We start from the raw sequence: 71,654 nt of genomic DNA, 5'->3' as shown, positions 1-71,654 counted from the left end.
ATAGAACAGAGAGAAAAAGCACTTCTGGAAATTGTCAATTTCTGGGAAGCAACTTAGTCTCATGGGCAAGCAAGAGGCAATCAACCATTGCACTCTCCACTGCAGAAGCAGAATATATCTCAGCAGCAATATGCAGCACTCAGATGCTCTGGATGAAACATCAGCTGGAGGATTATCAAATCCTTGAGAGCAATATCTCAATCTATTGTGATAACACTGCTGCAATTTCATTGAGTAAGAATCCTATCTTACACTCAAGGGCAAAGCACATTGAGGTAAAGTATCACTTTATTAGAGATTATGTACAGAAGGGCGTACTTCTTCTGAAGTTTGTTGATACTGACCATCAATGGGCAGATATCTTCACAAAGCCCTTAGCAGAGGATAGATTTAATTTCATTCTGAAAAATCTGAATATGGACTTCTGTCCAGCATGAAGATGGATCAGAACCTCTGACTATGATGCTTCTTTATCAGAAGATGTCTAGTCCAGAAGGTAACTCTATCAGAGTCTATGTACCCATTGGTGCTGACTCTGAAGCTGAGACAGTAAACGTGTGTCAGTATCTCTGATACATAGTTCCTTGTGCCCGTGCTGACAGTCTGTTGTAATGAGTGTTGATGTGCTTCTCTCCTGCGTGTGATAGGTGTATTTACTGTTACTATCATGTCTTTAATTTCTAACTGTTGATTTTAAATTGTCTTTTGATCAACAACGGTTATTTGTCAAAACCCACTATACACACACGTTCCCCTACACTTTCGGTTTTACATTCTCTCTCTTCAGTTTTTCAAAAACCTCTCTCCACGATCTCTCTCTCTCTCTATTCATACTTCTCCTTCTACCCAAAACCTTCAACCGCTACACGATGGTGAGACAAACCAGAAATGAAGCCGCAGGTGAAACCAGGTTTCCTCATATGGTAGTAGGTCAAGCTACAGGCCAATTGGGTCCTGAAAATCCAAATCAAGGTCAAGCTTCAGAGAAGATGATTCCAATTGCAGAACGGGGCTGTGCCGTTCACTGCGTTTATGCTCCGGAAGAACTCCAAGTGCTTGCTGAATGGAGATTCGACCTGGATAATATAGCTGCAAATGGGTATGACCTGCATCCTGAAGTTCAAGCTCAGGGATGGGAAGAGTACTTCAACAGGCTTAGAGGTCCAATTTATGACAAATTGGTCAAGGAATTCTGGAAACACGCGGACTGTGATGATACTCAAGTTGTCTCCTACATTTATGGAAGGAGGATAATCATCACTGAGAAGTCCATTGTGAATCTGCTGGGTGCAAACACTGGAACTGGGTATAGATTCCAACTGACAGAATCTAAGTTGAAACCCAGAACCAAGGATGAAACCAACAAGGCTCTTTACACCACCTACAAAACTGGCAAGAGTGACTACAAGGTGATTGATCTTCATCCCAAGCTCAGAATCTAGCACAAGATTCTGCTTCACTGCATCAATCAGAGGCCAAAGGGTAGCTCTCCTGATTACATCAACTTCTGCCAGAAGGCAATGCTATTCTTCATTCAGGATAAGAAGAAGATCTGCCTCCCTTTCTTCTTGTTCTCTTACCTGAAAGAATGCATCAGGAAGTCAAGAACCACTGCCTCCATCAAGTCTGCTATCAAGTATATCCCCTTTGGGAGACTGCTTTCAGATCTCTTCATTGAGAGTAAATTTGTTGAAGATCTGATCAAGGCAGGATGCACAGAGGATCTGTTCACAATCGTTAGTGATGTCTTCACAGCCAATTCTTTGAAGAAGATGGGATTGGTTAAGAAGAAGATAACCCCTGCTCATGAAGATACTTCTGATGAAGTAAGACAAAGAAGGGTGCCTCTGAATGATTTCCCTCTGTGGACCCAAGCAGACAATCCAGAAGCTATTTTGTGCTACATTGATGATCTGAAGCAACAAGGGTTTGAGATTGATGTAGATAAGTTCTTCAGAAGCTTGCCACCAGCTCCAAAGTTTGACTCTCCTCCCAAGAGGAAAGCTCAGAGGTAGATGGTCTTGGAAGAATCTTCTGAGGAGTCTGATGTTCCTCTGAAGAAGAAGAAGAAGGCTGACAAGCCTAAGAGGAAGCATGATGAAACCACCAAGCCTGATGATGGTGATGATGGTGATAATGAAGATCGTCCTTCTCCTCCCAAGAAGAAGAAGAAACAAGTCAGAATTGTGGAGAAGCCTACACGTGTGGAACCTGCTGCTGCAGTCATCAGAATGGAGACTTCTGCCAGAGTGACTCGGTCTGCCGTGCGTACATCAAGTAAGTCTGCTGTCATTGAATCTGATGATGATTTAAATTCATGTGATGCACTCCCCATCTTTACCCTCCTTAAACGCACATCCACCCAACTCACTACTATCCCAGAGTCTCAATCAGCTGCCCAAACCACATCTCCACCTAATTCCCCAAGGTCTTCATTTTTCCAACCTTCCCAAGCAGAAGCCCCTCTGTGGAATATGCTTCAGACTCCACGTCCCTCTGAACCAACCTCTCCCATTACCATCCAATACAACCCATTAACCTCTGAACCCATCATTCCTGAACAACCAGTACTTGATCAACCAGAACATGAACCCAGAACGTCTGATCACTCTGTCCCTAGAGCATCAGAACGTCCGGTTGTTAGAACCACTGATACAGATTCCTCAACTGCCTATACCCCTGTATCATTCCCCATCAATGTTGCTGATTCCTCACCTTCCAACAACTCTGAGTCACATCGAAAATTTATGGAAGTTAGGAAAGAAAAAGTGTCTGCCATTCCAGAGTACTACCTTACAGTACCTAGCCCTAGGAGATACCCTGGACCTAGACCAGAACGTCTAGTTGACCCAGATGATCCTATCCAGGCTGACCCTTTACATGAAGCAGACCCTTTAGCTCAACAAGTCCAACCAGACCTAGTTCACCAAGAGCCCATTCAACCAGAGCCAGAAAACTCTGTGTCTAACCACTCTTCGGTTAGATCACCACATCCTCAGGTTGAAACCTCTGAACCAAACCTTGGAGCCTCTGAACCAAATGTCCAAACCTTTGATATTGGCTCTCCTCAAGGTGCCTCTGAGGCAAACAGCAGCAACCACCCAACCTCTCCTGAAACCAACCTCTCCATTGTTCCCTACACATACCTCAGGCCAACCTCTCTCTCTGAGTGCATCAGTGTTTTTAGTCATGAAGTTTCATTGATGCTACGCAATGTGCAAGGTCACACTGACCTGAGTGAGAACGCTGACTCTGTTGCTGAAGAATGGAATAGTCTGAGTACTTGGCTAGTAGCTCAGGTTCCTGTTATGATGAGTCATCTCACTGTAGAAAGGGATCAGAGGATTGAGGCTGCCAGGCAGCGGTTTACAAGAAGAGTGGCTCTGCATGAACAACAGCAAAGAAATAAGCTACTTGAAGTTGTTGAAGAAGCCAGAAGAAAGAAAGAGCAAGCAGAGGAAGCTGCACGACAAGCAGCTGCACAAGCTGAACATGCAAGATTGGAAGCTGAGAGACTTGAAGCTGAAGCTGAAGCTCTTAGATGCCAGGCTCTTGCACCAGTGGTTTTTACTCCTGTTGCTTCTGATTCCACTCCAGCTCATCAATCTGCTCAGAATGTTCCTTCTAGTTCTACACAGCCAAGTTCTTCCAGACTTGACATCATGGAACAACGTCTCAATACTCATGAGACTTTGCTGATGGACATGAAGCAATTTCTTCAAGAACTTCTGCGTCGCTCTGACAAGCCTTAGTCTTAGGATTTCTTTCGTTTTCCTTCTTAACTTAATTTAATTTTATTTCTCTTTATTTCTATTTTATGTGCTTTACTTGCTATGATTTGCTTACTAGTAGTTTATCATTGCATATATATATATATATAAATGACCTTGTGTTTGCAAAATATTTTTCTTTATTCATATCAATTATGCTTTTACATCATACATTTCCTTTTCCCTAAAATCTAGAATGGAGGATCCTTCCTCATTCTTCTGCACTCCCGGCGTTGCTCTGCTCTCTCTTTCTCCAGACGATCCAATGTATACTGGATGTTGTTGAGGTTGATGTTCAACTCATCCCTCTCCAGACTCTCTTCTGTCGTCTTGAGTCTCTTTTTCATAGCCTCTTTCTCTTCCAGCAACCTCAGCTCAAGCTGGCTGAGTTCCTGAATTTCCTCCACAAAGGCAAGGAATTCCTTCAGGTCCTTCTCTAGCTCTGGACAAAGGTCCTCATCAAGCAGTGCTTTCGTCAGCTCGTGTATCGTTCGTGAACCCTCTGGGTGCCGGACGTTAAGGAACAAGTCTTCCTCGAAGGCCTTCCTTCTGAGCTCTTCCAGTGCAACCATGTATGAAGCCATATTCTTTTTATGGTATTGATCGAGTTGTGAAGCTTACCCTCTTCTAAATCGCTTTATATAAGCTTCATTCTCTCCTTGGAAGTTATTTCTCCTACAGTTTCTCGAGGTTAAGTCCTTGGTAACTGAAGCTTCTCTTTACTCCCGTGGCCGGTGGTAAACGTTCTTCTTTTGCATTAACTCCCTTCTTTAATTCGCATAACTCTCATTCATGCATCGATTATTTCTCCATCTTTTGAAACTTAGACCTTCTCTAAGGGGGAGTACCTTGTACTTCAAGCTAAGTTTTTCACACCCCATACTTTTTGCTTATGACAAAAAGGGGGAGTACACCCAGTTTTTGATGTGTAAGTTGTGTTAGTGTGATTTATTTTTCTTTTGGAGAATTTAAGAGTTCCACCTTTATGACCATAGATGTGTCACTGGGCAAATACAAGGAATACATTTCACTTCTTCTGAAGTGATTCTATTTGACTCTGATACCACTTATCGTTGACTCTGAATACTTATGCGCTCTGTTTATTCTAATTCATCTATGTCATGCGCCTTCACTCTGAACTCTTACATTATTTTTTAGCTCAGAATCTAGACATTTCTAACGTTTTCATTAAGTCTTAGATTCTGGGGGAGCTATGCTCAGAATCAAGCTGTGACTTGGATTCAGAATGAGCAAAATAAACTATTCACATCAGGATAAGTCTTATTCTAACTCTCTAAACTCTGAGTGAATTCAGTTTATTGTTTAAGAATTGCTCATCAAAATACTTAGTTTTGTCATCATCAAAAAGGGGGAGATTGTAAGATCAAGTTTTGATCGAGTAGTACAACTCTATGTTTTGATGATTACAAGTTAACATTTTAGTATGAACAATTATGGTACTCTAACGCGTTTTTCTGAGTGTGCTATTTACAGGCTCTGACCTCAATTCAATCTCACACAAATCAGAAGCATTGTGCATAAAGAGTGACCCAAGCAACGCTTTCGCAACATCTATGTTCACTCTGAACAGTAGAAATGCTTCAGAAGATCTGAAGTCATACAAGCTCTGATATGGACTCAGTCACTTGAAGTTCTGAAGATCCAGACGTTCTGACAACCCAGACACTCTGAAGGTTCAGATGCTCTGAAGGTGTAGAAGACTCTGAAGATCCAGAAGCTGAAAAGTGGAAACTCTAATGTCCAGAAGCAAGAAACTTTGAAGACCATGTACTTCCCTCTGAGTTCAGAATCAGAAGATACAACGGTCAGAGGATCTGTGCTTTCCCTTTGACTCTGATCAACTGGCTTCACAAGTTCCAACATGAAGCATTCCCCTGATCAGAAGTCTACTAGGTTTAAAGGTCAAGTCACTATCCAAGTACAAAAGCAAGTGTACTATCCTGACGACCTACCTAACATTCTCAGCCACAGCAGAAGCTGGAATTTCCAGAACTGCCCTCCAACGGTAGCATTTCCATGCAGCGTTCAAACCTTAATCCTTGGAGTATAAATAGAAGCTGAAGATTGAAAGATGCGGTTGGAAGAATCTCACACGCGCAAGCTATACTCAAAAACCTTCTAAGCATTCTTTCATCTGAATTCATTGTGTTTACTATTAGCTTTTCAGAAGCAAATCCTTTGTAAACATTCTTTCTTAAACAGTTGTTTAGTTACCTTTAGGAGATCAAGGTTGATCGGATCCTAGAGAAGACTAAGAGAGTGAATCTTAGTGTGAGCTAAGTCAGTGTAATTGTTAGTCACTTGTAGGTTTCAAGTGCAGTTGTAACTCTTACCTGATTAGTGGATTGCCTTCATCCTAAGAAGGAAGAAATCACCTTAACGGGTGGACTGGATTAGCTTGAGGGATTTATCAAGTGAACCAGGATAAAATCCTTCTATGCTTTTCTATCTCTTATCTTAAGCACTTTGTTCTTGAAAGATTTGTTAAAATCTTTAAGGTGGAAGTTTTTATCTGAAAACGTTATTCAACCCCCCCCCCTTTCTACCGTTTTTCATACCTTCAGAAGACCGAGAACCTAACCTTGTCCTTCCCAACTCGGAGGATTAAATGACCTTTGTCAACATCAATCTTGGCTCTTTCAGTAGCTAAGAATGGTCGCCCAAGAATCAAAGGAATCTTCTCATCCTCTTTCATATCAAGCACAACAAAATCCACCGGGAAGACATACTTATCCACTTTTATCATCACATCCTCCACGATACCATAGGGAATCTTCAAAGAACGGTCCGCCATTTGAAATGAAAGCATAGTCGGAGTAACTTTACCAAGGTTCGGCCTTACATACATGGTAAGCGGCATCAAGTTGATGCTCGCTCCTAGATCACACAAGGCCTCAACCTCTATCACACCTTCAACCACCACCAGAATTGTAAAGCTTCCGGGGTCTCTTATTTTTTTGCCATATTTCTTTGTAAAATGGCACTACATTCCTCAGTTAGCATTACTGTCTCGTCCACATCCTTCAAACTTCTCCTCTTAGACAAGATATCCTTCATAAACCTAGCATATATGGGCATTTGCTCCAAAGCATCGGCAAAAGGAATGTTGATGTGGAGTTTCTTGAAAACATCCACAAACTTTGAAAACTTCTTGATTATACTTTTCTTAGCCAAGGCCTTAGGAAAAGGAACCTTGCTAACTTCAGGAGTAAGGTCTATAACTTCTTTAGTTTTGATGGGTACCACAACTTCTCCCTCAACAATCTCCTCATTTTTTCTCCCTCTGTTTTTTTCTTCAATTCATTCATCATCCTACCATTTCTAGTGGTCACCACAGAGGCATTATCTTGCTTAGGATTGGGGATAGTATCGGAAGGGAACTTACCTTGAGGTATCTCGGCTATTTGCTTGGCAAGCTGGCCAAATTGATTCTCTAGGTTTTTAATAGCCGCCTCTTGGTTCTTGTAATTGTTCTCAGTTCGGTTGATGAAAGTCTCAACCAACTCTTCCAAACTCTTCTTGCTACCACCACCATCAACTTCACCTCTCTCTTGTGGTTGCCTTGAGGTTTGGCCTTGAACACCTTGATTAGGGAATTGCCTTTGATAATTACCTCCTTGGCCATTATTGCTTTGCCTCCAAGAGAAATTGGGGTGGTTTCTCCATCCAGGATTGTAAGTATTGGAGAATGGGTCATTACGAGCTTGACCCATGACCTTGAAGGGCATCACACTCTCCATTTTTTCAATCAAGTCATACCCAACTTGTGGAAGAAGGGCATCACACTCTCCATTTGAAGCTGCGTCCAAACCAAACCTTGAAGAATATTGGAGACCATCATAGAACTTATCTACTTGCTCTGCTTGGGTGAGGTTGTGTTGTGGACACTTCCTCAAAAGCTTTTTGAAACGCTCCCAAGCCTCATAAAGATTCTCATCGGCAGCTTGGGCAAATGTCATTATGTCATTCTTCAACTTTCTCAAGAGGGCTCTTGGAACAAATCTAGTGATGAACTTCTCGGCAAGATCCTCCCAAGATATTATGCTACCTTGGGGCTGTGAGTTCAACCACTCTTCAGTTGTGTCCCTCAATGAGAATGGAAACAAGCTCAAGCGGATTGTATCCGCTGAGACATTTTGCACTCTGTAAGTGTTGCAATTGCGGATGAACCGCTCCATGTGTGCATGAGGATCCTCCAGGGCACCTCCACCATACTGATTTTGGCTCACCAAATTGATAAATGCCGGTCTCAGCTCAAAGTTTCTCATGCCTTCGGGGAAAACAATGCTGCCGGGATAGTCGTAGCTCATGGCAGCCATGGTGAGGTCTCTCAAAGAGTGGTTGGCATTTTCTGCCTCTTGCTCTACAAGTCTTTGAGCGAGGGCCTCTTGCACCCTTGCGTCTATGTGCGCTTGCATCTCTTCTTCCGTCATTTGAGCAGCCATGGGTTCAAGCCTTTATTGGGCTCGACGACGATGAAGAGTACGTTCCGACTCCGGATCAAACACCAATGGATCCTTGTCAAGCCTGCCTTACATAAACTGAAATAACAAAACCAAAGAAAAGGTTAGTAACACCTATTTAATGCAATGTTTAGAAGAAACTACAAACTTGTAACTTAAACCGAAAACCACAAACAGTCCCCGGCAACGGCTGATCGAGGCCGTACCCGATACAAATAATTAATTTATAAAACTGTAGTAAACTAGGAAGTGACTCCTAGGTCGTTTCCCAAGGATTATCGTTCGGCACAGATTCAATATTAAGAACCCTAAACGCACACACACTGGGGGGTTGTGATTCAGTTCAAAAGATTAGCAGAAAGTAAACAAAGATTAATATGATAAGTAAAGACGGACGAATCCCTTTGTTCAGTATATCGCTGCTCAATCACGGGTATCTAAAGATCAATTCTTGTTATTAGTTTCCTAGTTCGTGAGAATTAATTAACAAAGCGATAACTAATTCACAGATTCCTAAACTAAGCGATTAAGAATCCTTTACGCCCTAATATGAACTAAGCGAACATACATCATCTTCCAATTCGTGAATCTAAGGAATTAAGCAAACCTAAGCCAGAATTAGAGATGAAGAAAACTAATCAGTTGAATTCTATTAAGCACTATACCTCAAGAGCGCGATATACTTTGCAAAGGAATTCGTTCGAAAGAAATTAGCCTTCCATGGATGGGGCGAATTCAACAATTATATTGGAGAAGAGAATAGGGATTAAAAGCATAAACCCTAGCAGAACTCTAATAATTACTGAAATTCGAAATTGCATAAAATAATAATGTAGAAGGTAAAAGGTTCTTGTTTCTCTCAGCACAAACCCTTAAATAGGAGTTGAGATCACAAATCCTAATCAAAATCAAATCCTAAAAGATATCAAAATCAAATCCTAACAAATCCTAAAGATAGAGTTTTAAAATAACAACCTAAATAAGTTTGAATCTGAAAGATATCAAACTTAATTTATTTCGAAATTAAATCCTAATATTTCCTAAAATACAATCTTCACTCCAGCACAATCAAATCTTCATTCCGCAATTCCCCAAAATGCCCTTGATGTCAAATAAAACCTGAAAATAAGAATAAACGTAACTAGACCAAATAATAGAAATCTCTGTCAAGCAAGGTCAATTAATTACGAATAATCATTAATAATGACAAATTAAGGCTATATAAAATGGGTTAAATATTGCTCATCAACGGCGCCAAAAACTTGTTGGACAATCTGCAAATGCACAGATATCTCCAGGTTTTAATATCGAATCCACAGGGACCGTGAGTGAGAATTATGGTTTAAGCTCGAAACTTGTGAGTTTTGAAAGCAATAAAATTTCAGAATATGATTTGATTGATTGTAGCAAAGAGTTTGCAAAATGAACAAGAGTAAAGAGTTGTAAATATCAAGTGATAAAGATGCTTTGGGTTATCGTTCATCCAATCCTATCTAATCAACCTACCCTATGCAAATGAAATCTTGATTCCATCCCTTGTTGCTCTAGCCTAGTTACTCACTAATTGATTCCTCACATAAGCAATTCTCCCATACTAAAAGCTAAGCTCAATTCCTTGTGTACTTCGTCATTTATATGAGGTTTTAAATCATGCAATTCAGGCCAACAAAACCCAACCATCACTCTATTCCTAGAAGCAAGCAAAGAAGGATCAATTTCAACCCAAGTCCCTAAACCACAACAATCTTCCGATATGATTATAGTTTAGCCTTTAGCAAGAGTGCACCCAAGCTAATCATGCAATATAGAATTGAAATACAAGGTAGTTTCATGATCATAAACATAGGGATAGGAATTAACAACTGGAGATTCATGAAATCACTCAAACCCAAAGCAAATAGAGTACTAGCCACTCATGGCTAGGAAATCCATACAAGAAATGTAAATGAAACCTGGAAAATACAAGGTGGAAGCTTCCCACAAGCCCCAAAAGAACTTCCTAAGCTTCAATACTTGGTAAAATTATAAGAAAAAGTCATAAGTTATGAACAAAATGGCCTAAGGCCTTATTTATAGGCAAAATGGTCGAGCAGGGGCGCTCAAGCGCTGCCCTGGGGGGCTCGAGCGCCCATAAGGCAGAAGCAACAATTCCTCAACTGGCAAGCTGGCGCTCAGGCGCTAGGCATGGGCGCTTGGGCGCCAGACACTCGTTTCTGGTGACTTTTTGGCTTTTGTAACCCCCCCTTTGAATGATTCCATCAATTCTTCAAGCATTTGGCCTTCCCTCTTCATGAGTTACCTGCTGAAGCACTTAAGGACCAAGACAAGGAGAAATATCAAGAAATTCAAAGGGTTTTTAAACACCTTAGTCCCTAAAATTCAATGAAAAAACAAATGCAAGTCCTAAACTCTATAAAAGTGCAAGAAATACCCTCATAAAACCACATAATTACTAAAACCAAACACAAACTCAAATAAACATAAAAATGCATGAAACACTACATGAGACAAAGAAAAAGACTCAAAACTCTCAAGGAAATGACCCTAAAAACACAACTAAAATAGGGTCATCACCTGTCCAGCGTTTTGTTCTTCTTTGCTTCTCTTCAGATTTCGTCTCTTTCATTTCAACCCATGTCGTTTTGTCCCTTGTGTTTGCCTTGGATCTTGGTTGTTCGTTCTTCGCCATTCGTTTGTTCTACTCTGATGTTCTGATTCCGGGCGACAAAATCGTTGTGGGTGTTGAGATTTGCGGTTCAGATATGCTTCTGCACACATCCCGCTCCTTCTAGGTGGTTTCGTGGTGGTTGTTCCCTTTGTTGTCGTAGCCGTCGGCGCTTGCTTGGAGGTTGCATTTTGCTAGGTCAGGGGTTGCTTTGAGGGTTTGTTTACAACTATCTCGTTCATTGTTGTTTGCGGAGCCGATTGCTTGACAAGGTGTTTGATGTGTGGGTGATGGAGGCGTTGATGGGGTTGGCAGTTGATGTTGTTTCGGGTCCTGGTGGCTGGCTTGTGCTCTCTTAGGTTTTTAGATTCCTTGTGTTGTTGTTTTGGCTTGAAGCATGCGATCATGCTTGTGGTTGGGTTTGTTGGCCAGGGATCTTTGTGGTTGGGTTCTTGTTTTGCGATCTATGGTTTTCCGTGACTTTCGGAGTTTTACGTATTTTATCTGATTTTATCTTGTTGGGGTCTTGTACTTTTCAATCTTTAAAAAGCTTTAAAAAGATTGAATCTTTATTAATATATATCATTTTGCTTTCAAAAAAAATCATTATTGGAAATAAACCATTTAATGCCCTCTTGAAATTATAAGAGAATATATATAATTTCAAGAGCGCATTAAATGGTTTATTTCCAATAAATTTTTTTTAAAGAAAAATGATATATATTAATAAAGATTCAAACTTTATAAAGATTGAAAAGTATAAAGCTCCAACAAGACAAAATCAGATAAAATGACTAAAACTCCGAAATCCACGAAAAACCATAGATCACCAAACAATAACCCAACCACAAAGATCCATGCCCAACAAACCCAACCACAAGCATGATCGCATGCGACAAGCCAAAACAACAACACCTGGAATCTGAAACCCTAAGAGAGCACAAGCCAACCACCAGGACCCGAAACAACGTCAATTGCAAGCCCCATCAACGCCTCCATCACTCACACATCAACCACCTTGTCAAGCAATCGGCTCCGCAAACAACAATGAACGGGATAGTTGCAAAACAAACCCTCAAAGCAACCCCTGACCTAGCAAAATGCAACCTCGAAACAATCACCAAATAAGGGACACCCCATAGAATCAAGATGTAGCACAGGCTCAACCAAACGGGAACTCCTCAGCCACGACTCAGGACACGAGAAGCAACATAGGCTCAACAAAGCCACCAACTCGCAAGGCCTCAGCAGGAACTGCTACCTGACCTTTCACAAATCTGAACCAGCAAGAGAAAACAGGGGAAGAAACAATGCGCAACTAGCAGAAAAGAGCACCAACATTGACGACAATGGAGGGGACAACAAAGAATCCGCCAACCCGCAAGGACTTAATTAGCAGGAGCCGCCACCAGACCTTCCACAAACGTGAACCAGCATTCCAATTTTTTAGATATCATAAGACATCTTATAATATACAATCCCATTTTTTAGTCTTTGAAATAGTGTAAACATGTGCCTATTATATTTCTAGCTCTCTGATTTCAGTCAACATCGAATAATATATATATCACATTCATCGTTTCTAAATCCAGGAAACAACTCATTTTCCTAACAAGTTCTTCACAAATCGGACCTTATTTGTTTAGGCCAGAGTATATATTAATATATATATATGCATGAACACAAAAGTATTGAACATTTCAAATATATATCATCAAACTATCACAGTAAATACTACTATAGCTTCCAGTTTGAAGTGCAAATAAATAATTCACATTTTGAGAAATAGTAGCGCACCCAAGAGAGAAAATTATAAAATGATTCAAATATATAATTGATAAGTATGTATTCAATGTCAATTTTATATGTAAGTGAAGACTAAACTAGATATGATAATGATGAGTTCAAAAAAAACTATATACGATAATGATGAGGTGATAGAATGAAACGTAGAATTTACCTTGCAAGGTACTATGAAAATTCAATAAAGTGATAATATATTTAGGTTACAAAAGTATACTTGATAAATTTAAAAAATCGATAAAATAAAATCAAATAAGTAAAGTAGTTTATGTTATACATTCATTCCTTTTTTTTCAAGGAATCAAATATATCATATATATAAAAATATTTATTCTTCATAAATTTAGAATAAGTCAATAAATTTACACAATATTCTCTTATATGTCATAGAAAATATTACTTAATTAATTTTTATATAAATTAAAATTATAGGAGTCCATAAAAAATAAAATTGCAAGAAAATAAACATGAGTATAATAAAAATACAAAAAATTAACTCATAGCTTGATTCATTTCTCAAAACTTTTTAAAAAATGAAAACAATTTTTATAATAAATTTTCAAACTTATATTCATAAAAAATAAAGAAAAAGGGACGAGAGAGTGAGGGGAGGAGGGGCACCCTTGATAAGTGCTCATTTTACGTATGTTTGGATATCATTTTAAGCACTTATTTGACTTGTATGCTTGCATTTTTTATCATTATACTCCCCAAACGAGTTAACTTAGTACGTATTTAGCTTTAGCATAAATATAGTGAAAATATCATTAATTTCATGTTCTAACTTGGAGTTTTGATTAGGGAAGAAATTCAAGGAAGAACCAAGTTGGAATTAAGAAAATGAAGATTTGAAGGCTTGATACTTAGCACGAGGAAATGGTGCTTAGCACCATTACGGCAAAAAGACCATGGCGCTTAGCGCCAGAAAGTGGCGCTTAGCACCAAAGGCGGTGGAGAAAACCTAAGGGGGAAGTAACAGGGGCGCTTAGCACCAGAAAATGGCGCTTAGCACCATTCTGACGGATTCAACTTTTATTTAAGGGCCAGAACACGTGTTTGTGGGGATCTCTCCCATTCTCTTCGATTTTCTCCCAATTTTGGCACCATAACAGAGTAAGGGAGCTGAGCTTCATGGAGGAGCGGTCCTTGGGCTAGGATTGGATGGATTGGAGCTTCAAGATGGTGATGGCAGTCATGGGAGGACGGTGACAACCTCCCGAAAGCCAAGGAAAGCTTGGGAAAGCTTCCATAGTCGTGGTTACGTCGTCTTCTCTTGGGTTTCGGTTCTTTCTTCCCTTTCCCCTGTAGTTTTTGTTTCTATTTTTGTATTTAGGATGTTATAACTTGATGCTTTGATTGTTGTAAGCTCTTTCATCAATGTAAATGATAATCTTTCATGTATTGTGTTTCTCTTTGCACTTCATGCTTCTAACCAATCAATTGATAATCAAAAGAGCTTCACTAATTCATAGATAGATCGGGAGATTATTGTGAGTTTGTGTATGCTTAGTTCAATGAAAGTAGACACCTATGTCTTAGGTTTTTGCTTTCTGTGCTTCAAGTATCGATTGATCCATGTAAGATTTCAGGGGACTAGCATTAGATCGAGAGATTGGTGTGGGTCCGGTCCAAGAGAGAAACTTCTTAGTGTATCAATTGTCTTAGGGTGAGAATATCTTGGGTAGGAACAATAGTGAATTTCTACGTGGCAGGTAGAGTTCTGAGTTCTAACAGGAGTTTCCGGAGTGACAACGGAGACTTGCAAGCCTAGGGTACCTTGTCTTAGGATGAATTGGTCATTGGGAATGTCCTTGAGAGAGAACTTGAGCTATATTATTCCTTTTGGGTTTTCTAGATGGTAAGGGATTACGTCTAGGAATTCTAATTGATAGATTCACCTAGGCTAGGGATAGTTAGGTGGATAGCTCTCGGCATCATAAATGAAATGAACCATTACAAAAGTGTTTGAGTTGAAAGCAATTAGAGGATTAGGTGAAAATGCATTCTAAATATGTTTTCTTCTTTGTTACCTCAGTAAATCTTCTTTTAATGTTTTCTTTTATATTCAAAAACCACAAAAACAATTTATCCAACATCTTTTTATCCGCTCAGATCAATATTTAACTGGTGGAACTGATGTTCACACAATCCCTGAGGATGATAAACCCGTATCTGCTTTACTATTATTGAATCTTAAAGGTTTAAGCCAAAAGCAGTACAAACAACGAGGAAAAAACCTTTATCAACCCTCTAGGATAAAATGACTTGATAAAATATTTTGCGAGCTTGAAATCCATGACCTAAAAAAAACAAAATTGAAAAATATTTCCTAGATGATTTGTGGCTTTTATTAGTTTTAAAATTGATAATTCAATAAAAATAAGATCTATTTTTTATAGTTATTCCTATCAAACTTTTTTATTTTCATTTTTCAAATTTTAAAAATCAAAATTATTGTATTGAAATAATAAACAAACATGGATTGAGAATAGTTGGATAGTACTGAACAAAAAGCTTTATGTATGGATCAAAGAACTTAAATAGGAGTCATCTTCTCCATTTAGCTCCGAATACATGTTTCTTGAAGAAAAAATAGACCGTGTATGTTGTTTCCAATATTTATAGTTTGAAATAAGGTTAAAAAAATTACATTATCAAGGAAAACTTAGGAGGCCAATTGAGAATCAACATATTTATAATTGCTCCATAATTCATACAACAAAGAAACATAGATCTATGGGAAAAAACACAAATAATCAATCAATCACAATATGATTTAGAAAAAAAAAAGTTGTCATGAAAATAAAAATTGGACTACCCATAAGATCTATTGCATGTAGTATTTAAAAACTTTTGATATGTATTTATAGATATCTACATCTATATCAACCGATCCATAAACTCATATTCACACAGATTATCCGCACGGATCAATGAAAAAAAAAAGTAAAAAATTTCAGTAAACTAGAGAAGGTTGAGAAAACAATACTTACAATTGTGTGATTTGGAAGAAACTAAGAGTGAAAAAATGTGTGTGGTTGAGAAATTGAGGATCTGGAATCTGTTTCAATAGAAGTAGGATTGTCGAACGGGCCGGTTCAAAAACACCAAACCACCCGACTGCCACCGTCTGTTGCTTGGTGTGGGGTTGCTCTGATTCGGGTTGAAAGGATCCTGATTTTCTTGGGTGGGTTTATTCGGTTAGTTTATTCAAAAGAAAAACCATGAAAAGAAGATGAGATGATGAGGAAAAACCCTGATCTAGAGGAGAAGTGACATATTCAAATTTAGAGAAGAGAGGATAAGTGGTGGCGTTTAGGGTCCGTCGAGGATAAGAGAGTGAGAACTGGTGGTGGATCGTGATCTGTCGAGTAGAAGTGGTGGACTAGTGGTGTGAGGCGGCATATAGGATTCAGGTTTTCAGGAGTTTCTGCTAAAAGCTAGGGTTATAGGATAGTGAAAGTATATATATTGCTCCTGGGCTAGGGTTGGAATGGGCTTGGGTTGATTTTTTTTCTTTCTAGGACCTGGTTCGGTTGGGCTGGATCCCAAAGAAAAACCGACCGGTCGGAACCATTAAAAACCAGATTCCTACACCTAAAAGAACCACGTCTGAACTAACCCAACCGGTTCAACATAAAAAATCATATTTTAGCGGGTTCCGGCCAGACCAGATTTATTTGACCACCTTAGATAAAAGAAAGGCACAATTAACAAGAAAAAGAAGAGATCGAAGACATAGGAAGAAGAAAGAGGAGTATGCGGAGGGGGAGGGGGAGGACGATAAAGGGGGCTAAAATAACAAGAAGACAATAAATGCGTCTATTATTCTCATGTTCCGCCGGTTTCTATCTAATACTCAGAAAGAAAGAAAACCACATTTATCTAGAAATTCAACTAATGTTTTTAACTTTCATAAGTTTATATCCAATAGTGAGAAAAAGCGAAGAAATACATTTATAAAGTAATGCAGTTAATATTTTTAACTTTATAAACCATTAGTTATTTTTCTATTTTTTTACTTTTTATATATATATATATATAATTTCTATCTAGGTCAAATATGTAAAAGAAACAAATGGATTTATTTCAAAAATGGGTGGCCATATGACATGATTTTGGTGGGGTGGGCTTTTATGGGCGATGCACGCACTACATGTGTAAGTATCAACCACATTGTGCTACGTGTTTACAAGTGGATTACAAAATGGATGCTTAGAACCGAGATCTCTTAGATTATCAAGAAATAATTAGGAGGCAAGTGTAGAAAGAACATATATATGAGAGCACAAGAATGCATGTCAATAGAGAAACATAGATCTATAGAAAAAACACAAATAATCATTCACAACATGTTTAGAAAAAAAGAGCTGTAATGAAAAGAAAAATTTGAATACCCATAAGATTTGTAGCATGTAGTATTTAAAAACCTTTGATATGTATTTATATATCTACATGTATATCAACCAATCTAGCAAATATATATTCACACTAATTATCCACAAGGGTGAAACAATAAAAAGTAAACATTTTTAGTGAACTAGAGAAGGTTGAGAAAAAATGCTTACAATTGTGGGATTTGGGAGATACTAAGAGTACAAAAATGTATGTGGTTGAGAAATTGAGGATCTTGAATCTTTCTAGATCGAAGAAAGGCATAAGAAATATGAGAACAAATCGAAGGCATAGGTAGAAGAAGGAGGAGGAGGAGGAGGAGAAGGAAAAAGAACAAAACACAATTTATGGGTTTATTATACTCCTTTAGTTTCTATCCAACCGTCAAAAGGAAAGAAAAACTTACTTATCAAGAAATCCAACCAATGTTTTCATCTTTCAAAGGTTTATATCAAATAATAATAATAAATGAAAAAACACATTTATCAAGTAATGCAATTAATATTTTAAATTTAAAAACTATTAATTAGTTTCATATTTTTTCCTTTGAAGTATATATGTATTTCTCAATATTTATCAGTATCATAATTAAGAACATCGTCTCTCTCTCTCTGGACCTGTGTGCTAGGGTTTCGACCTTTCTTCGCTTTCTTGGCGGCGCCGCCGCCTCTCCTCCTTGCGCGGAGGCGGCGCTCCCTTCAAGTTCTCCTTTTATACTCCTTGATCTTCACTGAGAGTGAATATAGCCGTTGGAGCTTGTTCTTCATGTAGATTATAGTCGTTGGATCCACTAGTGCTCTTGAGTACCTTTCTTGGGTGCATTAAATGCATGGTTTTGTTTGATGAAGACTTTTTGCTCAAAAGAGTGTATGACAGTTGGTAGGTAGTTTTGAGTCTTGGTTTCTATCCGTTGGAGAGCAAAAATAACAGCTTGATGTTGACAGCGTTGTACTTTGAGCTTTGACTATTGACCTTAGTCAAATCACATGCTCTTCTTCTTTTGAGACTTCTTCTCCAATTTCGTCTACGATCTTTTTGGGTTTCATAACTGTTGCACGCAATCTTCTAACGGTCTCCTCTTCATAGACGATCTCAACCTTTTGCCTTGTGTAGATGTGTTTGATGATCGCTCCCTTAGACTTAGACGATATGAGAAGTGTACCTGAAATATGAAACTTTTAGTGTTGGACTTATGTCCTTAAAATTGTTATCGAACAAAACATAACAAACAATATGATTAATCGTTTGAACATAACACAAAGGGCGTTAGCTTGGAACCATTCCATAGACCTGATAACTTAGGGCACCTCACTCCCCACATTATCAAGTCTACAATTTTTTGTGGAAACCCAAAATCATAGAGCGTAGCACGAAGGACACTCTATCGTATGCTTTCTCTAGGTCAATCTTGATTGCTACAAGCCCACCTCCCTTCCTTTGCGTGTGAATGGTGTGCATCACTTATTGAGCTAGGATGATGTTGTCCCTTATGCCTCGCACGAGAATGAAGCTACCCTGCAATGGATGCACTAGATCGTGGAGAAGAGGGTGGAGTCTGTTCACCAAGACCTTTGTGATCACCTTATAGGAGACATGACAAAGGATGACCGGTCTCATATCTTTAAGTCATACCGGATTCTCAACCTTCAAAATAAGAACAAGGAGTGTCTCTAACAATTCTGGATCTGCTCCTCCATTCTGGAACGTCGAGGCCACCATGTAATGAATATCCTCTCTCAGTATGTGCCATAATTGATTATAGAAGAAAGCATGAAAGCCATCTACCCTATAGGAGATTTAAAGGAATGCATGGACATGATGGCACTCCTCACCTCCTCCAAGGACACTGATGTTATCAACATCTCCCTTTCCTCCAAAGGAATGGTTGGTGTTGGGTTCTCCATTATGTGATTTCTTCGGACCTTCACATCCATAGCAAGCAAGGTAATAAAAAACCTTCGCGTCTCCTCTTGGAGAAAATTAGGATTTGTACACCAACTTCCATCCTCCACAAACAGCCCATGGATCTTGTTCCTTTTGCGTCGAACTATTGTTTGAGCATGGAGAAACTTTGTGTTTCTGTCCTCGAACCTGACCCAATTCTCCCTGAATTTCTGGTACCACAACATTTCCTCTTGATACAAAATATCCCCATATTCTTTCTGAAGAGTGCTCTCCAATCTGACTAGTGCCTCTAAATTCCCAGAAGCCGCCTCTAAACATTGATCTGGATATAGCTAGAAAAAATATTCATCAAATAAATATGTGAACATGAGTAAAATTCGATATTTTGCTTGCAAGTAATTTTATCCGTATCAGATTTTTATTTATTAGAGCATCTCCAATGAGGTTGCTTAATCCAGTTGGAGCACTTAAGCAGCGCTGCTTATTTTGGAGCAGCATGACGTGACCGTCTGGTTGCTTAAATTTAAACAATGATTGCTTATTCTCTTTTTTCCTTCATTTTTAATTAAAAAATTATGTTTTCTCTTTCATTCATTAACTTAAATAGTGTCATGAGCTTGAAATAATATAAATATGATGTGTAGTGGGACCCAAGTAAAAATAAAATAAACAACAATGATTGAAACAAATGCTGCATGAGTTTGCTTCAATCCTATGTGGTAGTTTGAGCCCACCAAAATAGTGGTTAAGCAAGTCAACTACCATAGAATCGGTGCATGCTTGGGTGCCCATAAATTCATGTGAGTGTAGGTTATAGGAGTGAGGTGTACCAATAATGCATAAACACTTAATATGACAAGTGCTGACTAGATCTTATTTACACTATTTACATTATGAACCCAACTGAATTTTTACTTACTAAATATGCCCTCACATTTTTTAATAAACATTGAAGAAAAACTAATAACATTGAATACCAAAAGATAGCATGGAAAAGGGAGTGGAGAAATATTCCATCAACAAAATGAACAAAGTTTCAGATACACAAAATTGATCATTACTTTTGATCATAAATCCCAATGTACATCTCTTCTGCGGATTCGTTGATAAACCCATATCAAAATTGACCCCATTGTGTCTCCTCCTCCTACCCGAAGAACCCAGATCTTCAAAAATCCAGAAGAACCCAGATCTTCAAACTCAGAAATCATTGTGAATTTCATCTTCTCCATCCCCTTTAATCTTCTTCATCATCATCCTTTGTGCTTCATTTTGATCTGCATCATTCTCCTTCTGCTTCATCATCTAATCCGATCCTCTTTCCCTTTCTCTTAGAAATCAAAATTACTTTCAACTTAAAATCACAACACCCTTTTTTTTGTCTCGTACATTCTCTAGCAAGAACAAAACCCAATTTCTCAAAACCATGAATAAACCTATATAATACCAAAAAGCTTTTTTTTTTACAACAAAACAAAATTATTATTTGAAAGGTGAGAACAAAGTTTGAGAACAATTTAGGTGAAGACTATGGTATCACCCGTTTTAGGGGATGCACCGGTGTCCCCCAAAATTTCGATGTGAGATTACAAATCTGTCCCTTAAGTATTCTGGCTTACAACCTACAGTAACTGGAACCAAAGCTACTGATGGAAAAATCAACATAAATTAAATCCAGTCATTGAACCCAGACAACTTTTTTTTTAAGAGAACACAAATGTTACAGATATTAACATGAAAATCGACTCAGTCACAATCATAATATTTTGGGCATGCATCATCGATTCAACGTCACTGCTTTTTTTTTGGAATGCCAAATTTATATATATAAGTAAAGAAACAAGTACAGGGGACCAGAAGTGCTACAGACCCAGAAACACTGGAAAAAAGAAAGAGAATGAAAGAACCCAGCAAAAGAAAAAGCATCTTTGATGTTACAGAACCCAACAATTAAGGCTCTCCACTTAGACAACTTTGCTAATACAATGCCCAACAATTACAAAACCCAGCCACGTCCAAGTACTGCCTCAGAATTGTGAATCCATCAGGAATTAGATGGAAAAGATATTCCAACCATTTCAGCCCAGCGAAACAAGGCAGTAGAGAATTACAGAGAACTTGAAAACAAGCCTCCAAGAGACCAACGAGTGAAAAGTTTTTATTGCCTTTTCAGAATGAATTGCCGCACCATTGTCAAAGACTTCTGCAGAGGAGGATTTGATAAAAGATCTTCTTTATGTGGGTCAAGAGGGCCATCTACCACAACCCTCCCCAACCCTTCAACGTCACTGCTTAAAAGCACAACATTAGAAATAGTCAAATTTTCCTCAAAAATCCTTGATACAATACCAAATAGTACATCAATTTTGCACCACAAACACGAAATTGGTATCAGAACCCAGACAACATTGAAAATGAAACTAAGGTTTAGGTCTCGAATTAGAAAAGAAACCATAAAAAGAAAATATATCTGGTTGGCACCTAAGAAGATGACAATTGCAAAATAGATGAAAATGACACCATCCAAAAACATATCTGAATCAATAGATCTTGTACTTTATATATCTGAACATTTCAAAATAAGGCAAGAGGAGATCGCGAACCAAAAAATGAAACACAGATCTGGAATCATTGCTGAGGAAGAGGAAGGAAAGAACAGGAGCTCTGTTCATGTAGCACGCCGACGATTCCAACACGGAGCAGACTTGCGGTGGCTCTGGGTATGTAGCATTCAGTGAGGAATCCTTGAGGGACACCGCAACGGCCGTCGAGGATCAAATGACGTTTGAGTGGAGTCTCACGTCGAGTTCCGCGACGGCGAAGGAGCTTGACGGAGGAAGAAGGTGGCTACTATTGAGGTTGGAGGCGGAGTTTTTTTTTTAAAGTGAAGAAGAAATTAGGGTTTAAATGGGTATTTTGGTAACTTTGTTATTTGATCTTAACCATTCAATTTTTTTAATATTATATCGATGGTGGAAATTGAAGGGGTATTGGGTGTCCCCCTTTTCATAAAAGTTTTTTTTATGGGGGCATGAGTGCATCCCCTAAAAAGGGAGACACTATAGTCTTCACCAACAATTTACAACAGATCAGAAAAATGGAGAAATTTAGATCTAGCTACCCACAAAAACGGACGAAGTCTGATACCTTACTAATGTAACAATAAAAAAACCACAAAACTGTAGATCAAGCTACCCGGATCAGAATTCTGCACCAAGGGAAGAATATGTAAAACACAATCATTCCCAGATCTCCACCCCCAATCAATCATCAACAGCAACCCTCAAAACACCTCCAGATCCTCCCTTTTTTTGACCTAATTTTTTAATTTTTAATTTTTACTTTTTCGTCATCTCCTTCCTCTCCCAAACAGCAGCCGCCGCCGCCGCCGCTCAACCACCGCTGTCGCGCCCTCCTTTGCGCCGCCACCGTGCCCCACCGCGTGCTCAGCAACCACGCCCGCGTCCTGCTTCTCCAGCCCTCGCGATTCCTCTTGGGTGTCCCTCCAAGGCCGCGCCGCCGCACTCTCTGGGCACCACCGTCGCTGACTTAACCCACGCCGCCGACCAACCGACCGCCATCCTCAACCTACCAGAGGCCAGGAGCCACCCACACACTCCCTCCTTTCTAAGCGAAGCAGAGAGAGGTACCGAAGAAGCATCGTTGGAAGCCATAGGCGTGAAGATCAAGAGTTTCGAAAAAAAATTGTTGTCAGCGATGGAGGTTGGTCGGTGGCCAGAGTTCGAAGGAAGGTGCTGGGAGGAGAAGGGGGTGGAAGAGGCATGCAAGTGAAGGGGAAAATCAGAAGGTTCTGGGGTTAATTTAGAATTACAATAAACCTACAGGTTGATTCAGAGTTTCAAGAAGTCCACAAAATTATTAATCAATAAATCCAAGTGTAATTTTTCTATTGGTACATGTCACTTACTTGACCTATAATTTTTTTGCTTGTACCAGAAGAAATGCCCATAGAATCAATCATCCATCTAAGCCCGCAAAACCCATGGCTTCCGCTCCCTTTGCCGTTCCAACAGCTCCGCCGCACTACTCCCACATAGGCCACCGTGCCTTCAGCCGTGAAGCACGCTGATCCCCGTCACCGAAAGCACCCTCTTCACTTCTTGTTCCTTATTATTCGTAGAGAGCAGCGATGGCTATCGAAACTCTAGTTCTTGGTACTTTTCTTGTTTCACTGTGTTGCTTATGTCTCTGTGTTGTGCAATGCAAGTGTTTGAATCTCAGTTTTTTGGGTGAATGTGTTGTTAGGCGCTGGTCAAGAGGGAGGGAAGAGTTGCGTGGTGGTGACCATCAACGGGAAGCGAATCATGTTCGATTGCGGAATGCACATGGGCCTCTTGGACCACCGTCGATACCCTGATTTCTCTCTCATCTCCTCTCAAGGCCATTACGACGCTGCACTCTCCTGCATCATCATCACTCACTTGTACCATCCATCATCATCATCTTCTCATTTTTTTTTTTAAAGTTTTATTTAATACAATTATTTTGCATTAAAATTTCCTTGTTGTTGTTTGTGAAATTTTAAATGGGGGGCAGTCACTTGGACCATGTTGGAGCATTGGCTTACTTCACCGAAGTTTGCGGGTATCGCGGTCCTATTTATATGACGGTACGTGTTTGATGAAATGTTTGCCTCAATATGACATGTTTGTTGATGTTTGCTAAGTTTCAATAGAATTTTGACTTTTAAGATAGGAACAAAAAAATAGGCAAGCATGTTCTTATTTTTGTTTGCTTTCTTGTTTGCACATGCATATAATTATGTTGTAATCATGTTCACAAAACTACTGGCTGTTGTTGTACTGAGTATCGAGCGTTCCAATATGTAGTGCGTATATTGCATATAATCATGTTCTGATTTTGTTTGCTTCTATGGGTGCTGTTCTGTTCAATGCTAACTGGTGAGGAAACTAGGGTTTGATGAATATGTTGGAGCTTTGAAGCCAACGTGATTTGGCCTAATGCTTTCTGATGGTGCTTTGAATGTTTAAGCTTATGTTCTTGGTTGTAATTTACAATCGCTAATTTAACTTGACTTTTATTTTAAGCAGTACCCAACTAAAGCTCTAGCTCCTTTGATGTTGGAAGACTATCGGAAGGTAATGGTTGATCGTCGGGGTGAGGAAGAGCTATTCACTTCAGAAAATATTGCAGAGTGCATCAAGAAAGGTAATGTAGTATGATACTCTTTGTCCACTAATGCTGGTTAGACAACTCTTTATTTTGGTTTAGGCATGTCATTAGGAAGTGTTCCTTTTGGGTTTGAAAGACACTCCTGGCATTAGAATTTGTAGATAGCTTGCAGTCTAGCACAGATAATTTTTTGCAAAAATCTAGCGTGCATGGGATGGATATAACTATAGGGGTGTCAAGGACCTCAACATACTGAGTTTCGAATCAGGACTCTACATGGTTGAGTTAATGATCATTCAATTGTTAGTACTGTTACCCTGTTCTGAATCGTGGCAACTAATGTGTAATATCTAGGAACCATATCAGAACTGTCATATTATTGACTTATTAAAGAAAGCGAAAGGTACGAAGAAAAGAAGAGTAAATATGTATTTATGTTTGATGGAAAGCAAAATGCATACGCTTAGGTGTGAATGATTATAAATGTTAGTTGGTGTGCACTTTGGACCATTGAACACCGTAGGTTTCCATCCGAAATCACCATACCTCTGATACTAGCATACCGATTTCATATCTCTATTATAAATGTTTTAATTGATTTAATTCCCACAGTTATTGCTATAGATCTGAGGCAGACTGTGCAAGTAGATGAAGATCTGCAGATACGTGCATATTATGCAGGACATGTAAGGCTCCTCAGCTTCATTTCTGTAGCCATATTTAATTTGCAGTAATAGATTTAACACCTCCCTTTTTACTGAATTTCTCACCACTAAAGTTCTGGTATAACTTTTGTGAAATCTGAACTATACATAAGATAATCGGATATAAGATGAAAATGTCCGGTGCTCCATATGAAAGTCTGGATTAGGCAGGCTTCTCATGACTCTAGATGAATGTGTATCTAGTGTCTTTCACTCTTAGGGTTTTAAGAGTAGCATAGCTGGAAATTTTGGCAGGAGAGACCTGGGTTCTAAGATTAAAAACTATAGACTTAAGAGTCGTACAGTATCAATAGGTAATGATAAAGCTATAGAATTGAAGGTTTTTTGTACTGTAAAAGGAAAAATGATGTTCACTGATTAGTCTAGTTGGGACTTGGGAGATATTGTCATTCTTCTAGTAAAACTACAACTACAAATGGAAGCCTTGTGCTATAAAGCTCCTGCTATGCATGTCCGGTGAAAATTTGGACTAACTATGTGGGTCTATGGGAAGCAGCCTTGCATTGCATTTGTAAGAGTTTGTTTTAGGGTTGAGCCTCTGACCTTTAGTCATATATCAATGATTCCAACTGTTGCACCAAAGCTCCCTATTGCCTTACAAATGAAACTTTACCAATGCAATATGTACTTGATAAGATAACCCCTCGATCAATATGTACATCCCTATACTTCCATATTGTGAAATGGTTAACTATTTTCTTGGTCTCAGACATTATTATCTTTCTGATGGTGTCTCTTCTAGTTCCATCATGGAACTAAATCCTGATCTTATGGTTAAGCTTAAGCATCACCACAAAGAGATCCACGTATGCAACTACAATATGTGATAACCAACCTCTATATTGTTACTGACATGTGAAGTAGAATTTCTTGTAACACAAATATCATTTTATTTCAGGATACTGTTGACAATTTTTTGTAATTAGGGTTACTTCCCGTATCATGTCTGTCATGAATAGATTTTTGTTCTTTCCATACCTTATTGTTTTAGTACTCTCATCTGATCATTCCTCCTATTATGAATTGTGAAGGTTATTGGAGCGGCAATGTTCTATGCAAAAGTTGGAGATGCAGAAATGGTTTATACAGGAGACTACAATATGACAGCAGATAGACACCTCGAAGCAGCTCAAATCGATAGATTACGGCTTGACCTTCTTATAACTGAGTAAGAACATCATTGACTGTTTATATGCATCTTAATATGATGTTGTCGATTTATAATGAGGGTGCTAAATGATCTTTTCTCATTTATGTATTATTTTTAGGGTATATTATTTGTATTAGTTTATACTCTATAATGATTTTAAATTTTTAGTATACTTGACTATTTATCTGCATATATTACTGTTAATCTCATATTGAGGGTACTGTTAGAAACGTGAACCATTGCTCAGTCACCACCTTATAAGATGGGAATGGATCAGATTAACTGCTAAATGACAGTTATTTGTAGAAAATAACTATTGCAGTTTCAGTTTAAAAGTATATTTAATAATAGGAAACTGCTTGTTAGAAGTTATTTGTAGAAAATAACTGATGTTTGTTCTGTTTTAGGGGTATATATCTCTAGTTTTAGGGAGAACAGGGTTGTTGTTGTTAGTAGATTGTGGACAGAGAACATTCTCTGTTGGAGAGACTTTAGTCTCTAGTAAGTTGCTGTAAGTATGTTATCTGTGTTCTGTTTAATACATATTTCTTCAGTTAATTTCTGGTATTCTATCATAATAGGCTAAGCTTTTGTGAAGCTGATCCTTGAATGTTATAAAATATATATGATATGACGGTATGACCTGGTGGACCTGAGACCATTTCTTGTGATCCCTTAGGCCAATTCATTTCTGGGCTCAAATGCACTTCGCCGTCCTAATTTATTAATCTTTTTAAACCTTCTACGCTAATTTATGTGATTAAGCATAGGGGTGTTAAACTGTCAATAGATTTTTCATTCAATGGACATGTTTCCTCAAGAATGTCCATGGCATACATCATTTGGGAACTCAATATTCCATCCTTGGATTGTGACACATCTGTTCCTATGAAGTAGTTTTCCACGATGTTTGTTGGTGACAGTGATAATAAGCATGTTGTTTTGCCTGGGATGTGCTATGGTGATCACTAGATTCAGTGCCTATATTGACTATGTAGTTTACATACACAATGAAGTATTTGCACCCTTGGTTGAATGGTGATAGGTGTACGATGGTCAGTCTCACACTGTCATTCAAACTTGTTGAATCACAATGATAAATCTGCCAAACTAATCCTTAGGATTGCTTAAGGCCATATTGAGATTTGTGACATCATGAGCAACAAACCAGAAGGTTGCTCCATATACTTCGGCGAGAAATATTCTTGACATCCCTATGCTTAATCACATAAAATACGTGATTGCTTAAGCCTCATCTCTTTAAATTGTACTCCCTGTACTGATTATTGCTAATTGTACTCCCTGTACTGATGTCTTCAAATACGTATTCCTTTACTTGTCTCTTTCAGTTTTGAATCTTGGATTCTTGTGCCACTGATCACCTGCTATAATAAATATATGCTCTCCAAATATTCTACATCCTGTACTGATGATTGCTAATATATTTGATGTGGATTTTGCAGCAACTGCCTACCTCAATTATATAATCTGATTGTTTGATATAGTCCATTGGCTGTTTTGTTTATACAATCTTTAGGTATGTTGACAGGGCAAAGTAGCATTGATATGCAGTTCGAATTATTTTTCCCCTATTGATGGTTTGATATAGTTTAAATTGCATGAAACCTATTATGCTCTCACTGCTTGTTGTTATGAGGTGGATTCTCTTGGAGACGTTTTTGCTTTGGTTCTGAAAATATTCCATTGCAGATCCACGTATGCGACTACAATACGTGATTCAAAATATGCTCGTGAGAGGGAATTCCTCAAAGTCGTATGTATTTGCAAAACTTACTTTTTGAACTTACAAGCTAAAACTGTTTATTTAATGTGGTGTCATGTTTTCTTTTAGACATATATCTAAGTAAAAGCATTGTTAATCTCACTTTCCCAGTCCCTTTTTTTAAGCAATCATTTCTTTGCTTTTTGGATTTTTCATTGTCATGCATTTTTGAAGTGGCCCTTTTGGTATTTTGGAAACTGTTACAGTGGTATTAAAGTGCAGTAGATAGAATATTTATTGTAGAAACTCTGATTCTTCCTTGACCCACTATGGAACAAGGTTAATCAGTTTTGTACAGTTGAGAGAGCAACTCGAGAGGCTCCTCAGACTCTCCTATAGTTTTGACTTCTGACTGGTACCAGTATACGTAGAAACTGCCCAAAATGTCCTATTCCTAATAACTAACTTCAATAATATAATAACTGCCTCTTAACCTCTTAGATGGACTCGTTTTTTATCCAACCCATTTCTCCTATGTTTTCTAACATAAACTCTTTTAATTATAGGTTTGCTAACAGAGAATCTTTTGTTTGTACTCGGAGGGAGATTGCACCTCTGTATATTGATTAGTATCAAGAACCAATTATGCCAAAAGCTTAAGCTGTTGGGTAAATGCCACATGAATGGTTTTATATTATATTTCTGGCACGCCCCTCACACAAGATCCCACTAGGGCTTGAAGCGTGGACAATGCGTAGACCCACCTACCATATGCTGAAATTCAACTTTTTTTATTAGAATAATTGGGGGCGGCAAGGATCAAACTCTAGACCACTTAGTCAAAGAGGCTCTGATACCATGTCAAGAACCAATTATCCCAAAAGCTTAAGCTGTTGGGTAAAAGCCACATGAATGGTTTTATATTATATTTCTAACAATTAGGTTTGGAGGTTTTCATTAAAGATAAGAAGGCGCGGTCCCATTTGGTTGGACATTGGTACGATATTAGGATTCTTAGTGTTTTAGACTTTTAGTACTTTTTTATTAGTAATTGTAGAGAGGTTACAACTAGGTTTTTTTTGGGTCTTAATACTTACGACTAGGTTAAGTGTTAGTAGAATCCCATACAAAGTTCATCTCGGCCCATATTCTCTTGATAACCTAACAAGAAATTTTACCAATAAAGAGCTTTGGTAGATAGTCAGGAAGTTTTGCTGTACCTTTTTGTCAATATATAATTTTTCTTGTTGTCTTCCCTACTCCCTTTGTTTTTTTGTTGTTGTTTTGGACGAATCAATATGTTCTATGCCCTCATCTTTCCTTTTGTCTCTTGTAACACTTCGTTGTTTTCTTTTTGAAGAATTGGTTCATATTTTTTTTTTCTGTTTTGTTTGTACACTCTTTCTGCATGCAAGAATCAAGATTTATTTGCATGTGGCTTTCTCTGATGAGCTCTTAAAGATATCCAAGTAGAAATTTATTTCCATGGATCCAATATTTATGACTGATAGCTTTAAAGATAAATATAGCTTATTTTATTCAATAAAATTTATTATCATTAACTTCTTTAGCACTGTTTGATCTTAATAAGGAGTCCTTGTGTTTATTCGGAAGAAAGCAGAATATTCTTATGCTAGCTTGAATTAACCTGTTCTCCATTCAAATTATAAATTTCTTAGTTTTTTAAATGACCTGCTTGTGTTTGTTTTACATTTGATCCTAGTGCACCCGATCTACAGTTCCTCTTGTGCGACTAATCAAATTTCAAATTATCTGATTTAGGTTCATAAATGTGTTTCTGGTGGAGGAAAGGTGCTTATTCCAACATTTGCTCTTGGTAGAGCTCAGGTATTCTCATTGATGACCATCCATCTCTTTGGTGGTAATTTATCTTTCTGTTTGCTATGGCTAATAACTGAAGTAAAAACAATAGTTGAACCTTTCTCAGCATAATGATTCAATGTTGTAGCTACGACTTACAATTTCAATAGTATATTATCAAAAAGACATTTTTCTTCAATGTTGGATTAATAAACCATGAACCACTCACAATTCTGGTTCCGTGACCATTTTAATTATCAGCATTCAAAACATTAAGATGACATGGTTGTCTTGTATTTACCAAGTTATTATGATATGTAGGAATTATGCATTTTGTTGGATGACTACTGGGAGCGCATGAATTTGAAGGTTCCTATCTATTTCTCAGCAGGTTTCAATTAGCTAGTGTCCCTGTTTTAAAAGTTATACTCATTTGTGCCAGATTGGATTGCATGATTTTTTATTTGTCACATATTCTCAGATCATAAACTGATAAGGTTTTATTTGTAGTGTATGAATAAAAAGGCTGCTTCAATGTTTAAATATAAATGAAAGAAGTGCAGGCCTTTTATGATACTAAAGGAACAAGAGAAAATCTGCATCTACATCTCTGAATTTTTCATTTTTATTATTTCTATTTGCTTAGCAGCAATGACATATATATTTAGACTCTGACACAGCGAAAAAATTATGATGCCATTAAGTTGATGAATGATAACACACTTATGATTTCCATTGAAGTTAATAAAACAGTTCAAAGGTTCGCTGTCAAATCCTGAATCTTTCTAGTGCTGTGAGGTTGCAATCTGTACGAAGATCCAACAAAAGCATCTACCATTTTGGGAAGCTACTGTGTATACTTAAATAGATGAAAGGCCTCTTTTCTAGGACAAGCTTTCTGAATGATTTGTTATTCAATCTTATTCTAAAACAAAAATTCAGAATTTAAAATTAAAAATTTTGGAATTTGTCTAATTGTTGGTCATATTGACAGAATAAAAATAAAACATCTTAGAGGGAGAGAATGATGCATAATAGATTAGGATAGTTTATGTTAGTCTGTGGTTGACTGTTTTAACTTTTATGCATCAATCACTCCCTCTTAACACATTTTTTTAGATATCTAATACATGATTTTATTAATTTATAAATACACAGTACGATGCAATTTCTAGAGTTTGGAAGGTACACAAAGTTCGATACAACCATTATTTTTCCGAGGTATATAATAGAAACCAAGATGGGGAGGAAAAAAGGAAATACAGTATTCTGGAAAACAAATTGTTAGGATCCGAAAATGCTAACGTGGAGAAACATAAGGGAAAGAAGATAACGATGATCTTTTTGGTATTTTTATTATATAAAAACTGGAAAATAAGATAGATAAGAACTAAGAGGCTGGTTCCTCTTAGAACCAAGAGGCTGGTTCCTCTTCAATAGGGCTGGTTCCCTTACAACTTCATTATTCAATCCATGATTCTAACAATCTAACCTAAGGAGGGTACTCCTATTTATAATAACCTAATCCTAATAAGATAACTTGACCACTAAGAAATAAAGAAGATATCCTAACCAAAATAAAAGATAACATCCTAAAATACAATATTAATTCCTAAAACAATCCTAAATTAAATCCTAATATAATTAGTCCTAACACAAGTTGTAGATCTTTATTAAAAAAATGATCAAATTGATTAATGCTGCAAACTTATATGGTGCCAACCTTGTCATAAATAGTATCTGAATTACTTATATGTACACAGAATCTTCAGATTTTGTAATTTATAATGAGACGTTTCATTTATTTTTCAGCCTTCCTTTTCATTTCCATGATAGACCAAAGTAATATCGTTTTTGCAATTATCTCAAACAGATTAGTTAGGTAAGATATAAGGACTAGGGATTATGTGTTATGAGCATGATATAGGAGTAAATGATGTGTTATTAGTAATTGGAAGCATCTTTAGCCATACTTTGTGTCTGTGAAATAATTTTTCTTTTCCTGTGGAAAATAGGCTGATTAAATGATTAATACAGTTCAGCTTAGCCATGAGTTCCTAAGTGGTCTATCTTACCATTTGTTGGTATCTGTGCTTCATATTGATAATAAGTATTAACTACTTGAATATGTTTTTTTTTGTCAGGTTTAACTATTCAAGCTAATATGTACTACAAAATGCTTATTAGTTGGACAAGCCAGAAGATTAAAGATACATACTCTACACATAATGCATTTGATTTTAAGAATGGTAAGTTTATATTATTATATCTAAGTTCTGAGAAATTTCAAGATTTCATTTTGTATTTACAGATCTGTGCATGCAGTCCTGTTTTTCTTTTTAAAAAATTGCAATAACTGCATAATGCTGTGATACAGAGCCTTGATGTTTGAGTGTTCCTGTGTTTAGACATTAGTGTTCTTTATATTCGATGGTCATGACAATTACACGCCATGAGCTCTGTTATTAAGTCAAAAAGGTTTGCCAGTTCATGGTCAGACCCCTTGACATGAACTAGACAGTTGTCAGGCAAATCCTATGCTATTTACAAGGAACTCTTACTGCAGGGCTACTTATTCGGCTTGCTGTAGCTTCTTCCCTTCTTCCTATATTTATTGTTGTGTCGATTAGGCATCATACCCAAACGAAGTTCAACCTCAGGTGGCTGTCTTCCTTGGTCCGAACTTGATCTCTTGGTCGTCAAGGAAACAACAGGTTACAATTCCATTTTGCACGCTAGAACCAAACACATCCTCCAAGTTGCTGATGCCACCTCCAAGTTGCTAATGCTCTGACTAAGCCTGTATCCACCACCCACGTTAATGATCTAACCGCCAAGCTGAACGTGCGTGACACTGCCCCTCGTCAACCCACTTGAGATTGAAGGGCGGGGGGGTATATTTCAGTGTATGGTACTTGAGGAGTACACCATAGCTATTCTAATGTCAGTTGCAAGGTAGACAGAAGCACACTTTAAAGCGCGCTTTAAGGGCACCCGCGCTTCAAGTGGGGGTTAACGTGGGATTCAGGCAAAAGCGTGCTAAAGCGCGACAAAAGCGTGCAGAAGCGTGATTTTGAAGCTTCTGCCACTTTCAGGGAGATCCAGAAATCCTCGGGTTTTTTGACCCGATTCGCGACCTGGTAAGCCAAAATAGGGGTTTCACCCCAAACAACAATATTCTCAGTTTCTCACTTAAAAACCTTCTCTCTCTCTCTCTCTCTCTCTCTCTCTCTCTCTCTCTATTGCGCAGCCGCCAGCGACAGTCCTTCCTTTCGGTTCTCCTTCTCCAGTTCTCCTCGTTCACCTTCTCGAGTTCTCTTTTCAATCTGAATTATCTATTATGAGTTATGGACTTATGGTACTTTATGATTTATGTATGACATTCCTAAGAATTTTTGTCAGTTATACCATTTATATGCATTTAAGTATTTATAAGTGTAAATATATACATAAATGTTAAAAGCTACTAAATCGTACGCTTTAGGTTACGCTTTAGTGCTTTACCCTTTAGGACCCTCTATGCTTTATTGCTAAAGCTAGCTTTTGACTACCTTGGTCAAATGTATAAGATCCTAGCTTAGTCAGTTATTGGTTTGTTCTGTTGCTGATTAGTTAGGCAGGTTAGAAGTTAGTTAGGCAGCTCTACAATTTTCCCGATTGTTAACACACTATATAGTCTCTCTCTCTCTCTCTCTCTCTCTCTCGTAACCGACGAGATTGTTATTACACAAATTTTCTTCTCAAACTTCCTCTACTTCTAATAATCTTTAATGAAACATCTATTGAGGTTTCCAAGTCAACAGTGAAAATGATAGGTTCGGAAATAGAAAGAGAGAAAGAAGAAGAGGAAACATAGAAGAGAGAAATCAGAGGGACTAACATCATATCATTCATCAACAACCATCTCTAGAGCCTTAGCTTGCTTATATAGACAAACAAGTTCTAACCGACTCATTTACCAAATACACGTGCATGAGATCCCAACCCTCAAAATCTTTCTTGTCCTCAAGGAAATCCAGAAGAATCAAAATTGGAAAGTTTTGTGCAATTGTTACATGGTTTTTCTTCATTGAACCAGACCCACAGTAGGCCCGACGTCATTGTTGTTCCGACGCGTACCATGCTCTGCTATCGTAAGGACGAAGACCGGCGGCTTGGCCAATGGTAGGCTGGCCATGACCGACTTGCAAGAATCATCGGTCAAGTAGCACAGATCACCGCCGCAAAGGAACAAGTGCGGCTGTTTTCGTGGTGGCCTTCTTGCACCAACGAACCCTAAATCACCAATTTAGGGCCAAATGAATCCGTCGAACCCTAAATCACGAATTTGGGGCAGAATCCTCGAATTGTTCCGGATCCCTGTTGAGAAGTCCCACATTTACTAGAGTTATGACAAAGATAACCCTTATATATGGGAAGACAATCCTCACCTATTGAGCTAGCATTTGGGTTGAGTTAAGCCTCCAAATTCTAATATGATATCAGAGCTTATCCTAGATCTGTAAAGTGAAGACCACCTGTATATGGGCCACCTGCAGATGTTAATTCCTGCATATTCCACGCTTCAGATGTCCATCCCTGGGTGAGGGGATGTGTTGAAAAGTTCCACATTGACTAGTGATATGACCAAGATAACCCTCATATATGGGAAGACAATCCTCACATCTTGAGCTAGCTTTTGGACTGAGTTAGGCCTCCCAAATTCTAATAATCCCCATCGACGAACCAATCTTCAGCTTCTGGACGAAGATGATCGTCCTTGTTTCAATTATTTCCACTAATTATGAACCGATCTTCCGCTTCTCAAAGATGATGGTTTCATTCTTCGCCTTCACTGTCTTCGTGCTCTCTGCCTCCGCGGCGGCCGCTGTTGCTCGTTGCGCCTCAACTGTGGCTTCCATTGCTGCTCGTTCCGCTTCGGCTGCGACCTCCGCTACGATCAACTCAATGAAACGATGCAGCACTTCTCTAAACCTTTCCTTGGTATCTGTCAAATTTTTCATTTGGCTTTTCCTGGTTATCAGAGCACCTAGATTGGTGCTTTGATACCAATGATAGGTTCAGAAATAGAAAGAGATAAAGAAGAAGAGGAAGAAAGAGAGAGGAGAGAAATCAGAGAGACTGTCATCTTATCATTCATCAACATACCATCTACAAAGCCGTAGCTTGCTTACATAGACAAAACAATCCCTAACCGACTCATTTACCCAATACCATCAAAATGAATCCGTCAATTTGGGGCCAAACGAATCCTTTGAACCCTAAATCACGAATTCGGGGCTTAATCCTCGAATCGTTCTGGATCTCCATCGTGAACCCCATTGACGAATCAATCTTCAGCTTCTGGATGAAGATGATCATCCCTGTTTCCATGATCTCAACCATTGACGAACCGATCTGCAGTTTCTCGAAGACGATGTTTTCGTCCTTCTCCTTCACCGTCTTCGTGCGCTCCGATCAACTCAAAGAAATGATGCAGCGTTTCTCTAAACCTTTGCTAGATTTCTGTGAAATCTTCCATTTGGGCACAACACCTGGATCGATGCTCAAATACTAGTGCTAGGTTCAAAAATAGAAAGAGAGAAAGAAGAAGACGAAACAGAGAGAGGAGAGAAATCAGAGGGACTGACATCATTTCATTCATCAACATACCATCTACAGAACCTTAGATTGCTTATATAGACAAACAACCCCTAACTGACTCATTTAGCCAATACATGTGCATCAGAAAAATCTGATGGGAAACAAACTAGAAGGCCTAATTCAGTATTACGTGAAAATATGTGAAATTGTTCTTTGTATTAATATTGCTTTTTGAAGAAAAAATGTAATCAAATCTAGTCATATTAAAAATTTCATATGCTTTTAATAAAAGTTGAGGTTGGAGGTATAATTTATTGCATGGATGTTTGTCATCTGATAAGTTTCATGTCTCGCTCATTTGTTTTAAATGTTGCAGTTCACCATTTTGAAAGGTCTATGATTAATGCTCCTGGTTCTTGTGTTCTCTTTGCCACTCCTGGGATGATAAGTGGTGGATTTTCACTTGAAGTTTTTAAGCACTGGGCACCGTCAGAAAATAACCTTATCACTTTGCCTGGGTACATTCTTATTTATTCTCTCTTTCTTGCTTTTCGCAGGAGGCATTTGATAAGAACATTAGTGAAATGTCGATATATGTCTCCTACATCTAGGTTATCACAATGAAATAAATGTATATCAAACTTCTCCAAATGCTCTCACATGTACCTTTTTTTATTAAATCTTTATGAATTTGACAAACTATTTTTCCCTTGGATAAAGTTTGGGATTAACATGAGATTGCAGTCATTGGAGCCTGGTTGTGGCTGCATACAAGTTTGTATTTGATATGCTAGCTGATTAGGAAGTTACTGAGCCACCTTTTGTGAAAGGATAGAAGATTTAAGATGCACTTAATTGTTATAGATATGAATAGGTTTGAGATTGCTTTTCTTAATCATGGGAAAGATCATATGCTTGTTTAGGATAAGTTACAGATTTTGGTTTCATGCTTTTTCCTTATATCACACACAGCAGGCGCACTGCATGAATCATACGTCATGGCTATCTGTTATTTTATTCCTTTGAAAAATTGAAACCTTAAAAGCTTTAGGTAACTTTTAGACTTGGTAGCCTTATATATAACTTTATCTGTTGTGATATATTTGTCCCATTTTCGTAGAATAACTATTGAGTGGGTTTCCTGGTTTTAAAGTAGTAAATGAAGAGTATAGTGGTCATTTTTTGTTCAGATACCATCTTCACTTTCACCAAAATACCTAATTGATTCTCAAATGAAAGGTTGAGGGAACCAGCTAAGAATAAGAAAGAAACTGATATTGTTCAAAGATAGAAAACTACAACAATGCTGAAAAATGCTAGCAACACTCTTTCCAAAACTCCCTTCAACACTCTCATTGATTGATCAAAATTCAAGTGGGGTTCACTAAAAATATGGGACCCACATAAATTTCACCCGGTATATCCATCTTATATAGCCATACATGCAGATCAATTGCTTATTCATTACTATGATACACTTCGTAGGTATTGTGTAGCTGGGACAGTAGGACATAGATTAATGTCAGGTAAGGCCACCAAAGTTGATGTGGATCCTGAGACACAAATAGACGTGCGTTGCCAGGTACATTTTATCTCCTACCCATTTATTTACAGTGGTGGTACATCTCCTGTGCAGGCAATTCATTATTTTAATGATCTTCAGCTTATAGATATTCCACCTTGGTAAAAAAAGGGTCAAAAGTATATACAAGTAATTAAATTTGCTCAGTGATTAAAACAAATATAATAAGTGTGTTAAAAGCATGACAGAAATACCTCTTCGCTTTCCCATATTATAGTAGTCTAAACATTTTAGCAGTCAATTTTTTTTTTCTGAAAGTATTTATTTTCTTGAGTTTGACATAAAGAGTTTGCATCTTACATGACCTGAGATCAAAGTATTCTCTGAAACTATATTTCGGCTGTTCTTTCTTTGTTGGGTAAACAAAATCTATCATCTTGTGCATAAGTTGACATAGCGGGTGAAGTCTTATTCTCGAGAAGTTCATACTAAAGTTCCTCCAATGATCATGAAATTGATTAAAAAACTACCATTGATCATGAAATTGATTAAAAATTAGATTAAGAGCACGGTACATTGTACTACCATTGAAATTGAAATCAATGTTTTTCTATTCTTGAAATGCTTTAACCCCAAAAGAAAAGAGCTAATAATTAAAAGTTCATTTATATAAATTTTAAATTGAACAGTGTCCTGTACAAATTTGCATGGAAGGTAATCAAGTCAGTTCAATTTTAGTTTCTACAATAATTTTAACTGTTGTCTTAAATTGACAGATTCATCAATTGGCTTTTAGTCCTCACACAGATTCTAAAGGAATAATGGATCTTGTAAAATTTCTCTCCCCAAAGCATGTTATATTAGTGCATGGTGAGAAGCCTAAAATTGCTTTGCTTAAAGAGAAAATTCATTCTGAGTTGGGGATTCCGTGTCATGATCCTGCAAATCATGAAACCATATGCATTTCCTCCACTCCCTACGTAAAGACAGAAGCCTCTGGCACTTTCATTCAAAACTGCTTGAACCCGAACTTCAAATTCCAGAAATGCAGTTCAGTGGACGAATGTGACTCTACTTTGACAGAAAAAAACTTAATGCCTGAACTTCAAGTTAAAAACTGCTTGAATCCGAACTTCAAGTTCCAGAAATGCAGTTCAGTGGATGAATGTGACTCTACTTTGACAGAAAAAAACCTAATGCCTGAACTTCAAGTTAAAGATGAAAGAGTAGCAGAAGGAGTTCTGGTTATGGAGAAAACAAAAAAGGCAAAGATTGTTCACCAGGATGAACTTCTGCTCATGTTAGGTGAAAAGAAGCAAGGGGTTTAGTTTGCATATGGCTGTCCTTTACATATTGATCGCTCAATGGAAAGCTTAAGTTAACACGTGCTCTTGGCCTCAATTCTTGCATTTGACTTTTTATGGTGACTATCCGCGAAAGAATCTTTTTGGTGAAGGTCACACTCGATATCTTAGAGAAATCTGTAAATGCAATCATTTTATGCATCTCTCCTCTGCATAATTATTGTCCTTTTAGGATTGAGGACAGGCATAACCATATATCATAGCAGTGTATTTCTGCTTCATTTGGTCAGCCGTTAGAAAAAAAGACTTGTAAGGGAACAAATTTCGGCAGTATCAATGGTTATGAGTGAATCAGTAAAACAAATATAGAAAGTGAAACAGTTTAAACATAACAGCTTGAGTTGGGGTCATTCTTTTTGTTGGGCGATTGATGGGAGTGGATTCCAATAGATGGAGACATCGTACAAGGTTCAGGTACTATGGGCTCAAAATGCAGAAGTGAGATTCTGGTGTTTATTTTACCCCTTACTTTGCTGTGGTTATTTTAGGTTATGTTAGTAAAGAATTATTGGTAGGTATCATTTAATTAATCTTATTTCAGTTTGGTTTTATGTTTCACTTATTTATTTTGAAAGTTGCCCTTTGTATAACCAATTTTTGCAGAAGTAACCAAAAGACATGTGGTTGTATGAAATGTGATTAGTTCCTTCAAAAAATTGTATTAGCAAGTGATCTCTGTAGTGTCGAATAATCATTAATAGAATGGCTGAGTTAAATTAATAAATGATGCATCTATTAGGGATAAAAATAACTCTAGGGTGGATAGTGCTTTTGTTTCGTCCAGTGCTTGTGTTTCTTTGAGGGAGGGGAGTCGTGGCACTCCTTACATTCGCGTTCTAAATGGTCCGGGTCCGGCGTTTCAAATCTTTGTCGATGGGGTTCTAAAGTTTGTTAGGACAGAGGAGAAAGTGTTTACTTTGGATGAGATGAATTGGTCTACAGATTGTGCAGAAGTGATTCGTGCTATTGCTCAGAATTTTGAGATGAAGTTGCATGCTTTGTGGCGGCCACCAGATTACGCTCCCTCCATTGTGAGTGTGGGGCTTGAGGGTGTTGTTTCTAGTTTTGATTTCGTTGTGCGTGATGATGGTACGCCTGAATCAGAACCTGACGATGCTATCATGCCCGACGTCGATGGGTTTTGTGGTGAGTTGGTGGTTCCTATCGTCCCTCCTGATCAGTGCGTTGTGCCTTCTTCGGTTCCTTTGGACGTTGTGTTCTCTTGTTTCAATGTTTTGTCACGAGAGGAGCAACCGGCGGGGACGAAGGTTGGTGATGCTAATTTTGGTTTTGTGGAGCCTGTATCTTCTCGGGGTTCAGGCCGGAGAGGCAGGGGTCGACCCTAGGAGAATGCATAAGGGGAGAGGTTGACCTGAGAAGAAGAAGGATCTTCAGGTCTTGATAGCCGAGGATAGTGACATGACGGATGTGACAGAGTTGTCTGTAGACGTTGAGGATCGTGTGTTTTCGGTTACAGAACAGAATCCTGATTGCGTTTTTGAGAGGGTGCGGGGCATGGTGGAGACGGGGAAGTTTTGTGGACTTGTGTTTTCTGGTACTGACGAGGAGGCTCTTCAGACTTGTGTAGAGCATCTCAGAGCTACTCATCCGAAGAAGTATGGAGTGTCTGGGAGTGTGCTTTGATTGGTTTGCGTTTTTTTTTTGCGGTCTTTTTGTGTGTATATCTTGTAGTTTGACGTTTGTCACTTTCATTGTGTTGCTTTTGTTTTGCGTTGCTTTGTATTTAATCCATTGTCGAGAGGATCTATATCTCGACTTCTTTCGCATTTAATAAACTTTTACTTTCTAAAAAAAAAAAATAAGGTTTTAGTCTAAGTTTTAAATCGATCAAAATCCTTCAATGTTTTTTTTTAAAAAAAAAACTATTCACTGCCTTTTTCATACGCCTTATTCTTTTTTTCTAGCTTCACTACGCAGAAAATCTAAATACTTCCTCCACAACATGAAGAGTTTTGCATTAATTATGACTCTTTTTCTAAAATACATTCAGATATTGTCCTCGTTTCGATGAACAATCGTCATTTTTTTTGTCAAAGGTAAACATTTCAGTGATAACATGGGTCAGACCCATAACACGAGAGGATAATATAACTGGTTGGGCAAAGCCCACAAAGAATTACAAGTCACTTTCTTATACTTGAGATCAAGACTCCTTTCTACACCTAACCCAAAGTTAGAAACTAGGAGATTAATAAAAACTAATTGCAAAATACCAAGAAGACCCAAGCATGTAACTTTGAGCCTAACCCATGAACCAAAGGTCAGACAACCCTTGCCCAACCACAGAGAGGAGATGGCAGTGGATCAGTGGTGGAGACAGAAACGACGATGACTCCAAAACTCAACCCAAAGTCATATGCTTCAAACAAAGTGAAAATTTGATATTGAAACTTTAAATGTCGCTTCTCAGCCTTGCTGGCTCTGCCGTCAAGTGTCAGCAAAAACACATCTCTGCTACAAGGTTTACGGTGCATAACACTCTAGAACAGGAGGCCAAACAAGCAGAAAACCAGATCTGGGAGAAACCACCTTGGAGGTACCGTTGTAGACGACAATGGCTACGGTTGGTGGTTGGTGGAAGCAGGTGGAGGCCGCAGTGGTGAGTGGTCGCAAGTGGGTCGGCGGTGGTTGTGAGAAGAATGTGGCGTCGACACCGCGGTGGTTACACGACAAGGTGTACAGAGACCCATGGGAGGAGCAGAGTTGTGTGGCTAATATAGAGGGAAGGAAACCCAGACACAGAGGGAGAGACAAACAACAAAGAAAAACCCACTTATTGGGTAGCACATCAACCTAGAGTGAAAAATAACCCACCTATTGTTGGGGAAAAAGGGCCTCCCTAGTGGAGGAAAAGGAGAAACCCCAAGGGGGAGGATCCCCCAAGGGGGTGGCGACTCAAAGAAGCAAACCTAGCAACCAAGTTTTTGGAGGAGAGAGTAACTAGAAGGTATCCATACATACTTATGATTAATCGACATTGATAATAAGGTTTGGTTAAAGAGAATCGTCATATCTACAACTTTGCATGGAGATTTGTCCATGTGATTCTTCTTAGTGTTCATGCAGGTAGCTAGCAATCCATTCAAATTTCTAGGAATGGTCTGAGTATTTCGCTTTTGTTTTTTCACGGATGATATGCTTATTTTCTTTAAGGCTAAGGTTTCTCTAGCCCGATTAGTTAAGTAGTTCCTTCAACATTTTTATATGGTTTCATGCCTTAGAGTTAGTATTGAGAGCTCCCATGTTTAGCTTTTGAGTTGGTACCTCAATCGAAGAAGGTTCGTATTTTGGGTAAACCTTGATTCCTTTCACTTCTAATTTTGAGAGGTGTCTTGGTTTTCCTATCAATTCAGGGAGGCAGTGGTGTACAGTTCAATGTGGATCGGGTGACTAGTCGTTTAGCTTCTGAGTATCAGATTGTGGGTTTTGTGTGGGATTATTTGGTGGGTGTCATGGTGGGGTATTTTGGGAGTTATTATTTCAAAGGTCATCTTAGAAAATGTTGTACTATTTTCCGTTAAGTAGGTTTTTATCCCAATTGAGTTCTTCCTAATAAGGTTTTATTGAGACACTTTCTCTAAGTTTAGCCATTCAAGCGGGTGGGTTAGGTTTGTCTTGTGATGATCCCCTTTTACACAAGAGCGTTGTTCTCATGTAATTTTCAAATCCAATAAATTTTTTTGCTATAAAAAAAAAAGAAATATTTACATTATAAGGGCATGTACATTTTTCTCAATATTTAATTTAATGTATAGTTTATGAAGATTTCTTACAGAATAAACAATGAGTTTTTCCTTGTATTGTATGTTTGATATAGTTATGGGAACAAATTATTGAATTATTTTTAATATGTATAAATATGAGACTTTAAAATAAAAGTTTGGAAGTTCTGCTCTGATCACCATCACGAGTTATTGCATGTATCTAGGACCATAGATCAATTTAAAATGTGCTTACATATCCCTCATCAACACAACCCTCACATCGGCAGTGAGAATCGAACAAATAACCTTTTGAAGAAAGTGGTCTATCGTTACCCTCTAGTCCAATATATGTGAATACATGTGAATCGAATAATAGTTAAATTTTACTCAGTATAAGAATCGCATGAGTTTTTTTTTACTATAGAACAAAAACATCTAGACCATACTTAATAATAAATTCTAATGTTGTTGACATGAACTAGAATCTCTCCTTTAAAAAAAATACAAAATACAATCTCATATTTAAGACTTTATATATGATCCTTCAAAGCGTTTATTGGTTATTCATAGTCAAGGATGAACATTATTACTCGCAAACACATATGTGATTCACACACATGGGTGTTCCTACGCATGGCATGTTTATGCAATCATTGTTTCTAAGACAATGAATGGCGCGGGGGCCATCAGAGCAACCAGAGCATTTAGGGTCATAGTTCACTTTAACTTCATTCACCACACCAGCTTCTTCTATGGGTACACCTGAGGATAAAAGTCCGACAAAATTTTGCGCATGATTTCAATATTTCATGAAGATCGGTATATATAAATAATCACGAATAAAAATAAAAGATGAAATAAGTACATACCATTGCAAGATGCTTCTATTGCAAGAATAACAAATATGAATGTTGCAAATTTCAAGGAAGCCTTCACCATTTTTTCTTGGGTTGTAGTATTGAGATGTGCGAATGAAATATGTAACTTGATAATTTTTCAAGAGAACTTTGAATACAATTTAGCTTAGTTTTGAATATTTATAGTAGAGGGGAAGAGCATAATATTAATGAAATGAAACATTTTATGTTGACTTTGAACCCCTAAATAGTCATTTTTAAATAATATCTCAATTTGCAATATGGATGGATTTCTTCAAACCTTCACATTTACGAATTTCCTATACTTAAACTTACCATGTTTGGAATAAATTACCATTTAAATTATTTTAAATATGGTATCATCAAATATATTATATCTACTTTTATATATATTATACTATTAAAATAATATAATATTAATTCGAAGAATTTAAAAAGTATTAATACATTGTAATAAAGATATTATTAAAAATAAATATAAAAAAATAATATAATATAATATAATATAATATGTATAAAAATATGTGTTCAAATATTATCAATCTGAAGAGTTTAAAAATATTGATAAGTCAAATATTAATATTTAATGCGGTCTCTTTGGCGTCTTGATTTCGTTTATTATATTTCCAATTTTAAAAAAATATTCATATTTTTAATGCCATGCTTTGTATTTTAGTTTTTTATATTTTATTTGTCTTACTACATGAGTTATTTTTATTTTAATCCCTATGCAACATGTTATCACTCTTACGTTATTGTTTTTTTTTCACCGCTCGTTCTTCGTCGACCCTGTTCTGGTAGGGCTTATGCTTCGCTTTCTCGGTGCCTCCAGTCTTTAAGACGGCGATGGAGTCCCCGCCTTGCCTAAACGGGTTTCTCCGCCGGAGTGCTTCCTTCTCGATGGTGGGGGAGTCTCAGATCGGATCCCTCCTCCTTTTTGCTTTGATTGGCTCTGGCTCTTCCGCCCAAAGCTTTATCTCCATGACTTGATCCCACACTATTCGTTGTTCTTCTTCATCCTCTGCTAGGGCTCTCAATTTCTCTCATGAAGTGCGGCAACTCGAGCCCCTTTCCAGCGGTGGCCTGGGCTCGGATGGTGAAGTAGAAGACGACAGAGACTCTAGGAGAGACAGAGACGATTCAGATCGAGCTAAAGGAGAGGGTTTTTCAGCCCATCCCTCCGTTACCCTTTTTGTGGATGGGATTCCCGAGCTGGTCGAGTACTCCCATATACGTGGCATCTTTGGCCACATTAGAAACCTTCTCAACGTCTTCGTGCAAAAATAGCGTCGAATCGGGATAGCGTTCGAATTTTGTTTCGTGAGGCACCTGACATTGGAATTGGCATCACACGCGATCAACCTCTTCAACGGTGCATTTGTAGAGGGCTCATTTCTATCCATAGCTTTGGCGAGATTTTTCGAGAACTTGGAGCGCTAGGCAGAGTGTTGTTGAGGGCCTTTTGTCGTCCTCGCTGACTGGGCGAGACCCCAGGGACCCTCGCCCAGGAGCGCCAGCTTAAGGCGACGAGCGGACCAAGGACTTGGGCCTCCACCCTGAGGCCCAACCGGCCCATTAGGAAGGGTTAAAGGTGCCAGGCCCAACTCCATATCTATAAATAGGGGATGAATACCAATTGTAAAGGACTCTTAGCTCATTTAAGAAATAACAAGATTGAAATTCAGTTACTTTCTCTCTCTAAAGCGGTTATGCTCTCATTCTCTCTAGGAATCTCACATCACGTTCCTTACACTATAGGTATTATACCTCATCTCAATGTTCATGGATAGAACATTTGGCGCCGCTTGTGGGGAACGATAGATTTCGATTCCCGGACTACGTGGATTGCGATTTGATCCCGAGAAGTTCGATTTTCTGTGTGATTTTATTCGATTTCTAGATTTTTCGATCGATGGAGACACGTCGTCGACGACGCGACGAAGATCAGGCGCGGCGACGCGGTTCACCTCCTCGTCGCGTGAGAGGAAGGCCGCGACGCGAGCAGGTTCACCGTGAAGAAACCGATCAGTTAACTCCTCCGCCACCACCTCCACCTCCACCTCCTCCTTCTCCAACGCCTCCACTACCTTCTCCGCCAACTTCACCGGAGCAGCAGAGGTCACCGGTGCATGCCCCCGGAGCTTCGGAAGAGGAGATTCTGGCACCTCAAGCACCGATCTCCGGACAAGATTGGAGGTGCTTGGTCCGTAGCATCGATGATATACGGCAGCGAAACGATTACTCACAAGAACATTTGGAATATTATCGTTACGAGCAACAGGATGAAGGGGAGCGCGAAGCGGAAGCCGTGGCTGAATTTGAACCGTTCCCGGCGACGGTGAGGGAGGTGGCTATCCCGGATAACATGAAGAATATTGTCCTTGAGACGTATAGCGGGAAAGCTGATCCCAAGGAGCATCTCCTATACTTTAACACAAAAATGGTAATTAGTGTCGCTTCCGATGCAGTAAAGTGTAGAATGTTTCCAGCTACGTTCAAAGGCACGACCATGGCGTGGTTCACAACTCTATCCCGAGAATCGATCACGAATTTTCGTGATTTCTCATCAAAGTTCCTCGTCCAGTTTTCCGCCAGTAAAACCAAGCAGGTGACAATTGAGTATCTGTACAATGTCTGCCAGTCCGAGGGTGAGACTCTAAAGCAGTACATGAAACGATTCAGCGCGGCGTCCGTCAAGATTGAGGAATCAGAGTCGCATGCTTGTGCGTGTGCCTTCAAGAACGGGTTGCAGCCATGGAAGCTGAATAGCAAATTGAGCCGTAAGCCAGCTCGGTCCATGGCAGAGATCAGCGCGCGAGCGAACACCTACATTCTGGACGAGGAGGATGATGCTTTCAAGCGTAGGCGCGCGAAAAAGGAGAAGGATGGCGAACAGAGGGACGCATCGCCAGAAGGAAAACAGAGTAAGGAGAGAGGGGAGGGCAGCAAGAGGCAAGACAGGAAGGTAAGGACAGGAGAAAAGGCTGTGAAGGAGCCATTGTACCCTAAGAGGGAAAATTTCGAGCGCCGCAGACCGTGGCATCAGGCTGACTCTCGTCGGCGAGAGGAGTCAGGAAAGAGTCTAAATGCACATTTGACGGAACTACTTCGTGAGGTCAAGGCGACCCACGCAGTTGAGGAAGGCGAGAAGGAGACCGACCCGCCTCGAGCGGCGTTGGATAAAACAAAGTGGTGCGAGTATCACCGCTCAGCAGGTCATGACACGGGGGATTGCTTTACATTGAAAAACGAAATTGAGAGACTCATTCGGGCGGGGCGATCGCGGGTGGCTTTGGTGGAGGAGGAGACACAACCTCGGCGAGACGAAGGCACGTAAGAGCAGTGACATAAGTGCAACAGTATGAGACCCAATTTGGTTTCCAGCATCCATATATCGTGATATCATCCACGGATTTTGAGGGGATCAAAACGCACAAAGTTGATCCAGTGGTTGTCATGATAAGGATCAACAGTTTTAATGTGCGGCGAGTTCTCTTAGACCAGGGGAGCTCTGCCGACATTATCTACAGCGATGCATTTGATCAGTTGGGACTGCCGGACAAAGATTTGATGCCCTACACAAGAACGTTGGTAGGCTTCTCAGGCGAGCAAGTCTGGGTACGCTGATATATAGATTTGGACACAATTTTTGGTGTCGACGAAAACGCCAAGCTCCTCCGCATAAGGTATCTTGTGTTGCATGTCGTAGCGTCATACAACGTCATCATTGGAAGGAACACGTTCAATCGCCTCTGCGCGATGATTTCGACAGCTCACCTGGCAGTGAAATACCCGCTGATGTGTGGAAGAGTGGGAAAGATTGTGGTTGATCAGAGGAGGACGAGAGAATGTTATAACAACTGTCTCAGTCTGTATGGAAAAAAGGGAGCTGGCGAGGGACACAGGTGTCATGAGGTTGAGGTCATCCAAGGTAATCAAGACAGAGAGGGGAGATTGGAGCATATGATTGACAAAGGGATAGCAAGGTCAGGGAGCAGCCAAGGACAAGTTAGGATAGATGGCAGGACGGGCAGGGATGGACAGTTCACGGACGCTCATGCAGAAGAGCGTTGGGCAGGTGTGATCGCGGATTTAGAGGCGTATAAATTCAGCAGAGGGGTGCTGGCGATCGAGCCCAGGCTGACGGTCAGCCAAGAGAGGCGCCTGGAGAAGCTAGTAGAGGACAATTTCGACCTCTTTAGCTAGAGTCCAAAGGACCCAACGCTTTGGGGATTGCCAATGTTTAGGAAGCCGAATTTCCTGAATACAGGGTGAGATGAACAAAAGAGAAAAGGGGTGGCAATTCAGGGAATGGATCAGCGAATCATCCAGCAAGGCGACGACGGGAAAAACGGTAACGGGGCGCGCGAACGGTATAAGGACTAGCAGAAGGCGAGGAGAGGGAACCCCGTGAGTCACCGCCTAGGTAAAGGAAAAAGAGAGGCAAGATATTGGAAGTCGGTGGGTTCGGTAGCTTTCAAGCCAGGGACATCCAAGCGCGACAAGAAAAAAGGCAAGATAGGAGAAGTCCCTCATTACCACGAGGCGGGCGGGGAAAGAAACCAACCCTAAAATAACAATGAGTGGGTGGCGAGCACGTCGGGCTCGAAAGAGGAGGTGATGAGAGTGATACTTTGACCTGAGGGGCTGGAAGCGGAAGCATGTAGGAAGCAGGAGCGAGGACGCAGCAAAGGAACCAAAACATTAGGACCAAAAATAAAGATGCACTCTTTTTCTCCGACACGGGAGTTTTTTAACGAGGCATCCCACGATGTAAAATCTTTCACAAATCAAATACAAAAGGATATTCTCAAGCAATACTCCTAGCTCGACTATAATACGACGGTCGTCCGGTGGGAAAAATTCTATGAAGGTAGCGATCCCCACACGAATCGCTCCGGAAAAGTCTGGCGCGAACCGCTGCTACCCAGATACCAACGCAACTAACATGTCACGTTCGCCCGGTGGGAAAAATTCCCTAAAGGTGGCAATCCCAACATGACCTTGATGTCTGGGGATTGCTCCGGAAAGTCCGGCGCGAATTGCTGACCTCTCGTTGGTGATGTGTGCGGATAAGCTCCTTATCTCAAGATAAGCTGCTTATCCCAAAAGTCTCCCCGAAATATGGGCAAACGAGACCTCCCCGAAATATGGGCGAGAATAAAACTAGGCATAAGTCTGGGTAAACCTATATGGCCATTGGGTCCCTAGCAACTGTAAGTCCTCGTCGGGACAAAACCGACAAGGCCACACCTGCTCTTATGGGAAATATCGGTGTGAAGAAAAGCCTCAGTCCCAGACTGAGCAAAAGTCCGAGTTTCCACCGGCACACATTCAAAATCGCTACACGGGTACAAAATACAAAGCTTAAAGGCACATGGGCGAACAAAAAAAAATGGATAAGGGAAATCGCGACAAACTTCCATTAAATTTCACGGAGCAATGTTAATTACAAAAGGTAAGAGAAAGTGAATACAAAATACTCAAAATGCATTAACGTTTTCTGTTTCCCTTGCGTTTTCAACAGCCGCAAAATACTCAGCAGTGAAGCCTGAGGGGTCATCAGGGCCGACCAATCCATAGGGGGTAACCCTCTTGAAGGCTCCCATTCCACCGAGGTTGATTCCTTCATAAAGATACTGGACTTGGGCCTTGGCGAGGAAAAAACCACGGCCGCGCTCTTACACAGCCTCAGCAGCAGCCCTGGCCACTAACCTTGCTCGGAGAGTTCTGATCTCGGAGTCCGCACAGTTTTCTGCATCAACAACAGCTTTGGTCTTTGTCTCTAGTTGAGACCTCACCTCGGCGAGAGCCTCGTTCGTCGATCCCAACTCACTGCGCAGGAATGCGATTTCCCTGTCCTTAACAATGCAGGCGGCCCTACCCGCGGCGATTGCCTCGTTCTTCGCCTCCAACTCCTTCTGCAGATCATCCCGCTCGTCCTTTAAGTCCTCCATTCTCTCTTCGTCAGATCCAAATCGGGGTTTTGGGACTCATGGAGGTTGGGATTTTCTTTCTCTCTCTCGATCACTCCTTCTCCTTGCATCGCCTGGTGGTTGATTTGGGGATTTGGGGTTTTGGTTTCGGGTGGGGGTAGGGGTGGAGGTTTCAGTTGCAGGTGGGGGTGGGGATGGGGTTTCGGTTGCAGGTGGAGTTGGGAGTTGGGTGGAGTTTTGATTTGGCCGTTTGGGGGTGGGGGTTGGAGGTTTAGGTTGAGGTTTGGGGATGGTGTTGGAGGTGGATGTTGAGGTTGCAGGTGGGGTGGATGTTGCTGGGTTTAGAAGATGAAGGTGTTGGGTGTTGAAGATGAGAATGATGAAGATGATGGTGTTGAAGATTAGATTTTTAAATTAGGTTTATTAGATTATTAGGTTGTTTATTTAGGATTATTAGATTAGGTTTTTATTAAGTTTTTTAAAGTTTTTTTTTTCTGATTATTTTGTTGACTTGGGATTAAAAATTATTTTTTTAATATTTTTTAATTAAAAAAAATTATAAAAGCCAGGTGTCACTAATGACTAGGACAAAATTGAGATTTGGCCTTAATTGAATTAAAAAAAATTTCTTAGGGACCCAATTTGATGCGAAAAATTTTCAGGCCCTGGAACTGATTCCCTTTACAATTTCAGGGGCCTTCTGATGTATTAAGCCCAACTTGAACTATTCAATATTCCACTATATAATTTATTTCAATTATCTAAATTATCTCAATATTCCACTAATTATGAATGACTTAGTAATATGCATTTTAAATATTTTATAAATAAATTATTTATTTTCACTAAATACGGTTAATAAAGTTTCATTTTGAATACGCTTAATAAAGTTTCATCTTGAATACGGTTAATAAAGTTCCATTTTGAATACGGCAAATGATTTTTCATCTTGAAAACGGATAATGATAAACCGTATTTGCAGTGAAACTCCATTAACGACCTAGGCTGAACTAAGACTCATACCCATATACTCATTTCATACCATTTCAGCCAACATAACCTCTAATTAATCATCAATCTACTACCCTAGGGTTGAATAATTCTCCTAATTTAAACTAAAATGGTGAGAATCAGTGAAAATCAAAACTTACCTTTTGAATGTAATGAATGGGAGTTCTAGTTCTTTGAGGGAGCTTTGGTGATGATGAGAACAGAGCTTTGAGGGAGTTCTCGTTCAGGAACGCATGTTTAGGAGCGATTTGGGGAGGGAGCGATTTGAGGAGGGAAAGTGGGTAATTTGAAAATGGGTTTGAAAATAGTTTAGCTTCTGTTTATTAATACAATACAATATATTATTGTTCATATTGAAAACGGCATATAATATACCGTATTCTAGTCAAGGGGACTTTACGGTAATTTCCCCACTTTAAGGGGGAGGGGGAGGGGGGGTGCAAAGCCTAAGGGGTGGGGCTCCAAACCCAATTGCCCCTCAATAGGCCTGAAGGGAAACACAGTAGCACATGCTCCTCCCTGTATCTGAATTATGTCATTCAATTGTGACAGTCAAATAAAAAGAAAGCTAAAACAATGGCATTTGAAACCCAACAAATATCAATTCAATTAACTAAAAGTTAAAACAACCAAATGAACCATAAAATGATGATCCGTCCCACAAAGAGAAGTAAAGCACAAAGGAAAGAAATTTAAAAGTATCAGTTCCTAACATTGCTTAAGAAAAACTGTATCCCACAAAAATCATAACTGATAACTCAAGCATCCACCCTTTCCTCCTCCAAGATTAGAGCCTTTGCAGTTGGCTTAGCCAACAGATCTGTGTACTCTTGGAATGGAGATTTGGTGAAGCGAGTCTCCTTCCAGAATTCAGGTGTCAGGAAACCATAGGTTTTCAGCAAACAGTCAAAAGTTGCCTGTAAAAATAAACGTCATCAGCAAAAGCAAAAGCAAGAAATATCACCCAATGGAACCATGATACATTTTCATTTGCAGCAAAAACAGTCAAAACACTACAAACTACACATCAAATTTGGCCCATGACTCGTACATTTGCTCAAGCCCCGTTCAACTTACCCAACAAACATAGAATAGAAGAAACAAAATATCAATCAATTACAACCACAGGTGAAGGTAGAATTAAATATCACTATCACTTCACAGCCCAATTATTTGAACAGATTTAAATAAAACACAAGGGTTTTTATTATATGCAGACATTCTTACAAGTCTCCTGTAACCAAAAGGCAAATAACAGGAAAAGTATACCTTTTAATTCATTGAAACAAAAAGAGCTTAACTGGAGACCATTGAGAACAACTCCACCTCAATTAACTTCACTCCCCAATTATTTGAACCTTAATTTGCTAAAAGATCACTCAATAACATTTGCCTCTTCATACAATAAGAAAACTTGAAAAACAAATGCTAAAAGCAACAAACCACGAAAGGAACCTCTTTCGAGTTATATATATAATTGAAAACAGAGCCCAGTATCAACACTTCCACAAGAATAACAAAACATATTGTCAATGGTATATGAAATATAAATTAGAAAAACATATAACTCTAAAAACAATGAAAGCAAAATACATAGCTTTACCAAGTTATACATTATTCCATAGTTCAATTATACATCAATAAGGCATTTAAATGTTTATATAGCACAAATGGCAGTCGAAAACTCTAAAATAAAGTAAAAAACATCAAACATAAGGAGCCTTACATAAGAATGGCACAAAATTTGCAAATTGGAATTACACAAAAAATGCGGAACAGTTAATCTAAAAATAAGAAAAACTAACACTTCTACTAGAATAATTACTCAAAATAAATAACAACAGTACCATGAAAATGATTAATAGAGATTAAGGCACAAACCTTAACGAAATTGCCGAGTGTCTTGGTGGATCCTCGGGAAGAAGTGAAGACATCATCAATCCCAGCGAACTGCAGCACCTTCTTGGGAACCCTAGCAGCCACAATTCCAGAACCACGAGGTGCCGGAACCATTCTGACGGTGACAGAACCGCACTTCCCTGTCACCTTGCACGGAACAGTGTGAGGCTTCCCAATCTTGTTCCCCCAGTACCCCCTCCTGACGGGGATCACGGAAAGCTTCGCCAGTATGATGCCGCCGCGGATGGCGGTGGCGACTTCCTTGCTGCACTTCACGCCGAGACCGACGTGGCCGTTGTTGTCTCCGACGACGACGAAAGCCTTGAACCGGGTTCGCTGACCGGCCCGGGTTTGCTTCTGGACCGGCATGATCTTCATCACCTCGTCCTTGAGCGTGGGTCCCACGAGGGTGTCGATGATCTGGTGCTCCTTGATGGGGAGAGAGTGAAGGTAGATCTGCTCCAAGCTGCGGATTTTCCCATCCCTCACTAGACGACCGAGTTTCGTCACTGGAACCCACTTCTCCTCCTCATCGCGGCGGCCTGCGCCTCTTCTACGGCCTCCGCGGCCCCTGTCACCGCCGCGTCCTCGGCCACCGAAGCCTCGTCCGAAGCCACCGCGATCGCCTCCGCCGCGTTCGCCTCCACCGCGTTCCGCCATTGATGCTGTGAATAGAGAGTGCGGCGCTGAGAGAAAGGAAACCCTAAAATGCAGAGAGAGTGAGGAGGTGGCGCAGATTGGATGAGATTCGTGTTTTATAGGGTTTACGTGATATGATAATGACATAGGGGTTTTCTTTGGATTGTTAGAATAGTATATAAGCTTATTTGGAAGAGGTTATTTGAGCTTATTTGAGCTTATTTGACAGCATAAGCTCTTATGCCATTGTTTGGGAGGGCTTATGCTTATATACAGCTTATTTTTAATTTATTTCAATAAATTTTTAAAAATAGCTTATGAATAAGCGCTTATGTCATAAGCGCTTATGACCATAAGCGCTTAATTAAGCTGTTTTTCCAAATGGGTTCTAATACTGGTATCACATGGGTAAATAAGTCATTGCAACTCACTTTTTTTTTTAGGCTTAAATACTCTAGGGGTCCCTGAAATTGTACCCCGTAACCTGAAATTTTTTTTTCCGATTCTGGATCCCAGGAATTGTTTTTTTAATCAGAATAAGTCCCTACACATGTTTTTAGCCTATCTGGCATATTTTTTGCTGACTCAACATTTACACGTGGCTTTTTCATTTATTTTAATTACACATGGAATTAAAATTAAAATAATAAATTAAATTTAAATCTAATTAACCTATCTGCCTAATTAACCTAAATCTAATTAAACCTAATTCCCAAAATCCCTAAATTAAAACCACTAACCAAAATTCCCAAACGAAACCAAAATCCCTAAATTCCCAAACCAAAATCATCCAGAATTCGAGGAAAGAGGGAGAGCGACGACGAACACGAGGGAGCCAGAGTGAAAAGGAACGACGAACACGAGGGAGTCAGAGTGAAGAGGAACGACTGATCCTGAACCTTCTGCGAGTGAAGACAAGCGAAGCTTTGACTGTAACCATCGAAAGTTCAAGGTATGTCATTCACGGTATTCGAACGATTTGAGCTGCTGTTAAAAGTTAGGTTACATATCGACTTGTTGTTGCTGCTATGGTTGTGCATTCTGTTTAGTGAGCTGCTCTTGTTTCATTATGTATAGTGAGCTGCTCTTGTTTCATTTTGTATAGTGAGCTGCTCTTGTTGCTATTTCAGGAATGGAACAAGTGTATTTCAACATACATTTCCACCACAAGGGTCGGTTTTCCGACACACCGATGAAGTATGTTGGAGGTCAGATATGTGAAGTACCTAGAGTGGAGTTGGATCTGTTTTCGTTCTTTTGTGTCAGAGACCTTGTGCGGGGTTTTCTTGGTTATCCTGATGATCACTATAAGCTTTGGTGGAAAAGGCGAGAAGAATGCTTTGATCTTGACCTGAAGCAAATATGCCTGGACAAGGATGCTATGAAAATTGCAAGGTATGTTCAGTCTGGGGTAAGGCAGGTGGATGTCTACCCTGAACATACAGTGGAGTTGCCAGTGGAAGAAGAACCTGCTGCTGCTGGGAATGTGATATCACCTATTAATGGTGAGAAAATGTGGCCAAAGATATGTGAGGATCCAATTCTGCCTCCTGAATTCAAAAGAGGGCCTGGTAGGCCTAAAAAGTTGAGGAGGAGGGAGCCTGATGAACAACCACACCCTACAAAACTACCTAGAGGAGGATCAGGATACACATGTGGTAGATGCCACCAGAAAGGGCACAATCAGAGAAAGTGTCATCTGCCACCACCCCCACCACCACCAATCTCTGAGAACATTGATGAGGATAATGGAACTGAAACAGATAACCTATCACAGGTAAAATACATACACTTGCATTTTTGAATCAATTCACAAATTGCATTAACTAACCTCATTACTCTTTTTGCAGGTGTTTGGTATTAATATTGATGGAACAAGCCTTGAAGCTGGAGCTGGAACAAATGATGAAGTCACTGCTGCAAAGGCAAAAGACAAAGCACCCCCAAAAACTACCTCTAAACCACCACCAAAAGCTGCTGCAAAAGCAACTTCTTCAAACCCAAAGCCAAAATACAAAGCACCCCCAAAACCTACCTCTAAACCACTACCAAAACCAAAACCATCTTCACAGCCACCACCAACAGTTTCTGCAAAACCTCCACAGGCACCAAGACCTTCTTCACAGCCACCTCCAAGAGCTGCTGTAACACCACAACAACCACCAAAACCTTCTTCCCAGCCACCTACAAAACTTGCTGGAAAACCACCACATCCAACAAGACCTTCTTCCCAGCCACCTCCACCAAAACCACAACAGCCACCAAAAGCTACATCACAGCCCACTACAAGATCAGCTGCTAAGTCTGGCCTAGGAGGAAGAAAGAGAGGTCGTGACAATGAGATTGGCCATTGGGTTCTAAATGACTTCAAAGATGCTGCAACTAGATCTACAATTAGAAGAGGAAAAGCCAAAGTTGTTGGCAGTGAAGGACAGGGAAATAAAGGGAGGATGTCAAAGAAGTAAGAAGGGAATCTGGCACATGGGACAACAGGACCACCACTATCTTTTTGTAATAGTATTAGTGGGGACTAGTGTTTACTTTAGTTAATGGGGGACCACTTAATATCATTTTGTAATGGGCATGGCCCTAATGACAATCATTTTGTTTTGTATTGTTGTTGGTACTTGTTGTCTTCTATGTACCCTTGACTTGAATTATGTTTCTTAATGTTAAAGTCTGGAAGTATTGCATGAAGCTTGTGCTCTTAAATTGTTGTTTATGTGTACTACAAGTGGTGGATCTGTTTATGGCTCCCTTTGCCTTTATTTATACTACTGATGTCTTAAATTAACAGAGCAAAGCTTTTGAATGGAACAAAACAGAGTAATGGAGCCAACAACCATTTCTGATTCATTTCATTAAGTGAACATAGCATTCATTACATAAGGAGCTATTGAAAAACGATTGCATTACATTCATGGCTACATTCATTACACAAGGGACATTGCATTCTAGTTCATTACACAACATCACCAAACCTAGAAATACTTTGCCAAAACTACAGCACACCCTAAAACTAACAACACCAACAACACATTGCTCTTCAAGCCCTCATTTTTCAGTTTGAGCTTTAACTTGGCAATCTTCTTGTCTTTCATTTCATTCTCGTCTTCCATGATCTTGCCAATCACACTCTGCATGATTTCCTTCATGTCTCCCTGCAGCTCTTCCCTCAGCTTACCAATTTTATTGTCCATCATCTCAGTAAGGTCCTCAACAATCTTCAATTCTACATTCACTTTAGAGGATTCCTCATTATCAGCCTCATTTTCAGCTTCACCTTCAGCTTTGACCCATTCAAAGAAACCACAGGTCCTACTTTCCTGAAACACATAGCAAAAGATCATTGAAAGGGGTAGACAAAGGGAATTTATAGGATGAAATTGTAAGCTTAAGCTTGGAAACCAATTCTGCCTATTTACCTTCCAATCAGGACATCTCCAAAAAAGCTTTCCAGGATTAAGCTTGGAATTGGACTTGTACATAATGACTTGTTTGCCACAACCACAACTTTTCTCTGGGCATGGGGTGCAGAAGCTGGACGATCGAGCACAGAATCGTGTGTTCTGGGTCGATTCGCACATCTGGTTGTTCATCCTCGTTGTCGAGCCACCGTGTCCGCTCCATGCCTTTTGGTTCTGGGTCATCGCGTCGTTCACCTAAGTCGTTGTGGCCACCGTTCCCGCCGTCGAACACTAACGCTTCCTTCCTTCACCTTCTACCTCTGCTTCTCTTTCTCCTTCTTCGACTTTCCTTTCTTTCCTTTCAGTTCTGATAGATTTTGATTTGGGAATTTAGGGTTATGTTAATTAGGTTAGTGGGTTTAATTAGAGTTAGGTTAATTAGGTAAAAAAGGATTTATATTTAAAATAAAGTAAAATAGTTTTTTTAATTCCATGTGTAATTAAAATAAATGAAAAAGTCACGTGTAAATGTTGAGTCAGCAAAAAATATGCCAGATAGGCTAAAAACATGTGTAGGGACTTATTCTGATTAAAAAAACAATTCCAGGGATCCGGAATCGGAAAAAAATTTTTCAGGGACTTATTTTGTTACAGGGTACAATTTCAGGGACCCCTAGAGTATTTAAGCCTTTTTTTTATAAGCAAATGTTAGTTGTTAGAAATGTTAGTAAATTAATCTCTCCTCCGGTTTCGAACCCAAGACCCTTCACCTTTTCATTTCACCCCACTCTTAGGGGGCGTTTGGTAGATAGGCATCACAAAATATTCCCGGGAATGTGAGGTTGGGAAAGTAACATTCTCATGTTTGGTAGAAGTTTACATTTTTTTATTCCCGGGTATGAAACATTCCCAGGTAAATAAATTACACATGAATTTTTAAATCTCATTCTCATCTCAAAGAAGGGGAATCTTACATTCTCATGGGAATGGAAGTTATTTTCCACTAACTCTCTCTTCCACTACTTGTTTTCTATTTTTTCTATTAAATGATTTTGAAAAACATTCCCGGGAATAACGTACACTAACCAAACACATTTTTCATTTTACCCGGGAATGACTTTGTTGGTAATGAGATTCTTGGGAAACAACATTCCTGAGAATATTTTTGTAAAACTTGTAACAAACGCCCCCTTATATCTCTACCTCTTACCACTTGAGCTATCATTCGGGGACCATTGCAACTCACTTAAGTTTCGTTTGGTAGAGAAGAGAAATATAGAGACAAGAGAGTAGAGAAGAGAGAAGATGGGTAGAGAAAATAAAGTGGATCTATAGGTTGTTTGGTATGATAAAATAGAAGAGAGATTAAGAAGAGAGAATAAGGGGGAGGAACGAGAAAAAAAGTTATGTTTTATTCTAAATAGTAAAATTTTCAGTTTTGTGGCATTTTTTTTGTTGGTGGCGATTTTAACCCAAAAAAATTGGCACATTCACTCACTTCGGTCACTGTTCCGTTTCTCTCCATACTGGGGAGACCCAATAAAGGCATGAGGCCACCTTTTAAACTCTCTCTCCTTCCTCTCTCTAACAACCAAACACACATAACTCACCCTTCCTCCCCCTTACTCTCTCTTTCTCATCTCTCTACTCAAATCTCCCCCTACCAAACATAATGTTTGTTCTGGTCTAAGGTATCACAATAGGAATAAAGTACCCTTGATAAACCCTAGCAGAGCTAAAATAGTGTAAATAATGTGTATATAAGGAAATTATCTCATAAATGGTCAAAAAGGTACCTAGTACAAGGTGAGGACACCCCTTTTTATAGTAGGAGTGGTCCTTATCTAGAATATTCATGGATTTGGGCCTTACATGCAAGGCCCAAATTCCTATGTTGGATAAGACAAATACATATGTGTACAATATAACAAGACAAAATAACTCGGACCCACATCTTCCAGGTAGGACCTACGTCCTTATCTGCCAAGTGTTAGCCTTACCGAGCGGGTCAACGGGCTTGTAATGACCCGCCCGGTCCAATGTTAATAATAACCTTTTGGGAATTATTTCGTGCTAGAACATAGAGAGGGAAGGTAGTACTCAAAGCGTGAGGAAGGTGATGTGAATGCTTAGAGAGAGAAACTCTAACCGCTTAGAGAGAGAATGTATAACTGAATTTTCAAAGCTTGTTATTACCCAAATGAGCTAAGAGCCCCTTACAATTGGTATTTCCCTCCTATTTATAGAGGTGGAGTTGGGCTTTGGCGCCTCTTTCCTATTCAAATGGGCCAATTGGGCCTCAGACAAGGCGGCCCAATGTCATGGCGCGCTCCCCGCCTAAAGTCAGGTCCCCTGGGCGAGGGACCCTGGGGTCCCGCCCAATCCACAAGTCCACAAGACACCGAGCTCGAAGCATGAGAGCTAAGTGTGTCTTTTAGTGAAAAATAAGGTGAAATCCCTAAGAATACTGACTAACACCTAAAAACCTTAAAAAATCTGGAAGTGAAACACAATGGCCAACATGGCCTGATAAAATAAAGCCTTTGCAATCAACACTTTGGATCTCCAGCCGTGTCTCCCTCTTCCGGGCGACCCAAGTCCACAAGAAGACTTGTGGTGACGGCTTCTAGCCCGCCCGCCTCTGCATAGGTACGCTCGTGCCTCGAAGTGACTCCGGGGTCAGTGAATCCACAGAATCTCAACCAGTATCTCGGACACGTCCTTTCCAGCCATGTCACAATTTTGTCAATTTGAATTTCAACCAATCGGCAGCAACCGTTGCGGCTTTCATTTAATGCGGCACCCCCGTTTCCCCAAAATCCGCGCCACGTCTCCTGAGGCAATCATTCCATCTTTGCCATGATGGGGCACGATTTCCCAACCGTTTCTTATCCTAACTTTTAAATTCAACTTCTTTCTCTCACTTGTCACTTTTGAAACCCTCCACAGCCTTGCAAAGTTAACCAAGCTACTTCCCCAGCATCTTCTCCTCTTCCGTCTTAGCTTCCTTCTGCAAATATGACTCCTCAACGCTGCACCAAAAAATCCTCACGACTCCAAAGCCCCGCTCAAACATCCCGCACCTCGCCCATTCCTCCTCTTGCCGGGGGGCATCCCCTCCATGAAAATGAAAAGAATGCCTTCTGGCACAAAATTCTTTCAACCCTTCCTCCATCCGCTACCAGAGAACCCGTTCTGAAAGCCATCTGCCAACCCTCCGAGTTGTCCACCGACAAATCCATCGCCGAGATGGCCCGCCGGGTCGGAGGATTATGCCATGAAAAATCCCTCGCAGATGTCCTTATCACCAGTCGGGGCTTGAGCAGCCGTCGCCCCTGGAAGTGCCGCCCACTTGAACAAGGCGCGGAAGAGCCCCACTTCTTCTATGTTTATGAGTACTTCTTTCTCGACCTGGGGATCAAACTACCCTTCTCCCCCTTTCTTGCCAGGTTTTGAAAGAAATCAATGTAGCCCTAAGCCAACTTCATTTGGACGCCTGGGCCTCCATGCGGTGCTACGAGATCCTGTGTAATGCCATCAACCTTGAAGTCAAAACCTCTCATTTCTTTTACTTCTACAGCGTGGAGCCAAGATACTTGAAAGCCGAGACTCCCGGATGGGTTTCCCTGAAGTCCCGAACGGGTAGGTAACGTCTCCAACCTTATAAGAGCAATATCAAGACGGGCCCCGGGCGTCGATATTTTCGCGTAATCGTGCACCCCTCCTATCCTGAAGCTTTCACACACCGGGATGGGACTGCTTCATTCCCTTTCTACTGGACCAAGGATCCCCGTGACGTTACTCCGCCCTCCGACGCATCACTGAATAACGAAGACAAAGCCATCCTCGGCTTCCTCGCTGGGTTCCCCATCCTGGAATGCTCCCGGTTGCTCGAAGTCGTTCGCGAAAACACACTCCATACCCTCCTAGAAGGGATTGGTTTTACTGCGGCCGCATTACAGCGCGCCTTAACTGCCGATTCATTTGAGTTTCCTCCTGTTTTCAATACCCAGCTGAGCAAGAGGAAACGCGTCGCCGCCGATTCTGACGCCGAGACTGCCGCTCTTCCATCGAAGAAGGTCAAAGGGTCTTCTTCAATTGACCCTGTTCCGAGCGCAGCTGGGTCTGATGAGGCTACACCGGGTGCTACACCGGGTGTCGCCCCATTGCAGCTTACTGACGATCCGGCTCCCAGATCTCACGGTGATGCCGCTCCTCCTTCCCCCCCAAGGAGGTATCAGAAATCCAAAAAAGTTAACCCCGATCCAGAGGGAAAATCAGGGGTCGAGACCTCCTCGCCTCAGAAGTTGAAAAAGAAGAAAAAGAAAGGCGATAAACCTCCGGCTGGCGAAGCGTCCGCCCCACACTTGGAGAAGAAGAAGAAAAAGAAAGGCGAGAGACCTCCAGCTGATGAAGCGTCCGCCCCACACCTGTCGGGCGAAGAGACGCCGAGACCCTTGGGCGGTGCTGAATTCCCACCTTGTCCAGAGTGGGTTTCCGCTGGTCAACATCCTCCTGAAAATTCTCCCCAAACAATTCTTTTCCCTGATCCCATCGAGGCGGACCCAGCTGGAGCATCTTTCGCTCGATCGGCGAGCCCCTAGGACGAAGGCGCAAACTCCCAACCGTCACCAATCTTTTGCTCCCCCAGTGCTGAAACCAACCAAGCTACCACCGGCGAGCAAATCATACCCCAGGACGAAACGTCTGCTCCGCCTTCCTTCATCGACTTTATGTTGTCCAACGCCTTTCTCGGCGATATGAGAGCAACTGAGATTCCTGACCTTGACGTCACAGCGCAGGAAGCTCTCAACCACCTCCTGCGAGCGGGATGCCTCTTTGCCCAACTATCCCAAGATTCAGCTTCTTCCGCGGAAATGGAGAAACTTCAACAAGAAGCTGAAGGTTACCGGGCGGCCACGCAGGAGGCTCACAAGGAATGGGACAAGTTGTTGACCCAGGTGGCAGCTCAAACAAGGAAGCTGACCAACGTAGGCGTTGAGATGAACTACTACGACGAGGACATGGTTGCTTGCAAGGAAAGGACGGATGAATTGGAGTTGGATTGGTATGAACTTCAGCAGGCGGTGAAGGCAAAAACGGAGACAATCAACGCCGGCAAGGCCACTTGCATCCTTCAAGGCAAAGAGATCGCTTTCCTTGCGAGTTGGGAGCGACAAACGAGGCCCTGGCTGACGTGAGGTTGCAACTTGAGGCAGAAAACCAGGCCCTCGCAGATATGGACTCCAAGATCAAAACCTCACAAGCCAGGTTGGTAGCTGACGTTGCTGCTGAGGTCGTGGAAGAACGCGGTCGCGGCTTCTTTCTCGCCAAGGCTCAAGTTCAGCATCTCTATCAAGGAATTAACCTTGATGGAATGGGAGATTTCAAGAAGATTTCCCCGCATGGGCTTGTTGGTCCTGACGATCCTCCGGGCTTCACTGCCGAGCATTTCGCCGCTGCTGAAATTGTGAGAGAAAAATCATCAATGTAAAGATAGCCATGTTTTGTTATCTTTTGTAAATACTATCCTTCGTAATGAATTAATGTTGTTATATTTTTCTTTATTTTGATTTCATCTTGCGTCTTTCTGCCGCCATTTAGGCAACTTTTAAGGAGTTTTTGCCTTGCGTTCGCCTGTTGCCATTTAGGCAATTTTTCGTTCGCCCATCGCCATTTAGGCAATTTTTTAGGATTTTTCGCCTTGCGTTCGTGTAGCAATTTGAAGGTGTGCCGAAGAAACTAGGACTTTTGCTCATTTTGAGGCTTTTGTTCACACACCAATATTTCCCGTAAGAGTAGGTGTGGCCTTGGCGGTTTCATCCCGCCAAGGGCTTACACTGCTGGGGGCCCAATAGCCATATGGGTTTACCCAGACTTATGCCTAGTTTATTTTCTCGCCCATATTTCGGGGAGGCCTCGTATTCCCAGATTTCGGGGAGACTAAGGGGATAAGGGACCCACCCCACTTTGGAGGTGAGTCGCTTTCCCGCACACATCGCCAACGAGAGGTCAGCGTTTCGCGCCGGACTTTCCCGGAGCAATCCTCAGACATCAAGGTCGTGTTGGGATTGCCACCTTCGGAGAATTTTTCCCACCGAGCGAACGTGACGTGTTAGTTGAGTTGCTATTTGGATAGCATCGGTCCGCGCCGGACTTTCCCGGAGCAATCCCCAGACATCAAGGTCGTGTTTGGATTGCCACCTTCGGGGAATTTTTCCCACCGGGCGACCGTATCTTTTGAATTAGGAGTATTGCTGGTGAATATCCTTTTTGTATTTCATTTGTAAAATTTTTTTTTGTACATTAAGGGATGCCTCGTTAAAAAACTCCCGTGTCGGAGAAAAAGAATGCATCTTTATTTTTTATCCTACTTGCTTTGATCTGACCCTTCCTCTGCGCTTTCTCCCTTGTCAACGAACTTCCAGGTCAAAGTATCGGGCCCAGAACCTCATCCTTTGTTCCTGACGTACTCGTCACCCACTCCATGCTGCTGTGGATTTGGCGCTCTTGCCAGCTGGTTGCCAATTCGCTCTCTTGCACGCTCCTCTTACCTTTCTTGCTTCTAAAGACCCCTCTTCTCGCCGACTCTTGCCGCCTTGCCCTGGCCTCGCCTTTGTCCTTGATGCGGTGAGTAGGGCCTCTTCACCCTTCCTCTAGCTTGTCCCAATCCGGTCCAGATAACTCCGTTCTTTTCTCCTCGCCCTCCTGGCGTTGGAAAACACTTAAGTCTGCCCCTGGGCTCTCCACCCTTCTTTCCCCCCGTACACTCGGTCCCTTGCTGATCAAAGCTGGTGTCCAGAACTGCGGAAGTTGCCAAAATTCCATATCTTTAGGGCTCCAGCTGAAGAGGTCAAAATTTTCCTCTACCAACTTTTCCAAACGTCATTCCTGTTCAAACGTGAGCCTGGGCTCAATTGCCAACACTCCTCTACTGAATTTGTACCTTTCTAGATCATCAACTATCCCTGCCCAGCGCTCCTCTGCCCTAATGTCTGTGAATGGTCCCTTTCTTTCTGTTTCTTCAACCTATTTCCTCTGCCTCTGATTTTCTCGTTGCCTCCTTACCTTTTCGTCGACGGTTTCTCCTATCCCGCGCTCATGTTTACCCCTCTTGCTCTGATTTCCCACCTGAATCTCTATTTCATGACACCGATGTCCCTCGTCAGCTCCTTTTTTGTCGTACATGCCGAGGCATTTATTGTAACATTCTCTGGCTCGCCTTTGGTCGACTGCAATCTTTCCCACTCTTCCACACATCAGCGGATACTTAACCGCTAGGTGAGCCGTGGAGATTTCCGTGCAAAGACGATTAAGTGTGTTTCTTCCTATAATGACGTTGTATGAAGCTACGACCTGTATCACGAGGTATCTCACACGAAGGAGCTTGGCATTTTCATCAATCCCAAAGATTGTGTCCAAATCTATGTATCCTCGCACCCAAACTTGCTCGCCCGAAAACCCCACCAGAGTCCCTGTATAAAGCATTAAATCTTTATCCGTTAATCCTAGCTGATCGAATGCGTCTCCGTAGATGATATCAGCAGAGCTGCCTTGGTCGAGAAGAACTCGGCGGACGTTGAAACTGTTGATCCTTATCATGACGACTATAGGGTCATCCTTGTGCGTCTTAACCCCCTCAAAGTCTACCGTTGAAATTACTATGTCGGGATGCTGGAAACCAAAAGGAGTCTCGTATTGTTGCACCGACGTCACCGTCCTAGCGTGTCTTCTCCTTGCTGAGGCCGTTGCACCGCCCCCGCCGAAACCACCTGCAATTGTATTTATCGTGCCGACCGGCGGTTCAAGATCTTTATTAAAGGTTTCCTCTGCTCCCTTCTTTCGGGCGGCCAACGTCTCCTTTTTGTCTGTACTCGGCGTCTGGCGACGATCCTCCCGCCGGCGTTCGTCCTGCTAGCGAGACCCCCTGTACCTGTTCCCCTGCTGTCGCTCTCCGTTCCAACGGTCGCCACGTTCATTCAGCTGCGACCGAGCTGCCCGGATGAGCCTCTCGATTTCATTCTTCAGAGTAAAGCAATCCCCTGTGTCATGTCCTGCTGATCGGTGGTACTCACACCACTTGGTCTTGTCTGTCGTTGCCCGCGGCGGGTCATTCCTTCTTTCGCCCTCCTCAACTGCATGCGTCGCCTTAACTTCCCGCAACAGCTCTATCAGGTGGGCGTTCAAGCTTTTCCCTGCCTCCTCACGGTGACGAGGGTCAGCCTAATGCCAGGGCCGGCGTCGCTCAAAATTTTCCTTTTTGGGATACAAAGATTCCCTCGGTGCCTTTTCCTCAGTCCGAACCTTCCTGTCCCGTCTTCTGCTTCCCTCTGCTTTCTCCTTGCTCGGCTTGTCTTCTGGCGACGCGTCCCTCTGTTCGCCGTCCTTCTCCACCTTCGCGCGTCTCCGCTTAAAAGTGTCATCCTCCTCGTTAAGTATGTACGTGTTCGCCCGGGCTCGCACCTCCGCCATTGACTTGGCTGGCTTTCGGCTCAACTAACTATTTAGCTTTCCTGGCTGCAATCCATTTTTAAAGGCGCGGGCACAGGCATTTGGCTCGGATTCCTCTATCTTTACTGACGCAGCGCTGAACCGCTTCACGTACTGCTTTAAAGTCTCACCCTCAGATTGACGCACATTGTACAAATCCTCAATCGTCACCTGCTTAGTTTTGCTCGCCGAGGACTGGACAAGGAATTTGGACGAGAAATCACGGAAGTTCGTGATGGATCCTCGCGGTAGAGTCGTGAACCATGCCATTGCCGTGCCTTTGAATGTGGCTGGGAACATCCTACACTTGACCGCATCAGAAGCGGCGCTGATCACCATCTTCGTGTTAAAATACAGCAAGTGCTCCTTGGGATCAGCCTTTCCACTGTAGGTTTCCAACACTATATTCTTCATATTGTCTGGAATGGCAACTTCTCTCACCGCCGCTGAAAACGGTTCGAACTCCGCCACAGCCTCCGCCTCGCGCTCTCCCTCATCTTGCTGCTCAATGCGGTAATACTCTAGCTGCTCTTGAAGATACTCGTTTCGCTGTCGTATATCGTCAATACTGCTAATCAGACGCCTCCAATCTTGGCTGGAGATCGGCGCCTGAGGTGCCTGAGTCTCTTCCCCTGACGTCGTAGGTGACCTCTGCCGCTATGGCGAGGACGGCGGTGAGGGCAACAGAGGTGTGGGAGAAGGGGGAGGTGGAGGCGGAGCAGAAGGAGTCACCTGATCTGTCTCCTCACGTTGAACCTGCGCACGTCGTGGCCTGCCTCTGACGCGACGCGTCGGCGAAACACACCGATGCTCTGGATCGTCATCACGTCGTCTGCGTCGTGTTTCCATCAGAATTGGAGAATTTTTCCGGAAAAACTCGGAAACGTAAGAAACTGTATGGAAAATCCAAGAATCTTCCTCTGGATCACAATCTCCCAAAAAACTCGAGAACAATCGCTTAAAAAAACAAGCTTCACTCTTATCAATCACGATCCACGTAGTGCAGGAATAGAAATCTACCGGTCCCCACAGACGGCGCCAAATGTTCCGTGCTAGAACATAGAGAGGGAATGTAGTACCCAAAGCGTGAGGAAGGTGATGTGAATGCTTAGAGAGAGAAACTCTAACTGCTTAGAGAGAGAATGTATAACTGAATTTTCAAAGCTTGTTATTACCCAAATGAGCTAAGAGCCCCTTACAATTGGTATTTCCCTCCTATTTATAGAGGTGGAGTTGGGCTTTGGCGCGTCTTTCCTATTCAAATGGGCCAATTGGGCCTCGGACAAGGCGGCCCAATGTCATTGCGCGCTCCCCGCCTAAAGTCAGGTCCCCTGGGCGAGGGACCCTGGGGTCTCGCCCTGTCCACGAATTATTTAAATCACCCACATCTATTCATACCACACATATATTGCTGGGGCGAGCTAAGGGAAATAAAGGGATTTGTGGGGTGAAGGGGAACAGTTCAAACCCTGGCAAAGGTACTAATTTACTAACATATAAGAACTAACATTTTCTTATAAAAAAAAACACACCTATATTGCTAAAATTTGGAAAAACCCTTATAATGGCTCACACGTAAAAGGTGTTTTACGGTCGTTCTTTGGAAGTGCGTTATCGTCGCACATTGAAGGTGCGCAACTAACGCACTTTGTAGAGCGATAATGACATATTGTAAAGTGAGAGAGAATGTAATAGAAGACATATGCATAACTAGATGTTGAAAGAAACATAACAGAACTAAGACAAGATGATAATCAGAACACATGACATAAAATGACAATCACAAACACATGAATATACAAATATTATTACATTATTGAAGTTATATAAATTTATATTAATTACACTATCTATCAATATTACAACAGTCAAATACAATTTGTTTAGTTTTGAAAATGTCCTCAAAAGTTTCTCCCAAGTTACAGTTCATTATGTGGGGCTTAAGTCTCCCCGGAATAAGGGTGAGCATTTTATTGAGCACAACCTTTGTAATCAAAATGACCATTGGAACCCAAGCACATTAGTCTCCAAATGGGACAAATACTTCATCCAAGTGAAGTCTTATGCCATGTAAGGACAAGCCTCAGTCGAATTAAACCAAGCCCGCCCTCAGTCACTAAACACACGAAATCGTTAAACGTAACTCGGAAGAAAAGGTGGCGACCCGCGCTTAGAAATCGCGACCAACGCCAAAATGTGGCAACTCACACCAAAATGTGACGACTCACGCCAAAATGTGGTGACTCACGCCAAAAGGTGGCGAATCACGCTAAAACGTGGGGAGCAAGCCGAAATAATGTGTTGCGAATCATGTTAAATAATGTTCAATTGAAAAGTTAAGAATTCTTTGACAAAGTTAGTCTTTAAATCAGTTTTATTAACTTTTTTTTTTTAAATTGCCTCAATTCCTAATAAGGACACATGTTCGGTGATTGATTCCTCTGTGATAGCATACTTGTAATTGATTTGTTAGACGCTAGCTCAAATCTATATAGTAATCATTTACTTTATGGATTGAATTTTAAGAAAATGAGCCTTGTTTTTGTATGCATGATGATTGGTCAAGAGACATATGTTTGAACATGGGTGCTTGGATTAAGTTGTTCCATGTGTTTTCTGGTAATATGAGGAAATTTGTTGGTGCTTGTTAATAGATCTTAAAAATCTTTGGGGTTTATGTGTCAGCATGCCTTTGTCGATTTAATGGGCAATGTTTGAGAAATATGATTTGGTATGCCTGCCAAAAAGGAAATTTATGAAATTAAAATTGTGATTCTTGAGGTAACTAATGATTATATTTTAGTTGAGAAATGTTATAAACAAGAAACAGGTCAAAGAACAAGATGACAATGGCGATGTGGCGAGTGAGAACACTATTAGCCCTCATGACTTAGGCACAGAGTCTAGCAAACTTGTGGAATGCGGCGAGAGGATTCACGGAGATTGGGCGGTTCCTATCCTTGAGATGATTAACTCTCCACGGAGATGGTGAGGCGACGACTTTTAATTGAAGGCTCTTATGTTGTGAGCACGATGTCTTGTGGATTGGGAAAGTCCCCTCACCATATTAGGGAACTCGCCCAGGAAGCAACTTGATCCATAAAGACGCTACGAGGATTAAAGCCGATGTGAGATGGCGATATACCCCACTACTTTGGCGTGTGACCATGTCACAAGGCGAGAGACTCTATTCAGCGAGTCACCTCATATGCGGCGAGTCATCACGATTCCTTCATCTTATAGGCGGTTGCACACTATTTGTGTAGTTCTCGCTCCAGTTGGTGGTTCATGTATTTATGTATTTCCTGCGCCAGTTAGCGGTTCATGTATCATTTACGCCATGTTCGCGATCTATGCGCTTTATATGGACTTTTTTGATCCTGCCAAACGGCGTGGAAAAAGTGATTGTTGGGCGGGGGGAGGCTATTGAGACTAGAAGATTAGGAATTTTAAGACCCTGAAATAAATAACTAGTTTATTTATTTAATTTCCTTATATTAATTAATTGAGTGTTTATATTCTATTATTTTTTATATTATTTTCCTGACTGGAATTTAATTACGAATCATGGAAATTATTTAAATGAAAATTAATTTTAAAATATTTTATTTTATAGAGTTTCTTTGAAAATAAAAATGATATTATATTTTTCTTATTTTTAATGGGTCATTAAACTCTTTGTTTTATTTGATAATCTCAATTCAACAATTCATGAGCTATCTAACGCTTGCCAATTCTCTTCAATTGATAATGAATTATTATTATTATCATCTTCCTTATACATCTAATACATAGAACGTTCTGCCCTCTCCACGCTCGTTTTCGCTCAAGACCTAATTTTCTTGGGTGGCCGTTGCGCCGCCACTATGCGCGGCGGCAACCCCTCCGTTTTTCTTGCCTTTCGTCTCTTCCGCGATGTTAGGCGTCTTGTTTCTTTAGCTTTTAATAAGGTGGCGGGCCGCCCTTGCCGTTCTCTCTCTCTGTCACGGCATCGAAGCTTTGGATCGCCCGATATGGGTCGTGCTCGCCTCAAGTCTCTCCGTTCCTTCCACCGCCGGCGTCTTCGCCCTCCAAGTCCGTGCTTTGTGGTTCGTCGTCGTCAGCCGTTGGCTTCACTATGTGGCCGCATGATTCCGAAGATCTGTGCTTCCTTCCAGATCTGTGGACGAGGGTTTTGGTTTTAGAGGTTTGATATGGGTCGATCCGAGGGTTCTATTCTTCAATGTCGGATCCACAACAATTGTTGGTTGCACTCTTCAAGCCCACATAGATGATTTTTGCCAACCATCAGAATCGTTCAATAACATAGAGCACTTTTCCTCTGAATGGGAACCAGGTTTGTTCTATTTCAGTTGTCTTCTCATCTTCAGAGGGTAATGGAGGTTTTTCTTTCTTTGGGTTCTCTATTTACGACATCTAGTATTGCTATGTATAGAGATAAGCTTGATGGCTTTCTTATTGAAGGTTAACTACTTGAATGCCATGGAAGCTCTAGCCCACACGTTCATTCTATCAGGAATTTGTCTTTAACTCTTTATGGATATCCTTCTTAAGGCAAACTATGTTTTTGGATATGGGGGTTCATTGTTTTAATAATGATGTTGAATTGGTGCTGGCCTTGGTAATGTGCTTTGCCTTTGCTGCACCGTCGACGCTGAGTTGGTGGGTTTTCTTGTTCGATCTTTGGTTGGTGCGTTTGTGGGCATAAAGATGTTGTGGAGGCGGCTTTGGTGGTGTTGTTGACGTTGCTGGTGGTTATCGTCGTTGGTCCTTGCTTGTCCCAACCCTATAACAATGACGGGTTTTTTCTCGTGGGGTTTTTGTCTGCTCTTTTGTTGGGTCTCTATTTGCAGGTATTGAGCGATTTGATAGGTCCCATTCAGATGAACTTGTCACCATTTTTTTTTCGATTTTAATTGAGAACCTTCTAAAGGGTTAGACACTTGAGGTTTTGCTAGTGTTTGGTTTTGTCGGGCTTTATACTGGCTAAGTACTATACCATGTTGAGAGGGGTTGTTTCTCAACATTCCATATTTATATCATATATATTTTGCTTTCAAAAAAAAATTTATCATTTTCCTTATAATTTATTCTAGCTTAGATGCATAATATGACAACGTCATATTTTCTCTAACTTCTGAAATCATCTGTTGGCTTAGTTCTTACTCATTTCTTTGTCCATAAATCATTTTAATTTGCTTAAGTGATCCTAATCTATATTTTATTATGTTATAAAGCTCCTCATAAAATTTAGTATAGTAATATATCATCTTTTTTTTTTCTTAACTCTATGAGTCTAATCCTATAGTGTCTAAATCAATTCATACTAAAAATTTATCATTCTTTTCAAAATATCTTTCCTCTCTCCTCAAGACAACCCAAACCCAATCACCTTATTCCTTCCATTCTCACTCTCGACCACTCATGCTCTCACTCTCCACTCACTCTTTTCTTCTTCATATCTTTTCTTTCTCCCACATTCACGTCCCTTCGTTTCTTTCCCCTGCAGCACTTCTTCTTTTCTTTGCTTCTTCTTCTTCTCTTTTCTTCCTCATCACCATTTTCTTCTTCCTTCCCCTTGGGAACTAGAGTGACGCAGCGTAAAAATTAGGAACACAATAACTTCCAAGAAAATCCAACTTCCAACGAAGACAACAATAGATGACAAAAAAATAAAATAGAGACAAGAAAATTTTTAATGTGAAAAAGTTCCCTCAAACCAAGAGAAGAAAAACCACAGATACAAGTAAGAAAATAATTGACTATAGAAAAATAATGGTTACAAAATAATATCACACGACATCAAAATATTCACTAAAAAAGGTGGAAATAAACCCCCAAACAAAAAGGGAAAAACTACACTAAAGAAGTGAAAATGAGAGACAACAAAAAACCCACAGCAAAAGGGTAAACCACCCAAACAATATAGAAGAAAAATCCCAAATAAAAAATTCTTAATATAAAGAACTCAAAGACATAAGTGATATACTAAATCTCAATCAAAATGGAGAACAAACGATGTACCAACAAAATCTGTCAATGACTCAAAAATCTTCCTATCAAACAAAAGTTGCGACCAACTTCAACGTGAAACTTCACGTTACCTTGCTGCTCACCAAAATAAGGGTTTGATCATCATCTTTGAGGTAAATAACGCTTTGGTTATCAAAATACAACACATGTTGTGTTTGAGTGAAACCATGGTGCTGGAGAAAATTCTTCATAGTTGGTTTAGGGTTAGGCGCATGCAGTTTTCTATTTGTCCATGAAAATATGTTTTGTTGATGGTTTCTGGATTTTTATGCATAATATGTACATAAATATGATAATATGATGGTTTGATAAGTTGATGATGTTGGCCGAACCCTAACACTCCCTAGGGTTAGGCATTGTCCTTGTTTATGTGATGGGAGATGGTTGGTAAATTTTATGTTTTGGCAAGCATGGGGGAAACCTTAATCTCCCATTGGCCGAATGATATGGTTATAATGCTAGGGTATAGGCTATGGACCATGAGAACGATGGCGCATTTAGAGACAAACGGTGGCTTGCACGCGAGGGAGTTTTGTGGATTGACTTTGTGGTCTCCACGTGATAACCATGATTTAGTCATGGGATAAGGACTGACCGTGTGGTCTCCTTGAGAACTTGTGGATTGACTGTGTGGTCTCCATGTGACTTGGGTTGATTGTGTGGTCCCCTTGTGTTGTTCATCTGCGGATGATCGAGATTGGATCCAAGGTGTTGAGGTGGTTGTGTGATGATGAGGACGTTAGCCTAACTAAACTCTAGGATTGCTAACTCTAGATGTGAGAATATGAGACTGATATTTCATTGTATGATTATCATGAACTGTTTATTTGTGATTTTATATGGGAACTGAACCTCTATTATGTGTTATCTGTTTGTTCTGTGGGGGGGGGGGGGTAGATGGCTGTGTCCAAGAGTGCGGTACGTTCTTGGGAGCTGATTCTCAGTGAAGAGCACAAGGACGAGGCGTGGGCGTCCGACGCGCACCAGGTCCGTCGGATATACGTCGGCAATGCTACACTCCGGTGCACTAACAAGAACAGAGAGTGGATTGAGACTCAAATGCTTACGGGAAGGGTAAAACTACCATTCGCGCCCTTTTGCTTCCAGACACCTACTGTGGAGTCGGAGGCCACTGCCAGATGACGACTACACTTCGGAAGAGGAAGAGGAAGAGGCGAAGGAGTAGGGTTGGGTTGAGAGACATTCACTTTCTTTTGGGGTTGAGAGTACCGAGTTTGGGCATTGAACTATTTCTTTTGCTTTTTGTTTGGATAATTAAATTGATGTAATTTACTTTGGTTTTCTTTCAGACGCATGTTTCATACTCTTTCAAATTATTATTTAATTTAGAAGTTTTGCGTTGTTGATCATTTTCCGCGTGTTTTTGGAAAGGTTAAGTTTCAAGAATTTTGTAAAATTGAACCTTTGTCATTAATTCAACATTAATTAATTAACCACCGAAAATTCCTTACGAAAATTGTGATGGTTTGGTTACTGTGTGCCACTCGAGAAATCGGGGCGTTACAACTCTGACTAGAAGCTTCACAAGTTCAAACTTGAAGCGCGCCTATG

The 71,654-nt window shown here is 40.4% G+C and overlaps 4 protein-coding genes and 1 non-coding gene across 6 annotated transcripts; 3 read left to right on the top strand and 2 right to left on the bottom strand.

The window, feature by feature from the left end:
- Positions 1–7,661: 7,661 nt before the first annotated feature.
- LOC130741630 (small nucleolar RNA R71) lies at positions 7,662–7,768 on the top strand. Its single transcript, XR_009020517.1, has one exon. It is a non-coding gene; the product is annotated as a small nucleolar RNA R71 (small nucleolar RNA).
- A 14,324-nt stretch (positions 7,769–22,092) lies between these two features.
- On the top strand, positions 22,093–38,736 carry LOC130737718 (cleavage and polyadenylation specificity factor subunit 3-II-like). Of its 2 annotated transcripts, none has more exons than XM_057589550.1 (14): positions 22,093–22,867; positions 22,980–23,197; positions 23,289–23,466; positions 23,580–23,652; positions 24,095–24,212; positions 24,801–24,862; positions 25,933–26,069; positions 27,762–27,825; positions 29,557–29,622; positions 29,917–29,986; positions 31,740–31,844; positions 35,555–35,696; positions 36,664–36,760; positions 37,477–38,736. In XM_057589550.1, exons 2-14 carry the CDS (start codon positions 23,173–23,175, stop codon positions 38,026–38,028), a joined length of 1,689 nt encoding a protein of 562 aa, XP_057445533.1. In that variant the 5' UTR covers positions 22,093–22,867; positions 22,980–23,172; the 3' UTR covers positions 38,029–38,736. The 2 variants fall into 2 exon arrangements, with proteins under 2 accessions (XP_057445533.1, XP_057445532.1); XM_057589549.1 differs by having other exon boundaries at positions 22,094–22,867; positions 24,789–24,862.
- An 11,460-nt stretch (positions 38,737–50,196) lies between these two features.
- On the bottom strand, positions 50,197–52,272 carry LOC130737717 (40S ribosomal protein S2-4-like). The gene is made up of 2 exons (XM_057589548.1): positions 51,496–52,272; positions 50,197–50,531 (listed from the first exon to the last, which is right to left on the bottom strand). Exons 1-2 carry the CDS (start codon positions 52,171–52,173, stop codon positions 50,373–50,375), a joined length of 837 nt encoding a protein of 278 aa, XP_057445531.1. The 5' UTR covers positions 52,174–52,272; the 3' UTR covers positions 50,197–50,372.
- Positions 52,273–53,344: 1,072 nt separating this feature from the next.
- LOC130736163 (actin-binding protein wsp1-like) lies at positions 53,345–54,617 on the top strand. Its single transcript, XM_057588008.1, has 2 exons — positions 53,345–53,929; positions 54,003–54,617. The coding sequence occupies exons 1-2, from the start codon at positions 53,345–53,347 to the stop codon at positions 54,615–54,617; spliced, it is 1,200 nt and encodes a 399-aa protein (XP_057443991.1).
- Positions 54,618–54,996: 379 nt separating this feature from the next.
- On the bottom strand, positions 54,997–56,070 carry LOC130735279 (uncharacterized protein At4g04775-like). The gene is made up of 2 exons (XM_057587345.1): positions 55,578–56,070; positions 54,997–55,478 (listed from the first exon to the last, which is right to left on the bottom strand). The coding sequence occupies exons 1-2, from the start codon at positions 55,800–55,802 to the stop codon at positions 55,134–55,136; spliced, it is 570 nt and encodes a 189-aa protein (XP_057443328.1). The 5' UTR covers positions 55,803–56,070; the 3' UTR covers positions 54,997–55,133.
- Positions 56,071–71,654: the final 15,584 nt, after the last annotated feature.

Source organism: Lotus japonicus, chromosome 2, assembly GCF_012489685.1.
Source record: "Lotus japonicus ecotype B-129 chromosome 2, LjGifu_v1.2".
Lineage (NCBI taxonomy): Eukaryota > Viridiplantae > Streptophyta > Magnoliopsida > Fabales > Fabaceae > Lotus > Lotus japonicus.
Note: the sequence above shows the minus strand (reverse complement) of the source record. Positions and strands in the feature narration are given on the sequence as shown.

Excerpts from the sequence above, each read along its gene's own strand:
- LOC130737718 (XM_057589549.1), top strand. The coding sequence starts at position 23,173 with ATGGCTATCGAAACTCTAGTTCTTG. Across the intron at positions 24,863-25,932 it reads GTGCATATTATGCAGGACAT|GTTATTGGAGCGGCAATGTT; the intron begins GTAAGGCTCCTC and ends TGAATTGTGAAG. Across the intron at positions 31,845-35,554 it reads TGCATTTGATTTTAAGAATG|TTCACCATTTTGAAAGGTCT; the intron begins GTAAGTTTATAT and ends TAAATGTTGCAG.
- LOC130737717 (XM_057589548.1), bottom strand. The coding sequence starts at position 52,173 with ATGGCGGAACGCGGTGGAGGCGAACGCGGCGGAGGCGATCGCGGTGGC. Across the intron at positions 50,532-51,495 it reads CACTCGGCAATTTCGTTAAG|GCAACTTTTGACTGTTTGCT; the intron begins GTTTGTGCCTTA and ends TTATTTTTACAG.
- LOC130736163 (XM_057588008.1), top strand. The coding sequence starts at position 53,345 with ATGAAGTATGTTGGAGGTCAGATATGTGAAGTACCTAGAGTGGAGTTG. Across the intron at positions 53,930-54,002 it reads AAACAGATAACCTATCACAG|GTGTTTGGTATTAATATTGA; the intron begins GTAAAATACATA and ends CTCTTTTTGCAG.
- LOC130735279 (XM_057587345.1), bottom strand. The coding sequence starts at position 55,802 with ATGACCCAGAACCAAAAGGCATGGAGCGGACACGGTGGCTCGACAACG. Across the intron at positions 55,479-55,577 it reads GGAGATGTCCTGATTGGAAG|GAAAGTAGGACCTGTGGTTT; the intron begins GTAAATAGGCAG and ends TATGTGTTTCAG.